We start from the raw sequence: 72,089 nt of genomic DNA, 5'->3' as shown, positions 1-72,089 counted from the left end.
ACATACATACATACATACATACATACATACATACATACATACATACATACATACATACATTCATACATACATACATACATACATACATACATACATACATACATACATACATACATACATACATACATACATACATACATACATACATACATACATACATACATACATACATACATACATACATACATACATACATACATACATACATACAAAAAAACTGCACAAGGAATAGACAAACACAGTCGGAAACCACTCAACAACTTTATGAGGTTCTATCAGGAGCTTCCGCTCATATCGCTCTTCCCAAAAAATCTTTTGTTAAGCAATGTGAAGTCTGATATTTCAAGAGACAGAGGAAATAAGGAAAGTTAAAAACTTCCTTGAAGATCCTCGAGGAATGATACCATTTTGAAGTCACGGATAACCTCCATCCGTAGTTGTCATACTTTAATGCATTCAGTAATATTTTGACACTAGTGTAGTCCTATTTGAGATGCACCATCGCGCTGACTAAAGAAATTGAAGAATCTTTGATGCCGCTTCTTCTGAGCCGTGACTTGTGCGCTATTATCAACCAAGTTCCACTGTTTGAGCCTAAATAACAGAAGCTCAGCATTTGATTTCGTAAGCCCAAGGTCCCTTATTAAGTCGTTCACGTTTTTCTTGTTAGGGAAGAACAGCTTTTCATCCTCAAATTTACCTGCGGAATTTTAGCCCAGTATCTCTCCAATATTTGTCTTGCTATCTGAGTTGCTGCTGTCTTCAGAAAGTGGCTGATACCGCCTAGGAGGAGTCGGAACAGGCAGATTAAGCCTGTGTTGTACTAAGGCGATGGAAGAAGGTATGTTCGGATAAACGATCTGATGGGCACTTTTGTCGCTGCAACAACTTTTTGGGTTTAAAATGCAGAAATGGCAGTTGCTTGAGTGTACCGTCGGCTCTTACCTTATTTGCGAGATAGCAAACCTTATGACTCGCTCCTCTCCTCTGTACCAACTTGTAACATAACACATAATAATATATAAGAATAAGAATAATTTGAGGACTGGAAATTTCAAAATATACATTCTAAATTAAAAGGTGTTAAATTACACTAAAAAGGTGTGCACCATGAAAAACACTGAAACGGTGTTAAATACACCAAAGCACTGTTTGGTGTTTTGTAAATTAATGCATTAATTTAACACCATGGTGTTAATGTAAATTAACACCAATTGTGTTAATGCAAATTAGCACCAAAACGGAGTAAATTAACACTAAAAAGGTGTGCAGCATGAAATATATCTAAACACCGTTTTGGTGCATTTCATGCTGCACACCTTTTTAGTGTTAATTTACACCGTTTTAGTGTTTATTTAGACTGTTTAATTATTTCAGGCTAGTTTCAAATACAAAAAAAAAACATTAAAAAACTAACAAACACACATATTTAATTACAAAGGACATAAAAATATGTTCCTGCTTATGTTCTACTTATTAAAAAAGTTCTTAAAATATGTCTTTATGATTCATTTAAAATTAATGATTTCAATAGCTAACTTGCCTTTATTAATAAAATAAGATATTTTTTTTTAATAGATTGCCAACATTTCTTCGAATGATTTTGAACTGAAGGATACTCCTGGCTAAATGTATAAAAAAAACCATAGTCTGGCGTGTATAATATCAACAAGCTATTTTGGGTGGCAAACACAACAACAACAAGATAGTCGTCTCCTCTATAATAGTCTGCAAACTGCATGTCAGTGACTTCTGGGTTTTGCTTAATAACAGTTGACCGAGGATTTATAGATTGATAAAATAGCCATAACTATTAAAGGGGTACATAAATTAATTTCATAAAATAAACTTTTTCTCAGTGAATAAACTCTTTCCAGACAAAACTTAAAATTAGAATGTTAATCTGTTCTCACCTTTCTCATTTAACATAACTACATTTATAAATAGACAAAAGGATACAATTTTAAAGTTGCTAATTTTTTTCAATATCTTATTTTGATCTAGGAAAATTTTTACTTCTTACCACTAATATTGTATGAATTTCTAAGCTCTGATTTGAAAGCATTATGTCGCTTAACATATTAGTCAGGCCAACTTATGGATTTATATTTTTGAATTATTTAACCTATGGTGGTGGAAAAAAACATTTTGGCTGTATGAAATAGACTCTGTCTCTTCAATGCATCTGCAATATTATTTACATTTTGTAATGTATTTGAGAAGATATGGTGTATAGAAGAAATGATCTACAAAGTCCATTAAAAATGTAAAGAATGAAATTTAAAAATTTAACTTAATTCGTTTTTAAAGAAAATCAAAAATTCAAGCCAAAAATTACAACTTCATGGCAAAAAAAAAGTGAAATATTTTATTAGAATTTTTTTAAAATTTGTAAAAACAAATATAAAATTATACTTAGTATAATCTATACAACAACAATAACAAAAAAAATTAATTTATTGTAATTAGAATGTTTTTGCTACGATGAAAAGCAGTTAAAATTATATTGAAACTTTTCTGATTGAAAAATCTAGGAAAGAGTAGTGGAAGCTCGGCTTAGAGGAAAAGTAGAGTTCTGTGAGCAGCAGTATGGTTTCATGCCAGCTAAGTGCACCACAGATGCTATGCTTGCTCTGAGAGTGTTAATGGAGAAGTATAGGGAAGGACAGAAGGAGTTACATTGTGTGTTTGTGGACTTAGAGAAAGCTTATGATAGAGTTCCGAGACAGGAGCTGTAGTACTGTATGGGGAGGTCAGGAGTAGCGGAAAGGTCTGTGAGGGTGTTGCAGGATATGTATGAGAACAGTGTGGCAGCAATGAGATGTGCAGTAGGAATGACAGACAGGCTTAAAGTGGAGGTAAGACTACATCAGGGATCAGCCCCGAGTCCCTTCCTGTTCGCAATCGTCATGGACAGACTGACGGACGAAGTTAGACCTGCTATGTTGTATGGACTGGAGACAGTGGCACTGAAAAAGAGACAAGTGAGGGAGATGGAGGTGCCTGAGATAAAGATTTTAAGATTCTCATTTGGAGTGAAGAAGAAGGATAGGATCAGAAATGAGTTTATTAGAGGATCAGCACATGTAGCATGTTTTGGAGATAAAGTTAGAGAGTCGAGATTGAGATGGTTTGGACATGTACAGAGAGGGACATGAGAGCTATATTGGCAGGAAGGTTTTAGGGATAGAACTTCCTGGTAAGAAGAGGAGAGGTAGACCTAAAAGGAGGTTTATGGATGCAGTGGTGGAGGATATGAGAGTGGCTGGTGTGTCAGTGGAGGCCACTCATGACAGGGCTATATATTATATATATATACATTTATATATATACATATATATATATGTGTATATATATATATATATATATATATATATATATATATATATATATATATATATATATATATATATATATATATATACACATATATATTAGTAGTAGAAAAAATTTTTGTTAAGTGATTTTCTACTACTAATATACATATATATATATATATACACATATATATATATATATATACATATATATATATATATATATATATATATATATATATATACACATATATATACATATATATATACATATATATATACATATATATATACATATATATATATATATATATATATATATATATATATATATATATATATATATATATATATATATATACATATATATATATATATATATATATATATATATATATATATATATATATATATATATATATATATATATATATATATATATATATATATATATATATTTATATATATTTATATATATACAGTATCGGACAAAACGAGTGCAACCAAATAATGCTAATTTAATTACTTTAGAGAAATAACTATGTATCTGTTTAGAGACAAGGTTCTTCAAGTTTTATTCATCACAAAGTTCATTATTTGTACACTAAAATTAATAAATTAATCAAAAGTATTAAAAAAAGTTGATTTCCTTCTGGACAAAACAAATGCAACTCGACAAAATGTTGACCAAGCAGTATTTCGCTATCAATATTTCGTGGCGAATCCTTTGTTGTTGATCACAGCCTTGCATCTTCGAGGCATATATTCGATCAGGTGATCAATAAAACTTTGTGGAATCGCTGCCCAGGCCTTTTGGATTTGTTCAAACAGTTGATCCTTATTAGGAACACCTTCACGATTAATTCTGCGGTTGACGATCTCCGAAAGTATATATAAATATATATATGTATAAATATATATGTATATATAAATATATATATACATATATATATATATATATATATATATATATATATATATATATATATATACATACATATATATATATATATATATATATATATATATATATATATATATATATATATATATATATTTATATATGAATATATAGGGTAGATTTGGGTAATATGAGCACCTTGGTAATATGAGCATGCCTATAGATTTCTTAGATGTAAGCAGTGAAGTTCTTGTTGCTTTGTATTTTTTGAATCGACTTTATGTGGTGATAACATGAATCAGTACAATTAGCGTAAATTTTGTATGCAGTTATTAGCGGCTATCCTCTAATTAAAACGCTGTTAAATTTTTTGCGTTGTTAAAATAATATCATCACGCCTGAATAAATCTGTGGCGCGAAATTTTGGTGCTAAAATAATTAAATTTAATTTTTTCGTAAAGAAAAATATGTTAGCTAAAAATCCAATCCAATGGCGTTGTTTTTCAAACAAAAATTTGTTTTAAAAACAACGCCAAAAATATTTTTTTTTGACTTAATTTAAAGATGCTTTTTTGTGTAATATGAGCATGCTTAAATTTGGATCTAGCATAATTATTTTTAAAAATATTTTAATTTGTGCTTAAGGTGCTCATATTACCCTAATCTAGCCTATATACATATATATATAAATATATATATATATATATATATATATATATATATATATATATATATATATACATACATATATATATATATATATATATATATATATATATATATTCTTTATATATATATATATATATATATATATATATATATATATATATATATATATACGGTATATATGCATATATACGGTATATATGCATATATATATATATATATATATATATATATATATATATATATATATATATATATATATATATATATGTATATCAGCCCTTGAAATCAGGATCGGCATTTGGCAATGCCATCCTAACTGCGAACTTAGAAGTGTATAAGGTCAACCAAAAATTGCAGACCTTGTTTTTATTTTTTATGGTAAAACCTGTTTTAATTTTTTTGGCAGACCTGATGCCAACCTCTAACAGATTAAGGTCTGCAAATTATTGCCATCCTCATTTTTCCTAATTCAGGAGAAGTATGATCTTGAATAACATGTTGAACAAATTCTTAAAAGTTAATATTAATAAATAACACAAATACAGCATTTCACGTCATTCAATTTAACAAAATGAAAACGTTGTATAGTAAAAATAATTTAACTTTAAAAAAAAAAAAGAAACTTATAGCTTCGATGTTAAAAATGTAAAAACACTTTTAAATGCTTTACACATATTTATATTTTTGTTCAAATATTTGTTACTAACGATAGTAGTTATTTAATTTTCAGAAATATTATTTTATAAATGTTATTTACTTTATTATTTAATTTGTTATTTACTTTGTTATTATTATTATTAATTTATTGATCTATAACAAAATATGTTGTAATATTTATTGGTATTTAGTATATGTTAAAATTTGATAAAACATGTTGACAAATATATCTTTTAAAAGTAAAAGTTGCTATACTATTTGAAATATCATTTTAAAAATTATAACATTAAAAATATATATAATGAAATGTAATAAATGTAAAAGCTGCTAAATAAAAAGGTTTGAAACAGTTTTTGCACTGTAAAACAGCTTTACACCGTTTTACACTGTTTACACCAAAACGGTGTAAATTTAAAATTTTTGCTTAAATAACTTTCAAAAAGCACAGTTTAAAGTTATGTAAACACCAAAACGGTGTAATTTTAGACCTTTTAATTAAGACTGTACACTCGGGAGGTTAATTTTAATAAAACGATGTAAAATAACATCTTTTTATATTTACTACACCGTTTCAAAAAGGTGTAAAAATCGAGTATTGCAAAGTTTTTCTTTCTTTACACCTTTTAATTAAATGGTGCAAAACGGTTTAAATTTTAAACCGTTTTACACCGTTTGATTAAAAGGTTTAAAAAAATAAAAACTTTACAATACTCGATTTTTACACCTTTTAATAAAACGTTGTAAAGCTGTTTTACACCGTTTTAAACTTTAAAACGGTGTAAAACAGCTTTTCACCGTTTTATTAAAAGGTGTAAAAAAAAAAACAACGTCACAATATTCGATTTTTACACCTTTTTAAAACGGTATAGTGATTTAAAAAAGGTGTTATTTTACACCGTTTTATTAAAAATTAACATTCTGAGTGTATAATTAAACCAAAACAGTGTAAATTTACACTTTTTTGCTTAAATAAGTTTCAAAAAACACCGTTTGAGTTTATATTAAAAAAACGGTGTAATTTTACACCTTTTGATTAAGAGTGTAGAACGATTTTTAAGATAGAACGTATTTGCCTACAGTACACGACTTATAACAAAACTTTGTAAATTACAACTCCTTGAAATGATCTAGATCTAAAGCATTGAAATTTTATGAAATAAATTAAAACTCATTAAAGCAAGCAGCAAACATTTAGTTTACCTTCAAGTGTTTTCTTGCAATATTCGCATGTGAAATGTGGTGCCCAAGATTTGTCTTGGTCCTTGACCAGCATGCCGAAGTGTACCTTGTAGGCCTCGCACATTATACAACTTGCTTCCACAGAATACTTTGTCGCTCTAGTCTTTATGAATTGTCTGCACACGTAGCAAAATGAATCAGCTGGATGCAAACAACCTCTTGATGCTATACCAAATAAATAACTTTTCTTCAACTACAAATCGTTACTAGCAGTTGAAGAATATTATAGGAGGAAGCTCGGCATTGAAAGTAACTCAACAGAACATGCAATAATCCAAGTTATTCGCAATATTTCTGAACCTTTTGAAAATTTTCAATTCGCATTTGGAGTTTTCATAGATTTATCAAAAGCTTTTGATACAATTGATCATAAAGTTCTCTATAAAAAAAATTTGAGTATTATGGAGTTAAAGGAAATATTTTACTGTACATAAAAGCAATTTAAGCAACCGTAAAGTGTTTGTTTATAGTAATTTAACTGACCCATCGTTTATAGTAATTTAACTGACCCATTGTTTATAGTAATTTAACTGACCCATGTTTATAGTAATTTAACTGACCCTATTAAATATAACCAGTATTGTTCCTAAGGGTTCTATATTTGGGCCCCTTCTATTTCTCATTTACATCAATGATTTACATAAAGCTTCGAACTTGATTGCTGCCATGTTTGCAGATGACACTAACCTCTTTTTATTTGATAACAACATTACAACATTATTTCAAAACATGAATATCGAATTAAAAAAAATTTCTAAATAGTTTAGAATAAACAAGCTTTCACTTAATGTTGAAAAAACTAATACTTTTCCATCCAGCTTCTAAAAAAAAACTTTTGCCTTTCGATTTATCATTACTTTTTATTGACAAAACTATAATAAAAAGAGTAATTAATACAAACTTTTTGGGTTTCTAAATCAATGAAAACCCTGATTGGAAATATCACATAAAATTCTTGTGTAATAAAGTTGCTAAAAGTATAGGAATATTGTATAAAGCTAGAAGTGCTTTAAATAAACTATACAAATATTGGTTAGTGTAGTGCTAATAAATCCAAACTTAGGCCTTTTTATCGTCAACAAAAGCATGTTGGTCGTCTTGTTAACTTTAAAGATAGATTTACTCATGCCAAGCCTCTCTTATTTGAAATGAAAGTTCTTGATATATATTAGCTAAATGTTTTTAATATTCTTTGTTTTATGTACAAATGCAAAACTAACTCCAACCCAGTTTCTTTCCATAATTTACATACCTAAAAAAATAAAAATAAATACAACTTAAGAAATGATAATTTAATTCGTCAACCATTTTTTCAATCTTATTTTGGAAAATCAAGCATTTCATTTCGTGGAGCTTCTCTTTGGAATAAAATAGTTGTAAAACATTTTGATTTTTCTTTGGAATGGAGTTATCTCTCATTCAAAAAAAAGCTTAAGGAAATTAATTTGTCTATGATATATTTTTGTATTTTTAAACATTGAATAGTTTACATTTTTATTTTTTATGCAGTGATGTAACTGAATATGTATATGAATGCTCTTAAATTTTTCTTCTGCTTTATACACTTGACCATGAATGTATGGATTTGATTTTTATGAGATTTTTAAATTTACGAGCGGTTCTCGATGAAGACTTGATGGTCTTCTGCAAGTGTGACTGGAGCGCTGGCTTATATTTGAACGTAGATAAAACTTTTACAATTTATTAATAAAATTTGTTGTTAAGCGAATTTATTATTAAACGAATTTGGTGGCCTATAACTGGACCTAATTTTGATATTTCTTAAATCATAGAATATGACAACTTTGATTTTCAACCTACAACTTTTGATTTTTCATACTTACTACTAATTGAAACATGAACTACCAATTTTTAAACCTACTCCATTTTCAACCTACTGAATTTTCAACCTCCTGATATTTCAACCTACTGTATTTTCAACCTACTGTATTTTCGACCTACTGTTTTTTCGATCGACTTTATAACTACGTCGTTTCCGGTATGTATTTTATTTATTTGCTGTTGATTTGAATCAGAGCTGAATTTAATTAGCCGTGGCGCAGTGACTGGAGCGCTGGCTTATAATTGAGAGATTGAAACCACTATATATAGTTTAATAAAAATTGGTGCAAATGTAGATATGGCCGCACCAAACTCTAGATAAAATTTCAGTCGGATTAGTTTACTGGCTAAGGATATATGGCAGTTTTAGTTTATATTTTGTCAGTTTTTTGCTACTATTACCTCAAAAAGTTACTGATTACTGTGATGTTCAATCACTATTTTCAAAATAAAGGTTACGTAAGTGTTCTACAATACAATATTAAAAACTTTTCTTGAAATTATTTTATTGCTAAATGTACCATTTTCGTTCGTAGTTTGAATTGGCGTATGCATAGCGTAAAATTCTCAACATCTCCTAAACTACTGCCAAAATGCAAAAAAAGCGTTGAAAAAACCTGGCAAAAAGACTTTCGGTTAGTAAAAAAAAACAAAAACGTTTCTGGTTAATGAATTTTTATTGGCCCTTAAAACTTTTTTAAACACTTTTTTTAAATATTGACGTTCAAAATAAAGTGAAAAAATAACTATATATACATTTATACATTATATTTACTATTTCTATTTTTACATTATGTTACCATTAAACAGCATCTGATTAAACTGTAAAACATGGGCTTTAATTTTTTCTACAAGAAATTTAATCAAAATAATAATAGACTCTTAATAGACTCTTTTAGTCTAATACTCTTCAATATCTTTACACTCAATATTAAAACTCATAATTACTAACAGTAATTAAGGATTAATATGGTTAAAATGTTCATTACGAACCGTAAGCTATTTTCTGCTGCCAAATATAATAAATCGAAATTTGGTAGCAGTTCTTTAAAGATGCTTAATGTTAAGATCAGTTATGCAGTATAACAATCTTTCTTTGTACTCTGCATAATTATTGTTTTGTTTATAACTTGAACAATGTTTATAAAAGTCTTTATGAGCAGTTTTGACAGTTTGTTTACTATAGAGCCCCAAAGGGTATCCTTTTTGACTGATGAAACTTTTGATGTGGTAGAAGACGGTGTGAATTTCGGGTGTTACGCTTGTACCAGTAATTATTAAGTAACAACATTTAAAATTTTCAATTATTTTAGCAAAACCTTGCTAAAGGATAAATCCAAAGCAAGCAACTAAATTGGAACTTTTGAATGCTTCAACTATGTAAAAATTGTTGGGAACCGAGCTTGTATCACCAAGATGCTGAAGCACATCCACAATTTAAAGAAGTTTATTACATTCATTTCCCTCAAACTGGCCCCCATGATACGGCCTCAATTGAATGTAGAGAGCAGCTGGCCACTTAACAGTTTCTTTTCAAGCAGTTTGAAGTATCTTGAAAAGATAATTGACAACTCCTATAAGGAGATGCAATTCCATCTTTAGGATTATTTCCATTTTGAAAACAGTTCCATTTAAGTTAATTAGATCTCAAAACGATAAACATGCTAAAAATATTGATGCACAGAAACAATTAGGCGTCTTGAAGAGATATCATAACTCCTTAATCCAGAAAAAGTTCTTTTTTCTCATTCAGGACAACAAGGTTAGGGTAATATAAGTTTTTTATTTATTTATTTTTTCATTTCAAGAAAAATTTAATCTACATCTCTATCACATTGTTTTAGGTTCCCAATGGATTGACAAATAATCAAGCGCCGTTACTTATGCATATTTAGTATAGAGTTAATCTACCAGACCATGACTGTGTTGTTCCCAATAGACACAAATTGATCACATCAGAGTATGCTGTTATTGAAGTGTATTGCGATAGTTTAGGGAAACTGAGTTTTGTAGATTACTCCGGTCCTACCAATATATATATATATATATATATATATATATATATATATATATATATATATATATATATATATATATATATACGTATATATATAGCTGTTACATCTGAAAAACATTCGCCTTATCTCACGCTCTTGATTTTAATAAATTAGTTGATTTAAAGGAGCCTCAAGATTTTTTTAAAAATGGTTCTTTTGTTAAACCAGTTGTCGTCTTTACTGTAGATGGTGGTACAGATAAGAAAATTGTTTTCAAATCGTTTTAAGTAAATGAATTATATTAGCTTAGTTAATCCAAAATTAAATTAGTATATTTTATATTATTTTAAATAGATAATTGACGCAGCAGTTCATCATTTTCTAGAGCATAATCTAACTTGTCTATTTTATGTATATAATATGTAATCTATAATATATGATTGAAATTTTTATGCCCGGAAGCAGCGCTTTTAATCGAGTAGAGAAGAATGGCATCATTTAGTTGTGAACTTTCAGGCGTGATCCTATCTCATGGTCATAATGGAAATTATCTTAACAATGCTGGTTTTACGATAAATGATAATCTGCAAAAAATAAATTTTCAGTATGCTGGTGAAACTCTTGTGGACATATGGTCTAATGTTTCAGTTGACAAGTTTTCTGTAATTACTGAATTTATTGTTCCAGAAAAATCGGAAATCTTATCTAGTACTCTGAAAACCAAGATCAGATAAGTGCCTATTTGTGTGGATCTTTGTCGCCAAACTGGGCTTATGGCAACAACTTTGTTTAAGGAAAACGGAGAGTGTATTATTTGATGTGAATAAAATAAATTAGATCTATCTAATGTTTAATTCATGCCGATAAACGATAAAGAAAAAAAATTTTCCATATCACTTCACACAATGAATGAATACTTCTGCTCACCATGGACTTATGCTGAATAATATATAACATATATATGGTTATTTCCAAGATGAATTAGATAAATTGCATGTGTGAAAAATTGTTTTTTCTAAGAAAATTGTTTTTTTGTTTCTTTAATTATAGTCAAAAAACCTTAAAAACTTTTTTTTAAACAAAATTTGCTTTTTAATTTGAAAGTATTTATTTTTTTGTTATTTTAGGTGCCCCTAGAAGACCTAAGAGCACCGCGGATGTGCATTTAACCACGAAGTTTACGCCTCCTTTCTTACGTGACACGAAAATATGTCTAAAGCTCGTTTCGAACCTCGATCTCCTGCTTATAAAGCAAGCGCTCTAAACACTGCGACACGGCCGCACGATTAAAACTAAGGGATGTAAGTTTTCTCACAGTTAATTTGAAAGAGTGAAAACTAAGTCCACCCACTCTTAATTGATGAGTGACTAAAATATTTGCCCACACTTTAATCAAAATATATTTCTATTTAATAAGGTTCTTTGAAAATAAAAGTAATATAAAATATTTTTGATTTTAAAATTAATTCAAGAGCTTTTTAATAACATAGGGGTTCATAAATTCATGATCAAGGTGAGTGGGAGGGGAAAGTATTTTTGTGACAATTTGCTATAAGAGGGAGGAGGTACACAACTTTGTAATGCAACAACTGTTTAGGGGATGTCCACAAGTTACGTCACGCAATTTTTGAGCGTTTTAATTCCCTCCCCTTTTGTTACAACATTGTAATTATTTAGTAATCTCCCTCCCCCGAAGCCGAGACCTAATTTAAGGACAACCCCTAATTAAAGAAGGGGCCTTAATACACTCTGAACACGTGGCTTGCATCTAGCTTATTCGCCATTATTAATGTACAATAAATTCTTTTCCTTTGAATTAAAGAAAATTAACGGTCTAGGTTGGTGGGCATAAAATTTCAAAATTAAAAAAACTGGTGGGGATGTTTATTTGGCGACATTTCGAAATAAAACAAAACAAAATAAAACTTCAGTATACGTAGCTTCTTAGCCGTTGAACTCCCCACTAGACTAACCTAACAAATTATAAAAAACGTAAATTAATTTTATATTTTAATTTTGACCCCATTGATAGAATTTTAATTTAAACAAAATTTCAAATCAAAAAGAAACTTATTTTTCATGGCAATTATTGAAAAGTTTCTATAGTTATATAAATTCTTTGAACATAGATAGATAACTTGTAATTAAACGAAAGTTTCTTTACAAAAAGAGATTTTTTTTTCATCGCTCTTCCCAAATAATTTCTTTATCGCCTAAAGGGGTTTCATAGTTTAGGGGTTTAGGGGTTTCATAGTTATATATTACTCTTTATATCTTATTCTTTGAACGAAAACTTTTACAATTTATTAATAAAATTTGTTGTTAAGCGAATTTATTATTAAACGAATTTGGTGCCCTATAACTGGACCTAATTTTGATATTTCTTAAATCATAGAATATGACAACTTTGATTTTCAACCTACAACTTTTGATTTTTCATACTTACTACTAATTGAAACATGAACTACCAATTTTTAAACCTACTCCATTTTCAACCTACTGTTTTTTCGATCGACTTTATAACTACGTCGTTTCCGGTATGTATTTTATTTATTTGCTGTTGATTTGAATCAGAGCTGAATTTAATTAGCCGTGGCGCAGTGACTGGAGCGCTGGCTTATAATTGAGAGACCCAAGGTTTGATAACTGATGAGACGGCGTGAAATTTCTCCTTAAATGCTCTTCCGCGACAAAACCGTTAGGTCTTGTTGGAGCACCTTAATAATCAAAGGAAAAAAAATCATTTTCTAACATTTGATGTAAAAGGTAGTATTTTATTCTCCAAGGAGACCTAACGGTCATATTAAAGAGCACCACAGAAGGGCATTTAACAAGGATGTTTACGCATTCTCCTGTACCAATGTCGCTTATTTGACCTCCTATTAATCTCGAGTCGGGTGTTGGGTTGTGTGGAGATTTAAAAATAAGCTGGAGGAAGTTTTTTTTTTTTCTAAACCCTGTTTATCTCGGTCAGTTCGTGAAATCTTCCGATCGGATTCCCTGTTACAAAATAAGCATTTTTATTTTAAATTTCAATTTATAAATCCTAACTAATATTTTTCACAAAATACGTGTAAATCTATTAATTATTGTTTTACAAAATTTTACAAAATTTTACAAAACACGAGTAAAACTAACTTACAAAACACGTGAAAAACTTCTAGCGTGGCTAAGGGTGAAATGCGCATTTTCTAACAGCTGTGTTATTATAATTTTAATAGGATTTAATATGGTAATTTAAGTTTTCTTTGGTGAGAAATAAACCAAAATTTTCGACGTATCGAGATTTTTGATTTTTGTAATTTTTCATTTTCTACATTTTTTTTTCACATTTTATTTTTGACATATCTAGATTCGTATCGCATAGCTCAACCAACAAAAACCTGCACCTACAAAATAAAACATCTACTAAAAATTGGAAATAATTTTTAGATTTCCTACTGAGGCCTAAATTGTTTTCAATCAATTATACTCCTTTTTTAATTTGACCGATTTATGACGCTTTCATTTTCGACCGATTTTTTACTCAACCGAATTTAGAGACTTTGGTTTTCAGCCGATTTGAGATAATTTGATTTTCAACCGATTATAAGGGATATTCATTTCAACCTACTAGTCTGTGTTTTTACTGTTTTTTCCTTGCGCTTTTTAAGGATTTTTGTTTCAAAATTTGTTTTTAAGGATTTTTGTTTCAAAATTTGTTTTTAAGGATTTTTGTTTCAAAATTTGTTTTTAAGGATTTTTGTTTCAAAAACCATTAACAACAAATCAAGAACAGACAAGTTTTTGTTTCAAGAATTAAATCAACAAGAAACCAATGTCAAATCAGCTTATGAAAGTTACTGGCCTGTTTGTATTATTTCTAAGGACTATAATGGGTTGAAAGCAATTTAGGACATCAGTAGGACTCAGTAGGACATCTAAAAATTATTTCCAATTTTTAATAGATGTTTTATTTTGTAGATCAAGTTTGTAGGTGCAGGTTTTTGTAGGTTGAGCTATGCGACACGATGAACTCATTATTAAAAATTAAATGTTGTATAAGAAAAGGAAGAAAATTATTCGGTTTTTACTATAAATAAAACAACCTAAAATAAGAAATTGAATTAACTTAATAAAACTGGAATCAACCCTTGTTTTTTTTTTTTTTTTTGAAAATGTTAAAACGTTTTTTTTTGGTCCGGTGCATCAAAACGCAAAAAAAAAAGCCGTGAAGGAGGCGTTTTGGAAGATACAAGTTCAAGCAATACAAGTTCAAGCAATTAAATGGTGAATGCTCAGATTGTCGTTTGCTAGTTTATTCAAACCATAAAAATGCTGTATTTTGTTTTTTTCTGTTAATTTCTATCAGATTAAAAAGCTCAAAGTTGAAGGAAATAGCGATTTGCAAAACATGTCTTATGTTCTAGCATATCATGACTTAAAAATAGGTTTAAAGAACGAGAATCGATTAACAAGGCAACACAAGAACTAGTCCAAAAAGAGATTTAGTACTTCAACAATTTTTTATAGAGAATCATTTCAATTGTGCAGTTTCTTGAAGAACAGAATATAGCACTTTGTTGCAATGTGGGTTAATTGTTTCAAGCAAACAACGGAAAGATTTGGGATAGGTCGAGTTGTTAAGAAAGTACATGATCCTTAATTGGGCAAAACAATTTAAAATGAGTTAATTAAACTGATTAATGATGCTGCCAAACAAAAAACTATAAATGGTGTTCAAAATTCAAAACAATATTCCATCATTTTGAACTGCACATTTGATGCTGGTCACCAAAGAGCAAATGAATATGTTTTTGAAAATATACAACATTGGGAATAGAGCAGTAGAAATTAAAGAATATTTTGTGAGATTCCTACCTACCAATGACGACGCTGGTTTAGGTCTCGTCGAAGCATGCTTACAAAAGCTTGAAGATCTGAATTTAAATATGCAGAACTGCAGAGGCAAAGGATATGATAACGGAGCAAATATGAACGGCTGCAGTCGTTTGTCAGTCGTTGCAATGACACGTTTTGGAATTTCGTATCAAATTAATCTTTTGTTTGGCGCTTCAACACAGCGATGGCAGATCTTTAAAACCCGTTTACAAAATATGACAGTAAAAGCTATTTCCGAAACACGCTGCGAATGCAGAATCGATATTGTGAAAGTTTTTCGTTAACAAATAGTAGCAGTGTTAATGGATTAGTAAAAGTGTCTAGAAATGCCAACAATCCAAAACTCGATTTCCGCAAAATCTTGGAAATACAATATATATGAAATGTATTAAGAGCCCCAAATAAATTATTATTTTCTTGGTTCAATTTCTAGAATTGCTTGAATAAAAATTTCAAAAGAATAAATTTTGTTTATAAAATGAATATTATTTTTGAAATTTTTCTATAGTTTTGCTTCGTTTGAGACCCAACATGACAAACTTTTGAAAAAAAAAATTTAATATTATTAGGAACCTATTTAATATTTGAGGGTCGTTAGCAACCCCTTAAAACCAACCAAGCATTTTTTTATTATATACAACATATTCAGGGGGTGCCAGCAGTCATTTTCAAAAGTTGTTTTAAGAACCACCCTAACACACACACACACACATACAGATAACCAAAATGTGCTATTAACTTTGTGGTTTGATCCCTTTTCCCTTTTCTTGTAAAAATTTTGAAAATCTTAACTTTCGAAATGTAAATTTTCACTCTGAGTGCATAGAACTTTGTATATTGGTAAAGAAATGAAGAATCTGAACACGCAATCATGATTTGATTCCTAGCATAATATGATTTTTTAGATTTACAATGTATGGTGTTATTTTGTATTTTTCTCAAGTGTACACGGTTATGTTATTTTTTAAAATACTGATTAATTATCTACGCATCAGGTATAATTGCGTTCAATTATACCAGTTTTAACTGGACCAATTTTAATTATACTAGTTTTCTTGGAAATGCTCATTTTTACAAATATTTACTAGATAATGGTTTTATTATTTTATAATGGTTTTATTATTTTTTGGTTTGTTTTTTGTTTGTATTTTTTTGTATTTACTTGTATTATTATTTGTATTTTTTTTTTGTAGTGATTTTATATTTAAATTTGTTAGTTTATTTAACTGTACTGTATATATATTCACTTAGAAAATTGTAAAAATATATTTTTTAACTATTGCTGAAAACTATGAATTATACAGGACTTTATGAAAATATGTACCGTAAACCGGGGTTACTTTAAATAGCGGGGTAACTTCATATACCCCGCTATTTAAAGTACAAATCTATTTTTTTTTCAAGTTGTAATAATGGCAAGAACTTAAATGAATCTGTTGAAACCTTAAACAACAAAGTGTTAAAAATAGTTTATATTTTGATTATTTAAATTTTTACTTTGTTTATTGGTTTTTATTGTTCCTTAAAAAACGAATTAAGTATTTTGGATATTTTACTCAAAATATTAGTCAGAATACTTTTTACTATTTTTAAAATATGTCATATAATATGTGTATGTACATTCAATATTGTGTTGAATTAAGTTTGTTGAAAGTACTGTTTTTTATTTTTAAATTTATTTTTGTTTGGCATTTCATAGCAGTGCTATCGCACGTTTATACGAAAAAAAATGGACATAAGGCAGTATATAAATTATACTGAGTGCCAGTTTTCAACTTTTATGGTAGCAATAAATATTATAAGATAAAAGCATTAGATGCAAGTTACCACCTTGTATAATAAAGTTTAAAAACTTAATCCGAAAACACATAGAAAATCCATAGTATACAAATATAAAAAAATGTACTTCTAGTCAAATTGTCTCTGGTTATATATATAAAGCTGACCATTTATGGATAAAAAGACCAAAAGTGGACCACCTAATCTACAATACAATTAAAGTCATGACTGTTTGATTCTATTCACTTTTTTGACTGGTTTGTTATTGTTTTTTGTCAAATTGTAGGAGTCCTATTAGTTATAATTTAAGCAATCTTTACAGTAAAAAAGTACTTGAGTTTACTAAAGAAAATAGTATCTTGTTGCGAAGAAAACAGTATCTTGTTATATAACTGGTAACTCTACCCATTTATTGCGACCTCTTGATGTTATATTGTATAGACCTCTTTATTAGTATTAAAGGAAAATACTTGATCAATCGAAAATCTCTTGTTTCAAAAAAAGCACAGACAATTACAAAAAAATAAATCTCCTTTGTTCTTTCTATATTTATAAACACGTTTTTTCAGATCAAAAGGTAATCAGCAACTTAGTAACTTAGTGGTTTTCAAAGAAATATGGGAAATATTTAAGAATACTTAAGATTGGAGATGTTAGCAGTCACGCTGCTTAAGGTAGTTAGTACTATAGACAAAAAAAAAAAACCTAAAATATTTAAAATGTTCAATAATCCGTCAAAGTTAAAACTTTGTACTTTATAAATTTTTTTTACTTTCAACGCATTTAAGTTGTACTATTTTTCCAACTTTTTTTTTTTTAAGCATTCATTTTGGTGTATTATTATTTTGACCTGTAACTCTACATAGTTAAAACTTTTATAAAAAGATATTTAAAACCAAATCTCCAGGAAGCTTCCACTATTGTCTGTCACATTTAAAATCTCATAAATTAAAAATCCTAGCAAAAGTGTTAGTGTCAAACCTACTATAAGAAATTATGATTATGGTAAGCAACTTTCTTGATTTTTGGTCATGTGGTTTTTTGTACACCCTATGTGCGCTAGTATCCTCCGAACAAGTTAACATCAATATTGGACATTCGACAAAAATGATGATTTGGTGGTCATGCTCAATAGACAATTCGCTCCATCTCCTTTGTTATTATTTCATTTAGAATTGACCTTTAATCTAAAGAGTCGTTTAATCTGCTCATCTTTTTTATTTTAAAAATAATTTGCTCGGGCAACATATTTTTACTCCTTGACATTATAGTGTTATAGTTTCAAATATTGATCAGGATTTTTCAGTTATTAAATATTAATGCTTATTACATCAATTTGTAACGATAAAGTAATACTTAATTGCTTTTGATAAATGCAAACAAGGTTTAAAAAAGAGCAAAAAAAAAAAACTTTCATTTGAAAGAAGTTTTTTTTTATAAAAATGACTTTATTTATTGTGTTGTCTTAGCATGAATCCAAATGTCCCGCTGGTCTTCATTTTAGTTATAGAGTCATCTTAAATAAGTAAGTTATTTTAAACTTCTTTATTTAATTATTTATAATTTTTTGTTTTCCATTTAACTGAACCATTTTTATATATATATATATATAAAAGTGAGTTGTATAAACATTTTTTTTTTAATTTTAACGAAATTCGAAAATAAGTGAAAAAGATGAGAAAAGTTATAGTTTTAGTAACTTTTTGCGTATTTGCAAAGGCAAATCTCTTAGAGATTAAATGCGATCTAAACAAAGCAGAATCTTGTCAAACAACTGAGGACGAAAGGTAAAGATATATAGTTATGATAAAATCAAGTGTATAAATTTTTTTTCTTTTTGCCTTTGTGCAAAAGATTATTTAGTGGCAGAATAATTTTTTTTCTTAGTTCTTCTTTTTCTTCTATATAATTTTCGACAACATTTAAAAATCTTTTTTTTCAACCTTTAATAAAAGAATATTATAAATAAATGTCTTTCGTGTTGTTTTTTTTATGTGCTATTGTACAAACTTTTCTATCGATTTAAGTACGTTGTTCATTTACAAAAGACATTTTATTTAAGTACTTTCTCACATATCAACAAATACTTTTTCACATTTTAACAAATACTCTCTCAAATTTCCTCAAATATTTCTTCACATTTCACCAAATAATTTTTTACATTTTATCAAATACTATTTTACATTTCACTAAATGGTTAATGAACTATTGTGAATAATATTGACATTAGTAATACCTTTTTATATTTTGTAATACCTTGAATATTTTTATAATATTCTTTTTGTATTTTCAAAACAATCTTAGTATTTCGCAATTTCAATCTATTATTTAAAATTTGTTATATTAATCGAACTAAGAGAAATTAATGAATTTTTAAAACATTATTTTTTTTTTTATTGAGTGAACTTATCTAAGGTGGTGCGACGAGATTATTTAAGGTGGTGGAGCGAGATTTTCTAAAATGATTGCAATATTAATCATTTTCTGGTTAAAAACCGAAACGTTCGGTTATTTTGCGGACTTGGTAATCCAAATAAACGGTTAGGGATCGATCATAAATTACGCAACCCAAAATATATTTAAAAAACAGAAGTAGGAGATAATAAGCTCTTTTTCGCTGCGATTTTCATCAAACTTAATATTTTGATTTTTTTATTTAAATTAAGACTCTTTTTATTTAAATTAAACCCAGTTGGCACGGGAAATAAAAAAGACGTCTTTTAAAGTCTTTAAAAACGTATCGAACGTCTTTTAAACGTTTTGGACGTCTTTTGAACTTTCAAAAAACGTCTTTTTTTGTTCTGGTTCCCACTGGGAATATAAATTTTTTTTAAAAAATTCAAAAATTTAAAATAAACAAAAATCAACATGAAAAACAAATTCTTTATGTTTACTTGGTTTATTACCAGAATACATAGTTTCATGAACTAATTAGATTAAAGTTTTTTTAAATAATCATAAGCGTAACTTTTACTAGACCTTTGATTATACCACTATACGCAATAAATTTCTCCCTTTTCAAACCGTTTATTATACATTTGCTCAAATTTCATAACAATTCAATTGCATTCAATTTTATGCTTTTTAAAACCTTTCAAAAAATTAATCAATTTTTGCTTTACCTCGTCAACTTTTTGCTCAATATAGTCACTCAAATCAAAAATAATTTGAAACCGAAATATGGAATGCTCTACGTGCATTGAGATTTATTACTCCTTATACATTTTTTAAGATCACTTTAAAAACTGTTTTGATGTGTCATAAAGTGTTTTTGCACAATTAAACAATAAAAAGGAAAAAAAAAGTACATTCATAATTTGCTATTATTGCAAATAAAAGTAAATTCATAGTTTGCTATTATTGTAAAAAAAAAAAAAAAAAATGTTATAAATATATTTGAAAATTTACTAAAAAAAGTACTAATAAAAATAGTTTTAAATTTGTGAAAAATTTAAGTTAATCACATTTTTTATTGAATTTTTTTTTTTTTCTGAAGATTTGGAAAGAGACGCTATTTAATTTGTTACCGTAGAAACAGTTTTTAGGTTATAAAAAAATTTCTGTTTTAGGAAAGCCACAATATATACTTATGCACACATATATATAAAAAATGTTTAAAAACATAGTATTTTAAATTTCAGTCACGGACTGGCCTTAACGTGCAATCAACAGTTTATTATTAATCCACCGATTGTGTTGATGTATTTTGTGAAGATTATGAAAGTACAAGACAGTAATAGTCTTAAGACCAAGACTCCAAGTTTCAAGACCGAGTCTAAGACTCTAAGTTCTAGAACCAATACTAAGACCAAGCTGTTTAGTAAGAGTCTCAAAACGCCTCAGGACCAAGACTTAAGTCTTGGTTCTGAGGCATTTTCATTTAAACAAGGTTTCAAAAATATAAAGAGTGTACAAGCAATTTCTTATAAAGACCATTGTTTTATGTTTTTTAATTTTTTGACTTAAATATTATGCTTTATAAGTTGTTGAGACAAATATTTAGTTTGAGATAAATAAAATATTTCTAATAAACCTGTAGAAATACATTGTCAACATTAATGTGTTCAAGTAGGAACAGCACTTTCTTATTCTTCAAAAAAGGTAAAAAGACAAAATAATTTGTAAAATGTTCTGTTAATAGTTTAAAGATAACTTTAGATAAATTGAACATTTTTTCTCTAGATTACATTTTGTCTAAAGGCCTAAAAGTTTTTCTGCAAATGGATAAAAAAAAATGATTGCAGACAAAATTCTGAAAAAGATTGTAATAAACTTGTAAGATAAGGTAAAGTATAATATATCAAGAGTAAATATCTGATGAGTGTCTTGTTAAGACAAAAATTTTTGGTAGTAATTACACAAAACTTAATCTTTTAAAAAGAACAGAACATTAATATACTGAATGACTCTTTTAAAAGTTAATTCCTAAATATAGAAAGAAAATCTATATATTTAGTTTTAATTTCTTACTTTTCTAAAATTTGTTATTAATAAAAATTGAATTTAAGTTTTTATTAACTATATATTTTGTTGAATCTAAAAAATTTATCTTATCTAAGTTCTCTGTCTAATTTTTAATTACAGAGCTCGAGAATCTGACAAAATGGTGACAGAACAAATCAAACAACTATTTAAGAATTATAACCGCAAGCTTAGGCCTCATTATATAGGTAACAATTTAGGTTTATTCGTTTAGGATCATTGTGCAATTAAATTATAAACACAGTATATTAAATTAAAATGTTACAGGAAAGCCAGTCATGGTATTGGTGGATGCCACTATTATCTCTTTTAGCAATTTAGATGCTATTGATATGGTTTGTGAGTTTTTTTGTGTTGTTTTTAATTGTGTTTGTTATACCATTTTAAATTCTAGCAATCTTTGATTAAAAATGTTGGTGTTTTGTACATCCAAGTCTTTCATTTTTGAAACTACTTTTAAATTATACTGTCAGTAATTATTTCTATTTATAACATTGAAGAAAGTAAAAAACACTAAACTTGCCCAGTGTAACACATTAACAGCTTAGTAGATATTTAAAAAACTGGTTTACTATGAGGGTATCCATAAACTATGTAAGCATTTTAAAATTAAAATAAACCCCCCTCTCTTCTAACACATAAAATTTTCAAAGCATTAAAAACAAAAAAAGATTTAATTAATGGCATTACTCTGTTATGTGACATAATATTGATTTTTTAAACTCATAAAATACAATACTAAAATTCAAACCCTCAGTCGATGTAGTAGCATTGTTACTAGATCGACTGAGGGTTTGAACTATAGCATTGTATTTTACAAAGTTAAAGTTATAAAAGAAACATTTTTTAACTTGCTGCAAGTTAAAAAAGTCTCTTTTTTAACTTCTAGTTTAACTTTTTTAACTTCTAGTTTAAAACTGCTTTTTTTTAACTTCAAGTTTAAAACTGTTTCTTTTTTAGATTAAAAATTTTTATTAGCATGTGCTTATAAAAATAAAAATTTATACATTATATAATATAATATTATGTAAAAAATAAAAAGATGAAATTTAACCATTTTTTTAAACAGTGATTTAAAATATTCATCGTTATTGTTCTGTGTTATAAGTTAAATAATTAGTATGTCAAAAAGAAAAATTGTTCATTCTTAATTTTTCTCAATTGATTTTTTTATTTTTTATAAAAAAATATTTTTTTTAATAATATTAGGGATCTGTTCATTGGGTAACAGTCTTGAGCAACCCCTCAAAACATTTTTTTTTCAAAATATTTTGAAGTCTTGTGTTTTTGTATTATATAGAATACATTTAGGGGTGGGAGCAGAGCATGAGTTAGTTATTGGTCTTTGCTTAAGGTCAGTTTCCACTCATCTTTTTTTCTACAAGATGGTAGAATAAACTTTAATTTGTCTGAAGCAAAACTATGATTATTTACATGATTATTTTTCCATTGCCCTCCCTCTTCCCATAGAAAAAAAGGTGAGTGGAAACTGAACTGGAACTGAGTGATGACTGTTTTGATATTTCTATTAAAGTTTAGATTAAAATGTTAATAAATTTAAATGATTTATAGAAGTGGTTAAATTTTTTTTTACTTTTGACGTATACAAAGATTTTAATCTAAAATAACATTGTTTTGCTTTTTTGTATTTGTTGTCTAATCGTGGACTTTCTTTTTTTTTTAAGTGTTTTTTAATTTTTAATACACAATTTTTTTTTTTTTTACTTATGCTAATAAAATAAGATTAGAGCTAAAAGAAAATTAATACATTTAGGTTTCTTTTAAAGTAAAATTTTATATATAAAAATATTTTTGTCATTGTAAACTGATTTATGCTGTTCTAAAAGCTGACAAGAGCACAACTGCTGCTTCCAACGAAGCCCGTATATATGAATCATTACAGGAATCGTTACATTTAAGATGCATTAATACAGTAGAGCATAAATAACTGCTTTGTTTAAGCTGTGTCTAATATTTTTATATGAGATTGGTAATAACTTGTATAGAGTAATTAGAAAATCAGAGCTAATTTAGAGGTCCCCCCTGTGTAAATTGTTCAGTCATGGATTGTTAAATTCTGATGGTTATGTGTTTTGCTAATTTATAATGGTAGTTTTGTTTATTATACAAGTTGAATAAAGTGATAAGGAATACTAATTAAAATAGGTAAATTTTTTATAAATTTTTTTTGTGAAAATAATGTATAGATTCTTTTTGTGAAAAAAATGTTCAAAATCTAAAAAGTAACATTTTAAAATTGCTCTGAAAATACTCCAAGTCGAAAAAAAAAACTAAATTATGTTTTAATTATATTTGAAATAAAGTCCTTCGATCTTTTTTAATTTTTCATTGTACTCTTATTGCTTTCATTTTCATTTCATAGTATCCATAAAGTAAATAAAGTAGTTAAAAATCATTAAAAAAACTTATTTTTATTTATATGTGTGTTATTTTTTTATAGAGACGCTGTTTTTAAAATTACTTATACTTGATCAACTTCAGTTTTTTTCTGTATATTCAATAAAAATCTTAACTTTTACTTTCATTTTAGAAAATTTAATTTTCTAAAAATTAATATGAAAGCGAAAGTTAAAAAAACGTTCATTAAACATTATCAGGACTATTGTAAAGAAGTTTGGCTTCTTCTTTGGTAAAAGAAAAACTGCTCCAACTTCTCGGTTTGATTTTTCTTGATCTTTTCTTCAATATTTTTACATTTTTAAATATTTTTGAAACAATCAAAACTTGTTTTTAACTTTCAAAACAAAAAGTGCTTTTGTAATACAATATACATCTAATTAAAATAGTTATTCCCCCAAATACAAACAATTAGTAAATGTACGCTTTGTTGCACTTAAGGCTAAATAATCAGTGAATGTATATATCTCTACAATCTAAGTTAATTAAGAATTTTTTTGCCATTTAAAATCATGATTTAAATTGCTTTCAGAATAATTAGATAATTGTTTATCAAAAAGATTATTTTTTCTTAAATATCCGGACAAAGCTTATTTTTCACAATAAAATGTTTTGTTCAGATACTTATTTCTCTGACTGTATATAAATATATATATATATATATATATATATATATATATATATATATATATATATATATATATATATATATATATATATATTTATATATATGTATATATACATATATATATATATATATATATATATATATATATATATATATATATATATATATATATATATATATATATTTATATATATATATATATATATTTTAACGACTTGTTAAGAAATGTTAACATCTCAATGAAAGATAATTATAAAAATTGTAAAAGTTTGTGGAGGCAATATTATGGTCTGGGGATTGATGAATCAAAACGGAACAGGAAAGCTGGAGTTTATTAATGGAATTATAGACTTTGAGGTTAATGTCAATATTCTCAATAAAATCTTCTGGCCTCAACTAAAAAATTGCGATTAGGAAAACATTTTGTCTTCCAACAAGACAATGACCCTAAGCATACATCAAAGAAACAAAAAGAGTTTTTTTATCCAAAAGCAGATCGAGTTGCTTGAATGGCTTGCTCAAAGTCCAGATCTCATTATTACATTATTAATCAATAATATAATATTGAGATCTGGACTTTTGGTATTTTGGATCAAAAAATTGGGACATGATGTCTCAAGAGGAAAGAAGAGCTAAAGATCATGCTCCAAGAAGCTTTGGGTCATATCAATCTATATACGATAGAGAAATTAGTTGAATCAATGCAAAACTGACTTGCAGAAGTCATTAAAGCTAAAAATGGTCCAAATAGAGAAATGTTTAGTTTTTAAAATTTTGTTTAGATACTTATTTAATGTTGAAAAAAAAAAAATGTATATATAAATATATATATATATATATATATATATATATATATATATATATATATATATATATATATATATATATATATATATATATATATATATACTGATATTTAAGGCTGTTTTGCATTATAATAATAAAATAAAACTCATAGTAAAAGAGTGCACAATATTCAATAGATATTTCAAATAGAGCGATATACATATTGGTATTCAATGGCTGATGATTGCTGTTTAGGCATGAAACTTAAAGTACCATAGAAAAAGTAGTTTTTTCTTTGTTTATATATATATACATATATATATATTTTTTTTCTTTGTTTATATAAATATATATGTATGTATGTATTTGTTTGTACATATATATATATATATATATATGTACAAACACATACATACATACATGTATGTATGTGTTTGTATATGTATATATATATAAACAAAGTATATGTATATGTGTTTGTACATATACATACACTTTATATATAAATGTATATGTATATGTATTTGTACATGTATATATATATATATATATATATATATATATATATATATATATATATATATATATATATATATATATATATATATATTAGGGTGTCTCAAAATTTTTTTTTTCGAAAATCAAAATGTGGAAAAGCTCAATCGTTATCGTTATGTATTTGTAGCATATAGTTAAAATTTCAGCCGTTCAAATCAACTCTAACTTAAAGAAGGTGGTTTAGTCAATTTCTTTGTAATAGAATATTATATTGCAAATTTATTATTTTGTAATAATTTTTCTTTATGTTAGGAGAATTTAGCAAACACATTTTTCAATTAATGTAAATGTTTTAATAACATAATTAATATAATTATTTTTTAGTTATTTACACATTGTTGTTTATAATACGTGAAAAAAATTATTAAAAAATAATATAGTTAATAATTTTAATAAGACGTTAAAATGAAAAAAAAAAGATTTGTTTGCTAATTCTCCTTACATAAAAATTGCGCGCGTACATATGAAAGTTTTACATAATAATTAAGTTTTCATTTCATTAAAGTTTATTTTTCAATTGTAAAGCGACTTTTTTCAAATAATTTGTTAAGTGTAGATAATTATAATAAAAAACAACACGTGTATGCTATGTATGATATGCCTTTTTCTTTGCTTGGCCAAAAAAGTATTTTTTTAATAGTATTATTTGCTGTTACGAAACAAACTACTGTACTGTAAGCTATATTTTATACTATAAATTTATAAATATATATAATTTTATAAACTGTATTGTAAGCTATATTTTCAGACAATGGCTTCAGGAAAAAAATGCCACAATAAAATACTAGAGCCAGCTGAAGATTTGAGACAGGCTACAAGAAAGCGTAGATAGTTTTATTTGTTAGGCTTTCCACTGAAAAGCTTTGCTCCAAGTCGACTTCCAACGACTGGAGAAATGCTCAGAAGATTTTACTGGCTCAACATTAGAAAAGAAACTAGGTAACGTCTAAAAAATTTCTGAATTTTATCTGTTTGTTTTTACTTAACCATTTGGCATTTTCTTAGCACTACCAAGATGAACTGTAAAGTTGGATGTGCCCTTGCTTCTGGAAAAAGTTATCTGAAATGAAGCAAGTTAGCTGAAGGAATGTGTGAAGAGAATTGGCGACAGACAATCAGAGCATTTTGAGAGAACTAGTAAATTTGTGGGGCAAGGCTGGATTCGACAACAATTTCATACTCACAGAGCAGCAAATTCGAAACAAAATTACCAACAAGATCAATGAGTACCAATCTCTAAAAAGACTCAAGACTCTAAGTCTACCAGAAGGAAGCTACTGCAAGAAAGTAAACAACTTTCTAAATGAAAGCAACTTTTTATTCCCAATTCATAAGGCCAACATCTTTAACTTGATAAAGAGTGATCCATTAAGGAGCAAAGAGGCTCAAAAAGAGGGCATTGAGTTTCTAAAGCACTGTCTCAAAGGACACATGATCGAGATGGTGGGTATTGATAATACATTTCAAAAAAATGCTTGTTTGGCTGTGGAGAAAATAAGAATAATGGAAGAAAAAATGCGCTCACAAGATGAAAAGCTCAGAAATCAAGAAAAAAGGAAAAAAAGGAAGGTAGAAGAACTAGAACAAAGAGAGTTTGAAGTTTCCTGGTACAAGACCCAAAAGATTTCAGGGGAAGTAAAAGTTATTCTTCAGCTAAGTATAGATGAACTCATAAACAATTGGATCCCAATCATGACAAGATATGGTATTGGTGTTCGACCAGGAACCTGTTTAGTGACATCTCTTTATAAAGCTGGTGGTATTAACATTGAGGAGTTGAAGATCTCAAGATCAACTCTGACTAGGAAAGCACGCACTGTAGTAGAGTCAGAAGCCCAGATCATCAGAGAGCAAAACATGGACAAAGTAAGAGGCTTAAAGCTAGTGATTCACTTTAATACTAAAATTGTAAGGCAGTACACCAGTGAAGAAGCAGTTTCCACAAGTCATGACAGGATAGCTATAAGCGTTTCTTCTCCTGAAGCTGAACCTTTAGATTTTCTGCTTGGTATTTTGAAAATTAAAAGCTCCAAGGGAAGCGACCAGGCTGTAGCCATTCAAAGTATCCTCGAATACTATGAGCTATCAGATCAAGTTATTGGGGTGTGTGCTGACAACACAGTTAGCAACACAGGAAAGAACAATGGAGCTATTAGAAATGTTATTGTTCATGCTTTGAGGAGGCCTGTTCTCTGGCTAATGTGCAGACATCACATATATGAGAGACATGTGTCTCATGTCATGGAACTTGTTTTTGGCACAACAAAAAGTCCAAGGCATTACCTCTATGTTTTACTTCAGAAGCTATGGCCACAAATACATAGAGAAGTTAATAAACTTGAAAGAATTGTCAAATTTGAATTGTCTCAGGATGCATTTAGACCAGGTACTCTTTTGCACCAACTTGCAGTTGAAACTAAAGAATTTTGCACCACAGCACTTCAGAGAAACACTTTCCAAAGAGGAGACTACAAGTCTCTTTGCCAGCTACTGGCTTACTTCCTGGGTGCAGGTGTATCTAATTTCTTCTTTAAGCAGCCGGGAGCTCACCATGAGGCCAGGTTTATGAGTGACTATCTTTACCTTCGTGTCCTGCAGATGACACAGAAATATCATCCAAATGATTCAAAAACAGTAGAGCCTGCTACTCTCAAGAACATAAACACTGCTACAAATTATATTTTGTTTTTCCATGGTCTATTCTTTCTGAAGAGTCCTATGGCAACTCAAGCTCTTTTAAATGACCTAAGAGCTTTTAAGATCCCCAGCTTGTAGTTTTGTCTCTTGCTAACAGGGATCTAGATATACCAAGTTAAGAACAACATCCTTAACAAATTGTTGTCTTTGGCCGTTCCAGAAAAAGAAATATGGTGCTTGAGAAACCTGGAATCCAGCCAGTTGTTGTTTCAATATCATCTCTTGATGATTTTGTCACTGAGCAATGAGTTATCTTCTCTTTTTTCTCCTAGAAATCACGAAGGAAGAGCTTTTGCTGCGGAGGGAGAAAGGTATAGCTGCTTGCGAAAGTGAGAAAGCCCCTAAGTCATTTGTCAAGTTTTCTGCTTGTGCAAATCAGCTTGCAATGATAAATGATAGGGCAGAACGTCACATAAAGCTGATCCAAGACTTTATTGGAAGGACACATAACGAGGATAGACTTCAGGATACTCTTCAGGTAATTACTAAACATTATTATACAGACCTATAGTGTGTAAATTGTTAAGGGGAGAGGGTCGTTTTTAAAAAATTAGGCAATTTAAAATAGCAAACACATATCATGCTCATTTTTAATAGCAAAAAAAGGAAGTCAATTGCATTTAACAATTTACACCTAATAACCTCTTACCCCACCCAATGTACGTGCATGCTACACAATAATGTCTGCAAAATTTTAAAAGTATTTCCATATCATTTTATTTAATAAAATAAACTATTAATTTCAAATACTTGGAATTTTATTGCATGGATTATTTAATTATTTTACAAAATATCCTGCTTTTTTAATTTTATTTATTATTTTCTAGGTTGTCCGTAAAAACAGACAACAAGTATCCAAGAAAGTTATAAAGAAGTACCTGCAGAACATCTAGCAAGTATTACAACTGTAATCACGTTTTTGTTGCTTTTAAACTCAATTTAGAATTATTATCTGAAATAAAATTGTCACACAAAATCTGTATCTTCCTTATTTTATTAGATATATTTTAAATCGAAACCAGTGTTTTGTGAGTGTTTTAAATTTAAAACTATCTATATTCGGAACTTTAAAATATAATATTCAGGAAAATTATATTATATAGAAATTGTCTAAAACCACCTTCTTTACGTTAGAGTTGATTTGGGAGGCTGAAATTTTTATTATAAGCTACTAATACATAATGATAACGATTGAACTTTTCCACATTTTAATTTTCAAAAAAAAAATTTTTTTGAGACACCCTAATATATATACAGTGCTCAAAGTGGAAAAAAAAAAGTAACGGGATGGTATTTGTTAAATTAAAAATATCAACCCGTCTAATCACTGTTATATATAGAGATTTATAAAAAGGTCGTCACCTTTTTATACTTTATAAAACGGTGACGGGATGGCATCTCTCCCCACTTTGAGCACTGTATATACATATATGTGTATATAAACCTAATTTTATTTAATGATTAAACTTATCAATATAAGTTTATTCACAATGTTTTTAAAAATTACTCTGTGTGATGCAATGCAAGTGTGATCTAATGAGTATTAAATTATTTTGATGTCATACATATAGTTTGGTTGTGATGTGATGCTTAACTTATGATTTTTTATAGATGTATACAATAGATATGTTCTTCCGACAACGCTGGTGGGATCATCGTCTTGCACATAATTTAAGTGAACCAATAACTATTGCAATAGGCACTAGCCATCCATCAAACATTATTTGGACACCAGATACAGTATTTATGAACTCAGTTACAAGTGCACTTCATCACGTTATCGTAGAAAACCACAAAGTTGACATTTATCCAAATGGAACAGTATTCTGGGGGACAAGGTTGGTCAATTATTTTTCTACAAAAAAAAGCAATTTAATTTTTATTTTTTATTAGCTAATTTTTAAACTATAAGTTTAATTTAAAATAATTTATTTTGTCACATTTTTTTATTTTACTACTCCGTTCATCTTGTTACTTAATCTGCTTCCACATCTCGTTGCCTAATCTACTTCCATATTATGAGTTAATTAGTTTTTTCACTTAATCATTATCTCCAATAATATAAATTATGAATAATTTGTATTTAGAATAACCGTGTCACCATCCTGTACATTGGACTTAAAAGCTTATCCAATGGATGTACAAATATGTGGTTTTGAAATTGTTAGCTGTAAGTTAATAATTTTCTTGTTTTTAAACTTATTTAAGTAGTAGAGTTATCTGTTAAATTTGACTCCAAATGTTGTGTTTTAGATATTAGTATTTTAGATATTTAATGTTTATTGTAACAATAATAAAAACATTTATGTATATTAATAATGACTGGAGCAATAAAAAAGACATTATTAGGAAATTGAGCTTGATTTAAAATCTTTTACAAAATATATATAAAATGATTGTTGCTAAAATATTAAGAAAAAAATTAATTTATTATTATAATTGTTAAAATGATTACAATTGTTTATTAAAATTTCTTGGATGAGGACTAACAAGGTTACTAGTTATAAACAATCAAACACACAGAAAGTTCAATAATTATTTGGTTAAAAAACTAATTATTTAAAACATTAAAAGTTAATCCAAGTTGAGCTTATACACATTTTAAACAAATGCTTATTTAAGTATTTGCTTTTAAAAACGAATAAATTTTTGCTACATTTTTTTTTTTTGCACAAGGTGTTATTCAGCCTTATATGGGATATTAGCTAGCCAATATACACAGAAATCCTAAATGCTCATAATATTAAGGATGTACCAGAATTCTGTTCCAGCTGTAATTTGGGGCTTTTAGTTCATTCTGTTTCCGGCCGGAATTACAGTATTTTAGGCTGGAATGCCACATTTTTTTAACCTTTATTTTTTAAGACATTTGCAACAGACTGTGTAAAAAAAATCATCAAATCATTGTCCTACTGGACAATGAAGAACTATTGGTAATCCTAGGTAATTTCTAAAAGATGCACGATGTAATTTTATTTGCAATAATCAATTATGTAAGGATTTCTGGAAGTTTTTGGTTATTGTGGTGCAAGAAGAGTTGCTCACCAGTTTTGGGCAACAAAGTAGCTCTTTTATCGTCAAAAATATTATCTGCCTCTGAGAATAGTCTCATTTTAAATGTTACTTAAATTTTAAATAGCTCAAAAATATAGGATGCTTATTACAGCAAATATTTCAATTTTAACCTAAATGGAAAAATTAAAAATAAAGTAATAATTTCAAATATAATTATTATGCAGGTTAAAACTTTCAATGCATAAAATTGTAAAAACAAATAAAAACAACATATTAGATTTAAATTAAACAAGATTCAAATTAATAAATTAGGTTATATGTATTATGGGTTATAAATATATATTATATAGCCACTATGCCGAAGTTTCACTTTAATCTTGAAGGTAAAAAATAACATAAATATAATTCTTGTTCCAGCTGGAATTTCATTTATATTTCCTGCAAATCCTGTTCCGACCAGAATTTAAAATTTCCAATCTAGTACACCCCTACATAAAATTGAAATTCCCAATTTAAAGGCTACAAAAAGTTCCATTCTCTGGCTTAAGTTTGCCAAATCATATACTAAAGTTTTAAATAATTATAGAAATTATTTAAAACCAATATTTAATATATATTAGTAGAGAAGTAATAAAAGAAATGGTAACTTATTAAAGGAATAAAACAAAATAAAATCATTGTTTTTAGTATAATTTTGCAATTGCACAACTGTAGTTGCAAAGTAACTGCAATGCATATATATATATATATATATATATATATATATATATATATATATATATATATATATATATATATATATATATATATATATATATACATATATATATATATATATACATATATATATATATATATATATATATATATATATATATATATATATATATATATATATATATATATATATATATATATATATATATATATATATATATATATATATATATATATTAGGGTGTCCTAAAAAAACCAAAAGGTTCAAAACATATCCTGGTTATATACCTTAAAAAAAAGAAAAAAGAAAAACTTTAGGTCTCCAAACCTTCAGGAAGTGTTAGGTGTAGATTTTCATTTTTTTTCAAAATATTTTATATTTTAATAAATATAAAAAAACCGAAGAAAACAGTTTATTTCGCTTCAAAATATTTTTTATTTATTTTAAATAAATTTACATCTAATCAAAAATAACTTATACTAAGGAGTTATGCTGTTCAAATCGCTCTTTCTCATCCTTTTATCCGCTTTCTATATTATCTTTAGCAACCACCATGATGTTTTGTCTCTGAATTTCAATATGACTGTCTGCTAGAAAATCTTGCACAAGACAAATATTTCTTTCAGAGCAGTCATTTGCGCACTGAATATTTGAAACAAAATCTTTAAAAAACTTTAAGCTGGGATGGAGATCGACAAATTTTCCATCAGAAATCCAAAACAATATATCTTGTATATTAAGATCAAGTATAAAAAAATTTACCAGCTATTTTTCCCTACAAACTTGTGCAAATGAGTGTTCCTGTTAATGATTATATCCACTCTAATCTCTGGTTTCTTTATTTCAAAATAAGAAATATCCTCAGGATATGGATAGTTAATAAGTTTCTGTATCATTAAGAATTTTTCATTTTTACGCCTGGATCTGCTAGTGATACATCTTCAGCCAGGTACATCTTCAACATCTTCAGCCAGGTACCACATATGTTTAAGAAGAGAATTTTTGAGACTTTTACCTAATACTTTGTCTTCTTCCTCTATGCTTTCTGCTACTTTAATTGCTTTTAGATCATTAGATGGTGCCTGGATTATTATAGATGACTTCAGTAACCAAGAAATATAAAATATTGCTACAAAAGGTGCAATTTTGTTGACATCTTCTATCTCCTCCACTGACATAAATTTAAGTTTTTTACGAGTTAGTTGAAGCATAAATAAATATATCCCATTTGCCATAAATCTAGCCTATCTAGAAACTTGGTACTTCGTTACCCAAATAGAAAGAACCAAGTTCACATAATCTTATATAGTCTGTTCTTATCTTGGGAAAAAATTTTAGGGTAATGGCGCTTCCTAAGTATTCTTTAGCCTCTTGCGCAATCTGGTACAAGTAAGAACTGTTTTTGAAAATATTGAAATTAAATCTGTCTAATGAGTTAATGTCTTCATTGCATACCTGAAAATTTTCAGGCCTTTTTTTTGGTGCCTTCATCTTTCCTGATAGTACTTGCACTTAATGACTGATGTGTCTCTCATATTTATGTCGACGACATAAAAGCCACATAATGTGCTTTCCGACAACATACCCAGTTATAAGGTCAATTCCTTCATTATGTGCACCAGTTTTTGAAGCAGTTGTGTCAGTACAAACAGCCAAATTGTTATTTTCAATTTCAAAATGTTTTAGTATCTTTTTTATTTCTTTTGCTTGGTCTTTGCCTTTAGATGAATTTGCCTGGAACACTCCTAGCAGAGTATCACTACTATTATCATCCTCAGGGGCTGTCACGCTTACTGCAATCCTTTCCATTTTAGCAGTAATATTATTTTTAAGATCCTATTCTTTGCACAATTTACTATCAAAGTGAAGCAAGAGTTTCTTACCAATCAAAACATTTTTATAACTGTTTCTAATTTCTTCACCTTTGCTTTTGATGGTATGAAATCTTTTTCTGTGGGTTCCTGATTTTGAAAAAACAATATTTTCCAAATCATGCCCTGCATACATCAGAATTGAAGAAAATATTGCTGTATGACCCCTCACACCAAGATGAAATCTTGCAACGACTTCACTTGTAGCTTTTATTAATTCATCCCCTGATATTGAGAGGTGCAGCTCATCAGATGCTTTTTTTTTTTGTTGTTAATGGTACAGGGGAATTTTTATCTTCTTCACTAGATACATCAAAAAATGAACCATTAGATGAATTTGACTCAAAATATACTGATTCTGTATCAAAACCAGAGACAAAATTAAAGATAAAAATACATTTTTATCCTCTATGAACATTTCAAGTTTTTTATCTAACTCATTTCTGTGTTCAATTCTCTTCTGATAAATCATGTCAATATCCTCAGTTAAAGCCATTTTTCTAGTAGACTTATGGTCAATTAGGAATTCAATGTCCTCTTTAATGACATCAGGAGTTCGATAAATTTACTCCGTTTCTTTTGTTATATATTCAAACTTCACCAACCTTTTTAACTTTTAATTAAATTTTTGCAGAAAATTCTACAATATATTCTGGAAACTTCTAAAAACTTTCAGAAACTCTAGAAAAGTTCTATACATAAAATTATATCAATAATAGTTACTAAAAATTAGTTTGCAAGTTAATTAATTTGATTAACAGAAAAGTTTAAGTGATAGAGTCAATAAACATAAAATTCTTAAGTTTTTATTTATGATTTTTTAGCTTGAGAAATCAGTTTTTATGTTGTTTTTCTTGTGATCATTTTATTTTCTTACATATTTTTTTTTTATATTTAGACACTTATGACTCTCGCCATCTTAAATACGACTGGTATTGGAAACCGGGAATTGAAATTAAAGAAGAAAACATGCTTGAGTTTAAGTTGACTGATCATAAAACAATAGGAGAAGAAAGATATTTTGTTGCAGGTAGATATTGGTCTTGTAAACTTTTCATTTTGTTCTGTGTTTAAAATCATATTTTATCACTAGTAATTGTCTTTGGACACCTACTAGTAATTTTCCCAATAAAGGGATGTGCATGTGTTGATACAAATGATGCAAGTCAACACAGACACAGTTTACAAAGAAACATGTTACAAAGACAAATTACAACAACACAAGTTACAGAGACAGGTTATGAAGACGCAGTTTGAAAAGATACAGGTTACAAAGACACAGTTTGAAAAGACACAGGTTGAAAAGACACAGGTTACAAAGACATAGGTTGCAAAGACACAGGTTACAAAGGCTTGTACTTATGATGAGTTTAAAAGCCTTTAGTGATATCAATCTATTTCTCCAATTTTAAAATATTTTTATTAACTTAATCAAGTTTTAAACATATGTCAGTGACATATCCAACAGTTATTTATGGACACCATTTTCAGTAGCAGACTCGCCTGATTCCCACTTATTTCTCTCCTCACAGAGAAATCATGGAGTCTTAAATACTGAAACAAGTTCCCTTCGTACCGAAGTACTACTCATGCGCTGCGTAGGCGGAGCCGAGATTTGAACCTCCAATCCTGCTGCAACAGCCAATAATTATTCCAAACTTTTTAGCAGCGCTTTAACCAACTGAGCTATCCCGGCTCATATCAATTATCACCAACCACTAAAGAACTTAGGCAATAATTTTATTTTTGATTAAAAAAAAATTATTTTTATGTAAATAAATATTTGTAAATATGAACAAGGAAAAAAATTTGCAATGAAAAAATGTTTAAATTGTTTAAGTTTTTTTTTTTTTAACCATAAATGTTATGGTAAACAAACTAATATACATTTACAAAAAATCTTTTTAATTTAAAAATCTGTTATTAAAAAAGTCAATTGAAAAATATTGTATTATATATATATATATATATATATATATATATATATATATATATATATATATATATATATATATATATATATATATATATATATATATATATATATATAATTTTATATATATATATATATGTATATATATAAAATTATATATATATATATATATATATATATATATATTTAGATTATTTATATGTTTTAGGAAACTATACAGTACTTGAGGGAAGATTTAGGTTCAAAAGACTAATGGGTTTTGCTATAACACAGGTTTATTTACCTTCAACAGCAATTGTAACGGTTTCATGGGTGTCTCTTTGGATTAAAAGAACAGTTATACCGGCCAGAGTTTGTAAGTCTATCTACTATTAATGTATTATTTATAATGATTCAGTCAAATAAACTAATTAAAAATTATTAATAATTGATTGATGAGAAAACTTTTCATTTGCTATTTTTTTAAATTCATCAAGTTCAAGGGGGCAAGTACAGTTGAAAAGGCTGGCCTTTGTTGGCATTTCAATAAATGTTTAATATTTAATCAATAATATTGCCTATTTGATAAAAAAAAAATAAGGTACAGAATATAATGTAAAAGAAAGGCGTAAAAATCCTCATTTAAATTACTTTTTGTACTAGGTTTTTCTAGCAAATGGAAACAGTTGGCTTTAAATATAAATCCTAAATAATATACAATACCCATAAATAAAATAAAAATCATAAGATATTTAATTTTTACACTTTGATATTCTTACAATAAAAACATTTTTTTAACTTAATAATTTTTTTTTAAAGTTCACGATTTGAGTCATTATCTTTTGTATTATTTGCTGTCACCAGCTTTGGATGGACCAAATCTCCTCAAGCTCTAAAGCCAATTTTTTCTGTTAGTTTCAGTCAAGTCAGTCTCAGTAAAGTTTGAAATGTAGCTGTGACAACTAACGCATGGAAAGATTCTTGGAAGGTATAGCGCATATGTCTCTCCAAATTTGCTTCATTGGTTTGAAAAAACCAATTTCTAAAGAATGAAAAAACTAAATGCCTTTTGAGAAAAAGCATATGAATGTAATTTGCAGAAAGTTATCAACTTAAATAAAAAATAAATTAAGAAAATGTTTCTACTTTTAACAAAAATAATATTATTGAATTTTGTCTCTTAAGCAAAAATAAATGCATAGTGACTCCCATGAACGTGAATAGTGCTATACACACATATACAATAAATAAATATAAATAGTGCTATATACACATCTTTTCTATGTTGACTTATTTTGTAAGAAATAATAACCTAAAATATTAAAAAAACAAAAAAACTTTACCTATTACAACAGTTGCAAAGGTAAAACAATAAACTAAAATTTGTGCTGAAAAAGTTTTACAAGGTTTTACTAGCAGACCTTGATAAATTAAAAAGACATATGCTTCCAACCATCCTGGAGACATATGTTTCCAATCATCCTGGTCATCCTGATTCATATACAATACACAATTCCCAACACACCAAGTGTTGTGAATTTAAATTGGGGGTAAAATGTATGCCACTAAACAAACATTGTTCATTTCCTGATTGGTAAAAAATCTGGACTCATCCAGATTATATAACATTTATCATGATTTTTATGTAAATAGTGCTTAACATAAACCCTTTAAAGTGCTTTGTTATTTTTTCAAAGAAAGTAATTTAGCTTGATTTTAAAGTCTATTAAAAAGTTGTCACTTGGTTCATTTCATTACTATTTCAAGGAAATACTCTGATTTCACAACTGTTCATAAACTGTCGCCATTGCTTTCATGTCTTTTCGATTTAATGGCCAACCAAAATCGGATGTATATAAAGCTGTTAGATGCCCTTTACTAAGTTTTGACTTTTAAAAAATGTGGTCGCAGAGGGTACTGACCCAAGTGCAATGGCGTAATAATATAATTAGATGCATGACTTGAGTTAAAGAGTGAAGCCAGCGTCCGCCATCTTGCGTTACGGCAAAAATCTGAAATTCTGAAAGTGTTTCACAGAAATATATGATTTATTTAAACTGGACTTAAAATTTCAAAAAGATTTTAACTGTTAAATTTTTAAGAGCAACTACTTCTTTTTGATAAATTGCAGAGTTATGGTTATTTCGTGTTGTGCATATGGATGCACAAATGGCCAAAAACAAAAACAATGCGTGTCAATTCACAGGTATGATGAAACACTTATGATAAGTATAAGTGTTTCATCATACCTGTAAAATAACATGCCTTGTTTTTGTATTAGTATTAGTATAATACTGGTACTAACTGACATAATACTAATATTAACAATACTAAGAATACACTTATAATTAAAGTGTAATACTATTATCAATTGCATGGGTTATTAAAAGTTAATAACTCATCCAATTGATAATTGTATATTTTTATTGAAATTATTTATTATTTTATTTTACTTTGTGCATTTCTATTAGGAAGTACATGCATACAAATAATGTTTACATCATAAACCTCTTATTTGTACGCAAAAAATATTATTGTACTTTGATTCTTACTTCAATATAAAATTTGCATACTTCGGTGGATGTGAAAAATATCATTTTTTTAAGCGTGGCCGACAGGGTTGAAGGTTCAAACTTTCATTTGGGAAATTTTTTTTTTCATTTTAATGTCTAAGTAATTTTATTTAGTTTTAATTTCTAATTAGTTTTACGTTTTTTAAATATAATTGTTGTTTATTTATAGTTATGTTTATCATTTATTTTTATTTTTCAAAGTTTCATTGCAATGAAACTTTGAAAATATTCAATATTGAATAATAATATTCAATATTGAATCAGTGCATCAATCCGTACATAAATTGACTGATTTAGATGTAGTTGCATCATTTTTATGAGGACTTACATGTTGGTAATTTTTATGAAAATTTACATGTTGTTCAATTAATAAAAAAAAATTGCTGCTAGATTTTTAACCATTAGATTCAAAACGTCAAAAATTTTACCTAACTTATTCAAGGAATAAAACGCAGGTTTTTGACTTTTTTCGTTAAAAAGCACCTTTTTGTTAAAAGGCTTCAAAAATTTACAGGTTTTGATTCATGTCTACTTTTGATTTAATATTTTTAAATGTACCTTTTATTATTATACTCATGCTTCTCAAATTTACTGTTTAATTTAGGTTTCCTTAAAATATGATTTTAACTTTGTAAATTTTGATTAATTTGAAATTTGCTTTTTATAATCATTATAGGTGCCTCAAGAACCTTTAATGAACCTTAAATATTTAACAAATCCCCAATATCATCAATATTTTAAATATAGGTCATATCTGGTCTCAAATAAAATGAAATTATATAATTTGAAATAGATTAGTCATTTATATATATATATATATATATATATATATATATATATATATATATATATATATAATATATAAATTAAAAATATAGTAAAAATTAATTCTATATAGATGCTTAATTGATTAAATCGAATTTAATATATGTACCTATAGTTTTGACAAGGCGTCCACCCATCAGTAGTAATAGATAAAAGTTTAATTGAACATAAATTAGACTTCAAAAGATCAACTTTTTCTCGATATAAATCTGTCAAAAGAGATCTTAACTTTTTTCGGCAAGGCACTTTGTACTTTGGATTTAAGCAAAAAACAAATTCTTTAAAGGCATTACTTTCTACCAACATAAATGGAAAACAACAGGCAATAATGAATATCAAAAAAATTCTATCAATCTTATCGCTATTTTCTTTTGACAAACCACTCATGTTTCATTTCTTTTTCAGCGTTATAATTTTGTGATCATGTTCAAGATGGTAATCTAGTATACTTTTTGATGTTTTACTTGAGTACTTTTTAGATCTGTTATTACTATGTTCATTACATACCCATTTTGATGTTTTCTCCTCAATTGAGTATTATTTGTATATCGTTTTAGTAGTTTCCTCAATGGACTGTGTATCAATTTCAATTTCTTTTTTACTCGATGAAAAACTTAAACTGGTTTCGCCACCGTTATGATATGGAGAAAACGTATTATTGTTTGACATAATTTAATAATTTAATTTCTTACAAGAAATTTATAGATATTGTTTAGAAGAACTATTTACCGAGCAGGAAACCATTACTTTAGGTTAAATTTCAGAAATACCAAAAACCATATATAATTTGTGAAAAATAGGTAGTTAAAATGTTTTGTCTGAACACGTATTGCCCCAAATGTTATTTTACTGAATTAAATAACAATCGGTTTTTTAGCAGAATAACTTGGTTAAAACAGCTGATATTTTAATAAAAAGTAATTTCATACAGAATCAATGGCGGATTAAAGCATTTCAGGCCAAAAAGCAGAGATACTTCGACACCATCATTTGATGTCAACTGAGGGTCTTTTCAAAACGACTTTTTTTATTATTTGCTTCTTTTGGTAGTTTTGCCCCCTTCTCCACGAATATGTCTTGTCATGGCCCATAAATTTAGGCATATCACTAACAAATTATTTTTGTAAGTTTTAGATTGATAAATCAATTTTTCTGTTTAAATTAAATCATAAAATTACTTATATTAAACAATACTAGTAACAGAAATATTTAACTAATATATGCAATTTAATTTATTTTTTCTATTTTTAATTTAATACAATATATATTTGTATATTTTATATATTTGTTTCATATTAAAATTTTTTAAGCAAGCCTCTTTTTTAAGCAGGCCTAAGGCAACTACTTAGTTTATCTAATAAGTAATCCGCCACTCTACCGAACACATAATTAGTTAATTTATTTTTTACAATTTTTAAAATAAGAATAAAAGTAAATAGTTTAACATAATATTTAGTTAAATAATATAAATTTAATAAAAAACTTTAATTGTCTAAATTTTACAATCTAATTATCGTAAATAAATATATTAGAGTTTTAAGAATGTAGAACTAATTAATTTACGAGTTCTTGCATCAAAAAATGATTGGAGGTGTTATATAAAGGAAATCCGAATATAGTTCAAGCACAAAACACAACTTTCAAAAATATTGCACCTAATTTTTATAAATTTGTTTCGTATAATTATTTTTATTATTACATATAGTTTAACTATAAATTGAAAACTTTTTCTCTTGAAAAACCTCAAAAACTTTGTGTAGCAAACCTTTAAATTCATGTGCTTTCGTAAATTACAACTATAATTTACTAAATTGTAACTTACAGCAATTCGTAAAGGCAAATGAATAAATACTTGGAGATTTAACCTCTTCACAACTAACGCATAACAAGATATAAAAAATTATTTTTGTTTAATAGTCATAATTAGGGAGTTTATATAATTTTTAAGCCGACTTAAATTATTTTTTGATAAATTGCATTTTTTAAGATATTTCATTTTTAAAATGGTTGTAACTACCTCTGTAGCTTACACGGCCGACGCTTGTAAGTTGGTATCACGTCAAGAGCGTTATTAAAATTGTTGTTGACTGGAAAATAAAATGAAAATTCTCTTTTTTTAAAAATTTGCTGGCCTGCTGGTCTAAAAAGTCTACATTTCCTGACTGACTTATCTAAAAAAGTCAAATCTGCCAACTAAATGAACTAAAAGTTAATTGATGAAGTGTCACACACCTTTACAACCAACCACCCCAACTTTTTCACGGCGGCATCTTGTTAAACTTCTGGAACCGAAAAGAAGTTATTTTGATATTTTTTATTTTTGCGGTACAATGATCATGTATTAACCCTTTAAGCGGCACCTTTTTTTTTAAGCCGTACATCCAAATGCGCGGGTTATTTTGAATAAAACTCAACTTTTTACTAATTCAAATTTAATATGAAAATAATGTATAAAAATATCATTTAAAACACAGTATTAGTGAGAAAACATGTTATTAATACTAAAAAATATATATTTTAACACTAGTAGTATTTTTTTGAATGATAGAGTTGGAAACATGGTGCAGCACACAACTCTACATCACAAGGGGTGCACTCATAACGAGAATCTTTTCTTTTCCCCTTTTTTCTGCATACAACACACCTCCGTTGAGGTGCAGTTTTACATTCTGTTTCCGGAACATATGATGGAAAATGACGATGCACTAATCGCATTGGATTTCCATCAAGACTTAGCCTCCCACCCTGTCCGGATGTTACTATGTCATAACCATAAAAAGAAACTAAAGCACTAACAAGCTGCATTCTGAATTCTAAAGCCTTTAGTTTACCTCCTAACATTTTGTGAATGACTTGTGCATTAAATATGGAAAGATTAATCAGATGAAAATAAAACTTCTTATACCATTTTTTCACCCTTTTTTGCTCACAAGCATAGGAGGTGGTCATTTGATCACTAAGATCAACACCACCCATGTTGCTGTTGTAAATGTGGATAACAGTTGGTACTTCTTTCCTTGCACCTTTATGTAAGACAATTTCTAAAGTATCAGGTATGCAGGTGGTTATCATGTAAACATCACGTTTATCCTTCCAATGCATTACCATGAATTGATATCCTTGCTCGTATGCAACACACCTTTCATTTGATTTCAATTTTGCATTAATAACATCTTTTGGTAGATACTTTCTGTAGCTTCGTAATGTTCCCACAACATCAGTCTTTCTTTGAACAAGAAAATCACAAATTTCCAATGAGGTATACCAATTGTCAAGGTATATACACCGTCCAACATCTAACAGTTCTTCAGATAATGACATTACTACATCGGTGGCCTGATATTTGTATTGTTGAGAAATTTCTGTGCCAGCACCAAGGTATATAATTTGATTCCAGACATATCCTGTTTTCCCACATGCCAATGCAAACGTCTTAATACCGAAGCGTGCACTTTTTGATCGTATCGATTGTTTAAACGACAGCCTTCCCTTCCACAAAAGTAATGATTCATCTATGGATATATCACGTCCTGGTTGTTACATAATTTTCCAGCGGTTAACAATGTACTCCTGAATGTATTTAATTTTTATATCCTTTGTATAACTTTTGTCCACAAAACTAGAAATATCTACAAAATGAAGAAATCTCTCTAGCAATAATAATTTGTTTTGCGATAGTATACTTTTAAAGCCTGGTGTTTCAAACAGTTTGCTTTTGTATAGTACATTCGCAATTTGGGCTTTCGAATAATACCACAGTAGATTATCACTGCAAAATGAAGGCGTATGTCACGAGATGTAAATATAGCTCCACTATTAATAAATTTAAATATACGAGAGCTTCTTTGAAATACTTTACCTCCTGTCATTTGGTTAAAGTATATGTTAGTTTGTTCAGCAATGTACTCACAAAGTTCGTTTGTAATAATATATTCAAATAATTCAAGAGGGTCAGAGTTTTTTATATCTCCATTGACTTTTTCTTCAGAAATAAAATTAAATCGTCTCATTCCTTCTTTAGGAGGTTCCTTTTGCCAATTTAAATTCTCATAGCAACTAACTTTCTTCTTCTTTAGAGCTGGAACTACTTTTATATTCTTGATATTTTGCTCAATTGATGGAATATTCTTAAAATTATCGTCACTGTAATCACTCAGATATAATTCTTCATCTGTTTCTGATTCGATTAAAAATTCTATTTCACTGTCAGATAAAGATTCTGTCAACGAAGAAAGATCTGAGTCTTCTTCCAAGACAAAATTTACAGCGTCTTGAACAGATATTGATCGTCGTTTATCTACCATATTTTTTTTTATTTCTAAACGAAATTTGTGTTTATTAGTTCCGTAGAACATTCGAGAATAGTAAAATCGTGGTTTGAAGGGTGTATGACTAATTTTAAGGTGTTACAAACTCTATAAGTAACACCTTATAACAGTGCGTATTATTACGGCGGTGCTCCTTAACTCCTAAAACGGTCCTCCGTATTATTACGGCGTTTTGTCTTAAAGGGTTAACAAACTTTTTTCGAAAATTCTGATAAAATTCTAATTAAAGTTTATGTACTCTACTCTAATATAATTCTATTTTACTTCAAAAATATTTTAGTAAAAAATTTTTTTTATTAAAATAAATTAAATTTTTTGATGGCTCCAATAAAATTAAAATATACATAAATCTAACATGTTGAAGAGCCACACAACCTGAATAAAATAGCTGCGGGTTGCCGACCCCTGACCAAGGTGATAATGATCTAACCGGTGATATATACATATCTATATATATGTATATATAGATATGTGTGTATGTGTATATATATACACACACACACACACACACGATGCGGTATACATAGATGCGGTAGTAGCTCGCTTCATAAGCGAGAGGTTCCGAGTTCGATTCCCACCACGTCCCTGGTAGTACCGCGCTCAACTTGTTTTTCCGCGCAGCGTCCTTGTTCGTCAAGGTTCGTGTTTCGGAGTTATAGAGTTGATGGAGGGTTAAACCACAAGTAGCCTCCTCATCTGTAGTGGCCTTCTCGGCCTTGGGAGGTGAATTACACACACACAAAAATATATATATATATATATATCTTATTATTAATATTTAGACAATATATTTACTACGAAATTTAAACTCTTGCTTCTTTTTAGCTTTATGTATTACAACTGTTTTGACAATATCAACAATTTGGGGCAATGTAAACGCTCAGTTACCGCGTGTCAGCTATGTAAAAGCTATCGATGTTTACCTTATGACGTCGTTTATTTGTATTATTTTGACACTATTGGAGTATACAATTGTTTTAAATATACCAGATATTATGAAGAAAGTTCGAAATAACCCATTATTTAGAAAGCGGGTGAGTTTTTTCATTTTCAAAACTAAGGTGCAGCTGCGTAATCACGACATGAAATAGTCGGCGAAACCACGACATGAAATCGACAATAGTCGAATTTAAAAAAAAAATTTAATTGTGTTAAAAAGCTAGAGAAAAAATGTGGCGCTCTATTAAAAAAGCGTATAATGTTTAATTAGGCAAATATCGGAAATTAAGAGTTTAAGTGTGATGATTTGTACGCATGTGCATGCATCTTCTCTCGTCGTTGCTGAATTGTTTATTTTAAATCTCCTTTTGAATATATTTTAAACAATGAACCAACTAAAAAATTAATATTGATTCATTGTTTAAAGTTTATTTTATTTATAAAACTAATTATATACTGCTATAATTAATTACTAGAAAATGGCTAAGGACACTTCAAACAAAATTCAACTGTTACCAAGAGCAGTAAATAACGAAGAAAGTTTAAAGGAAACAGAGAAAAAAAAAGAGCAAAAAATACAGCAAGAAAACATTGACATATGCAATCGCATTGAGTTTCTTTCTCGCTTCTTTTTTCCTTTAGCTTATACGGTTTTTAACATATTTTATTGGTCAATTTATTTAAAAGAAGATTTAAAAACGCTGGAATAGTTTTTTTAAAGTGTTAACAAAATCGACAAAGTTGTATTTGTTAAATTTTTTATAATTTTCCTAAAAAATTTTTTTTGTCGAAACCTTTTTTGATTGTAATTTTTTTTTTGTTAGTATTTTATAAAAAGCATTCTATTGGTTCCTCTAATAATAGATTATTTCTAGTAATGTTAGTCGTTTTTCTTATTTAATGTAAATTATAATTTAGACATACACAAATAATTATTTGTGTATGTCTTATCTGTGTGTTGAGTGTTGACGTCGTCAGAGGTGATTTTATCCCCCTCCCCCCACCTTCTCTAAAGAAGGCGATTTTCAAGTTACAGTCGGTATTTTTAGAAACATTGTCGTTTCAAGTCAATTGGAATTTTAAGGTCACCACGACTTACAGACTTAAGATAGTTATTAAACTTTTCTTTATAAAACTGTCGACGAGATTATTTATCAAAAAAACTTTATGTTGATGTTTAAAGATATCAATAGTGATTCGTATGCAATTTTTCAATATTCTGCCAAACATTTATGAAAATTTATATATACCGTAAGGTGTAATTGAGAACATGATAGTTGCAGTTAAGAAAAGTTTATAATACAGATTCCCAGAACGAAGTTTTTTACATTTGCAACTTTCTTGTCTTACTTACCTTGTCAATTAAGGTTTGATCCTAATATGGCCAAGGTGACCATATGAGTTGCTTTTCAATAAATAATAATATACGATCAATATAATAAAAATGTCATTAAAAAGGCATTTGCATTTTTGGCGGTAACTGGAATATTCCTATCGGGCGTCAATAAGAACTTTCTTTTTTTTTGTTTGTGAAAAATTCAATTGAGAATTCAGAAGAATGATAAATAAAATAAATCTAAAGATAATTTAATTAAAATTTATTGCAATATTCAGTTAAACACCAACTTGGACGTTTTCCATATTTAAAATCGTTGCGTTATGCGTGGTCGTTTGTTGTACAACACGTGCACAATCACTTCCTATTATTGTATTTTTTACCTGAGTAACAATTCTTTCCAAATACTGCATTTTTTGTTTCACAATCTCAGCCCCGAATACAATTGGAATGCGAATCGCATATTTAAAGTTACTTTTAATTTAAGACCACATTTTTCCAACCGATTTAACATCGGACTGTAGAATACGAAACGTAAAAACTGAGCTGGTAAATTTTCACCCTTTCAAACGAATAATGACAATTCAAAATTTGCACAAAATATCAGTTAAGTAGAAGAAAACTAAAATTCGGAAAGCGATTATGGAAGTAAAGAATTTCTTTATGTTTATTTGTCTCAAAGTGACAATGACACTGTTTTTCTCAGAAGAAGTTGAAAAAAACGATGTTTCTTTTAATCATAAACTGGCAAAATGGCAGTAGAGCACTACTGTTCACGTATATAAGTAAACGAGCTGTTAGCTATACTAATAGCAGAAGCCTTATGCTATCTGCAGAAACAGCTTTTTATACCAGTCTCAAGACCAAAATAACAGTATTGACCACCACACTTGCTTTCGACAGTAACTGATTTTGGAGCCTGAAGCAAAGTTCTTTTATCTTTCAGTGAGGATAAGAAAAAAGTAAAAAAAAGTACCCAAATTAGATAGCGTTGATAAGTTCTTGATGGATGAAGACAGTATGTTATTAACTAATTTTTAGTGAATTTTTGTTTAACTTTATTAGGTTTGTAAAAATGTTCAACAAAAGTTGTTTTGTGAAACAAATTTAAATTATAGAGTTTCAAAAGAGAGTGTTATATTTTCTTACTGATATAAGAGATCCCAAAACACAGTGATAAAGCCTGATTATAATAGTGAATTTATAAGCCAAATAAGTTTTATTTTGTCGGTAGCTAAATTTGTTGATGTGGACAAGATATTAGATGACGAAAAAAACACAATCATCAGGAGTGAGTTTTAATAAGTATTTTAGTAAATATTTATATCATTTATAACTTTTTTTAATTTTATGTCTACAGCTTTATGTCAAAACTTATAAAAACTTATAACTGTATATATTAGAATAATAGCTTCTTATTTGGTAGTATAATTTTAATGGTTTAAGGGTAATTAATGTTAAATGTCTACAGTTTCATTTTCATTAATACGATTATAACACATAAGCGAGGTTAGGCAATTTTTACAACCAGATACTATTCCTGGTGTTAATTGTTATTCAGATCAAAACTGATTTTTTTTTTTTCTTGTTATACTAACAGAAGTTTATTAGACTATATAGTGCTATGAAAGGTATACCTTTATAAGATATATAAAACTTTTTTATTTTTATTTACAGCTTCTTCTATTGAATACCATGAAGCGACTGAAACTTTAATTGATGGCATTTTGTCTGACTTCTTAAAATACACTCCATTTCGAAAAGGTGGCGGAAAAGAAAGGAAATTAGATTGATTGTTATAAATACTTACATATATTTCAATAAAGAAATATTTTCTTGTTGTCTACTAATATTTTGTTTTCAGTGTTAATTCAACACTACCAAAAAAAAATTTCAGCTATGAAAAAATGTAGGATTGAGTGGATGTTTTAAGTAAAATAAGAAAAGCTTAACTGATATTATATTTTTATTTTTAATAAAAACAAAAATTCTAATGATGTGGTATTAAAAATTGGTATTAATATTAATGTTTATTAGATGAAGATGTGTAGAAAATAAGTTACAAGTTATTATTTGGTCTTTAAAATTGTTTGAATGATAATTTATTATTTATTGAGATGTTTTCTTTTTTAATTTTTGTTGCTTTTATATTATCGATCAAACTAAGTTATTATTGTGTGATATTTTATAATAAACTTTATTTTATATTTTGTATTAATAATGAATATTATCTATTTTTGTTCAATATTCCGTATTACTCTTATGTCTACTAGTATTATTGTTTAGCAAGTGTCATGGTTATAAAATGTCAAGATTTAGTTAATTTAACTAGGCTTGTTAGTGCACTTGTATTATGGTTTCTTCGTTTTTTTATTAGTTCGTATAGTATTTTTAAAATCAAATATGTGGAAAGGAGCTGTTTGGAATGAAGATTTACAAGGAGAAGAAAGTGTAATTCCATCTAATTGGATTTTTAATAAAACTGTTTATTGGCCTCCGGGTACCAAAGTATTGACTACACTAAAATGCTGAGAAGAATTGGTTTAAGTTTCCACAAATAAAACTAAATTCTCTTCAGGTATCACATCTATATATTAAAATTATTATTTTTTAAATAATTTTGTTAGGAAGAGTTATTTTGTTGATACAAAATAAATAACTATTCATATAACTATTTCAATTTCATAGAAAGCAAACAGGATTGTGAAAAATTTGAATTGACAACTACAAAAGAAAAATGTTATAATGAGAATGCCTATTTACGAAAAAGAAAACATACACAAAGAGAATTTCCCAAGTAGGTATTAGTTTTATGTGCTTGGATTTTATAAATTTCAATTTTTATACCTAAAAATAAAAATGTTTCTGTAATTTATACCATAAATTAGTAATTATATTTTACAGGTTCAATTATCAAAGATTTAGATGATGTGTCCATGCACCTGACCTCCAGTTGTTCATTAATTAAATTTATAGGTAAATATATATATATATATATATATATATATATGTATGTATGTCTATATGTATATATATATATATATATATATATATATATATATATATATATATATATATATATATATATATATATATATATATATATATATATATATATATATATATATATTAGGGTGCATCCAACGCCCCATATATTCAAAAATTGATCTGTCCCTATTCTTCAAACTTTCTATTGGTTCTCACAAGACACCCTGTTAAATTTTTTCAAAATTGAATGAGATTTAGGGGGGTCACCTCAAGTCTAAAACTTGCAACAAGACCCTAAACAGAAGGAAAAAAAGTTTTTCAAAAGTATGTCATGTTGGGTCTCAAAAGAAGCGAAACTTTATAAAAATTTCAAAAATAGTTATCATTTTTTTGTTAAAAATATCTTGAAAAATTTTTTTCACAAAAACATGAAAAAACAGTTTTTTTTTAATTTTTTGTTAAAAAATAATAAATTTTATGCAATAAAACTTAGAATAATAATTCTTGTGTAAAATTTTGTTATTTTTGAAATTTTTATAAATTTTTGCTGAAAAAATTTAACAGGGTGTCTTGTGAAAACCAATAGAAAGTTTTAAGAATAGGGACAGATCAATTTTTGAATGTATGGGGCGTTGGATGCACCCTAATATTTATATATATATATATATATATATATATATATATATATATAATATATATATATATATATATATATATATATATATAAACAACTTTTAAATGTATTCTACAAAATAGAGTGCTCAATGTTCTTAAAAGAACAGAGCAATTAGGTATTAGTAGAAAATCACTTAACAAAAATTTTTTATTTTACACTGTGTTTCATCAATAGACTCATCAGAAATGCTTTTACACTGTGTTTAATCAATAAAGACTCATCATTTCGGATGAGTCTTTATTAATGAAACTCAGTGTAAAATCAATAAAAAAATTTGTCAAGTCTTTTTCTAATAATATATATATATATATATATATATATATATATATATATATATATATATATTTATATATATATATATATATATATATATATATATATATATATATATATATATATATATATATATACACACATATATATATATATATATATATACACACATATATATATATATATATATATATATATATATATATATATATATATATATATATATATATATATATATATATATATATATATGCATGCTATTTAACATGAAAAGTGACATTATTGACCTCTGTCCAAGCCCCATAAGTGTAAAAACATGGACGTTAAACCTAAATTAAAGCAAAAAAATCCTCTATATTAGGTGCAAAATCTCTTCTAAAATCTTATTTTTCTTATGAAAATTTTATGTGGCCACCCCAATAATTATTTTTCAATGTTAGAAAAGTTTAATATTTTGATTATTGATTTATTTTGAAAAAAGGTTGTTTCATTTAAATTAAATATTTAAAAAAATTATTAATAATCATTTAACAGTAGGGCCTTCCCGAACGGGGCGTGTCCCACCACCCCCAAAGCTGTCATATAAGCATTTAAGTTGACACATTTAGCAAGTTTTAAACTATAGTTGGCTAAATGCAAATATTGAGGACCTTTTTTTTTGTGTGTGTGTCTCTAGTTGGCAAAAAATACATACAATCTCCCCTCCCCATGAGAGACCACTTCGGGACGGTCCTGTCTAACAGTTAAATTACCTTTTAAAAATTCAGAGTTTTTTCGAAAAATTTTTATGGCCTCCACGGATATGAAGGGCAAAGGTGGAAAAATATACTTAGAAACACTAATTTATATGGCTTTGTAAATGGAATACCTTCATAAGTTGTAACACCTTCCTATTCATTATATTTTTTTCAATTTTGCCTTTTTTGATTTTTTTAAATATATTTTTTTATTTACAGCTTCTTCTATTGTATTCAATGAAGGAAAGAAAAGAATATTGTTTGATTTCCTAAAATACGCTCCGTTTCAAAAAGGTGATAGAAAAGAGAAGAAATTTGTTTAGATTTTATTCAATTATATGTAGATTATATTCAATTATGTGTAGATCATATTAAATTATATGTAAATATATGTAATATTTAAATATATTTTTCAATAAAACAACTTTTATCTTTTGCTTTAATAATACTAGTATTATTATGGATATTAAATCTACTCATAGTCTATACTTAGAACTACTATTTAGAACCTTTTCAGTTTAGTTTAGTTAAAATAGCTATTTTAATTAAACTAAACTGAAAAAGTTCTAAATAGTAGTTCTAAGTATAGACTATGAGTAGATTTAATATCCATAATATACCTTAATAATGTAATAGAGAAGTGCAACAGCACTATTGGACATGCATACTACGTTTTGATGGTAATCTCAGTTTTTATCAACGGTTTCTGTGATTACAAAACGTTTTTTAACAGCCGGTTTAACGTTGATAAATCAACGTTAAAGAAAACTGTCATTCTTAACGTTGTTTCAACGTTATTGCAACGTTTTGCAATAAATCAACGTTAGGTTTTTTTCAACATTGATTTATCAACGTTAATTCAACGTTAGGTTCAAACGTTATATCAACGTTGATTCGACGCAAAAAACGTTACAATAACGTTGAATTTACGTTGAAACAACCTTCAGAATGACAGTTTTTTTAACGTTGATTTATCAACGTTAAACCGGCTGTTAAAAAACGTTTTGTAATCACAGAAACCGTTGATAAAAACTGAGATTACCATCAAAACGTAGTATGCATGTCTAATAGTGCTGTTGCGCTTCTCTATTACATTATTAAGGTATATTATGGATATTAAATCTACTCATAGTCTATGCTTAGACCATTTAGAACTTTTTTAGTTTAGTTTAGTTAAAATTGTAATATTAATGCAGGAGATAAAAGTTGTTTTATTGAAAAATATATTTAAACATTACATATATTTACATATAATTGAATATGATCTACAAATAGTTGAATATAATCTACATATAATTGAATAAAATCTACACAAATTTCTTCTCTTTTCCATCACCTTTTTGAAATGGAGTGTATTTTAGAAAATCGAACAATATTCCATTGACCCAGGTTTCTTTGCTTCATTGAATACGAATAGAATTGAATTGAATAGAATTGAATTGAATAGAAGAAGCTGTAAATAAAAAAAATATATTTAAAAAAATCAAAAAAGGCAAACTTGAAAAAAATATAATGAATGGGAAGGTGTAACAACTTATAAAGGTATTCCATTAACAAAGCCATATAAATTAGTGTTTCTAAGTATACTTTTCCAATAAAATTTTTTTGAAAAAACTCTTTAAAAAATTGAATTTTTAAAAGGTAAATTAACTGTTAGACAGGGCCGTCCCGAAGTGGTCTCTCATGGGGAGGGGGGGATTGTGTGAATTTTTTGCCAACTAGAGAGACACACACACAAGAAAAAGGTCCTCAATATTTTCAATTAGTCAACTATATTTCAAAACTTGCTAAATGTGTCAACTTAAATGCTTATATGACAGCTTTGGGGGTGGTTGGACACCCTTACACCCCCCGTTCGGGACGGCCCTTCTGTTAGATGATTATTAAAAATTTTTTCAAATATTTACTTTAAGTGAAACAACCTTTTTTCAAAATAAATTAATGATCAAAATATTAAATTTTTCTAACATTGAAAAGTAATTATTGGGGTAGCCACATAAAATTTTCATAAGAAAAAGAGGATTTTAGAGGAGATTTTGCACCTAATATAGAGGATTTTTTTGTTTTAATTTAGGTTTAACATCCATGTTTTTACACTTATGGGGGTTGGACAGAGGTCAATAATGTCATTTTTCATGTTAAATAGCATGCATTTGCTAAAGCAATTTTTAATAATCCCTTGCACTTTCAGGGGAAAATATATATATATATATATATATATATATATATATATATATATATATATATATATATATATATATATATATATATATATATATATATATATATATATATATATATATATATATATATATATATATATATATATATATATATTAGCAGAAAATCACTTAAAAATTTTTTTTTTTTATTTTATACTGAGTTTCATCAATAAAGACTCATTAGAAATGATGAGTCTTTTTTGATGAAACACAGTGTAAAATTAAAAAAAAAATATTTTTAAGTGATTTTCTACTAATACACAATTGCTCTGTTCTTTTAAGAACATTGAGCACTCTATTTTGTAGAATACATTTAAAAGTTGTTTATTTATATATATATATATATATTATATATATATATATATATATATATATATATATATATATATATATATATATATATATATATATATATATATATATATATATATTTACCTATAGATTTGATCAATGAACAACTGGAGGTCAGGTGCATTGACACTTTATCTAAATCTTTGATAACTGAACCTGTAAAATATAATTACTAATTTATGGTATAAATTACAGAAACATTTTTATTTTTAGGTATAAAAATTGTAATTTATAAAATTTAAGCTCATAAAACTAAAACCTACTTGGGAAATTCTCTTTGTTTATGTTTTCTTTTTCGTTAATAGACGTTCTCATTATAACATTTTTCTTTTGTAGTAGTAATTTCAAACTTTTCACAATCCTGTTTGCTTTCTGTGAAGTTGAAATAGTTATATGAATAGTTATTTATTTTGTATCAACAAAATAACTCTTACTAACAAAATTATTAAAAAAATGATAATTGTAATATATAAATGTAATACCTGAAGAGAATTTAGTTTTAATTTGTGGAAACTTAAGCCAATTCTTCTCAGCATTTTAGTGTAGTCAATGCATTTTAGTGTAGTCAATTGGTACCTGGATGCCAATAAACAGTTTTATAACAAAGCCAATTAAACGGAATTACACCTTCTTCTCCTTGTAAATCTTCATTCCAAACAGTTCCTTTCCTCATATTTAAACTAGTTAAATCTTGACATTTTATAAGCATGATACTTGCTAAACAATAATATTAGTAGACATTATTAGCAAAGATAAGATTTTCTTTATTTTATAAATTTATTATATTTTAAATTCATTTTTATTAATATATTTATTATTCCATTTATCTGCATAGTTTGAATATATAATGTTTAAATGACTCAAGGCATCAAAGGAAAATAATGAAAGAATCCCAGGTTGCTAAAACATAATTAACTACATAAGAGTAATACGGAATATTGAACAAAAATAGATAATATTCATTATTAATACAAAATATAATATAAAGTTTATTATAAAATATCACACAACAATAACTTAGTTTGATCGATAATATAAAAGCAACAAAAATTAAAAAAGAAAACATCTCAATAAATAATAAATTATCATTCAAACAATTTTAATGACCAAATAATAACTTGTAACTTAATTTTTACACATCTTCATGTAATAAACATTAATATTAATACCAGTTTTTAATACCACATCATTAGTATTTTAGTTTTTATTAAAAATAAAAATATTTGATCAGTTAAGCTTTTCTTATTTTACTTAAAACATCCACTCAATCCTACATTTTTTCATAGCTGAAATTTTTTTTTGGTAGTGTTGAATTAACACTGAAAACAAAATATTAGTAGACAACAAGAAAATATTTCTTTATTGAAATATATGTAAATATTTATAACAATCAATCTAGTTTCCTTTCTTTTCCGCCACCTTTTCGAAATGGAGCATATTTTAAGAAGTCAGACAAAATGTTATCAATTAAAGTTTCAGTCGCTTCATGGTATTCAATAGAAGAAGCTGTAAATAAAAATAAAAAAGTTTTATATATCTTATAAAGGTATACCTTTCATAGCACCATATAGTCTGGTAAACTTCTGTTAGTATAACAAGAAAAAAAATAATCAGTTCTGATCTGAATAACAAGTTAACAACAGGAATAGCATCTGATTGTAAAAATTGCTTAATAATGTATTATAATCATATTAATGAAAATGAAACTGTAGACATTTAACATTAGTTGCCCTTAAACCATTGAAATTATACTACCAAATAAGAACCCATTGTTCTAATATATACAGTTATAAGTTTTGACATAAAGCTGTAGACATAAAATTAAAAAAAGTTCTGAAACTAAATGATATAACTATTTAATGAAATAGTTATTAAAACTCACTCCTGATGATTGTATTTTTTTCGTCATCTTATATCTTGTCCACTTCAACAAATTTAGCTACCGACAAAATAAAACTTATTTGGCTTATAAATTCACTATTATAATCAGGGCCGGTCTTAGGCCGATTTGACCGATTGCTGCCAAAAAGGCCCCGCGCTTGGTAGGGGCCCCGCAATTTATAGCATATCATTATAAATGGCAGTAATTTTTTTTTATAAATTTCTATCAATCTTAATATAATTCGTACAGTTAACGTTGAACGTTTAATGCGCATGGTAACGTCTATTGTTATTTTTAGTTTATCTTAGTTATTGCGGTATATGGTATAAAATATATTAGTTTCCAATCTACTTTCGAAAGTTCCAGAAGTACTTATTTCCGAAAATTCACGAGGCAAGCAATGAACATGGCGGCAGCTTTTATATTGTTAAAGATTAAGCTGTATTTACTTTTGAAATGTTTGTAATATATTTTTTGTTTGTTTATGCTATAATTATTTTTCATTTTGTTTACTATTACTTTTATTTACTTTTGTTTAACGCAAACTTTTCTCGCTTTTCAGTAAATATTTTATATTTAAGACAATATTAATTTTATTGGATAATTTTAAGAGTACTTTTTTTCAAGTCTAATAAATAATCTTAATATTAAATGTTTGCTTATTTATATTAAGATATTTGCAGTAATCAATTGCTTACATTTTTATTTATGTTTTAATTTGTTGAGTTGTTTAGATACTTAAGATTTATTTATCTAGACTAGATACTATATTATAGTATCTAAAATCACATAGTCTATATAGTTCAATACTTCAGTAAACATTATATTAACTAAAAACAAAAGAACTTTTAAGTTTGTTTTCATGCTTCAAATAAAAAAAGCTATTTTTATGTTTTAATCTTACTATAATCTAATGGATTTATTTATTTATTATCTCTTTATCAATATGTTTTATTATATTTTATCTCTATATTGTTTTAGCTAATTGAAGGGAAAATGTTTATATTAGTTTTGTTAATTTTACTTTTAATTTTGTAAGGGGGATTTTTTATTTAATTTAGTTTAATTAAACTATTTTATTTTATTGTGCAATTTAGTAGTAAAAAAAGAGATAAGTTTTCAGTTTTGAAGAACACAAGCCAAAATATGAGTAAAAGACAAAGGGACGTCGGTAGAAAATATCTAAGTGGTAACATGAAGAGAACCTTAGCTGAGGTAAAGAAAACTGAAGCAGAAAAAGAAAAAGGTGCGTTAGATAAATATTTGAGTAAATCAGTAGATCTGTTTGAAACTGAAAAATCAGACAAACAAGTCGAGTCAGACGACATTGAAACAAATATTTCTAAATAAATTACATCAGAAGCTAGTAGTAGTTTTCTTTCCGGATGTAATGCTCAACAAAATACATCTGAATTATGTATAAATATATCTGTAAACACACACAAGGATAATGAGGATATTTCAGAATCAAGAGAAGAAAATTCAAACCCAGCACTATGTGATATTTTAAAGATAAAAGATGACCCTGCTACATGGCCAAATAAAATAAATCAAAATGTCAGAGATTATTTAGTGAACAAAGGACCCCCTAAGATCACTGTAGAAAATTTTCCGCAAAATGAAAAAGGGTTACATTTTTCGAAATTTCATTGTAAAATAAAATTAAAAAATGGGGAAGTTATAGAACGACCATGGCTAATATATTCTGAATCATTTGATAAAGTTTACTGTTACTATTGCAAACTTTTTGACACAAATTCTGATTCTGCACTTGCTACTTCTGGATTTGACAGCTGGTCAAATATTCATACAAGATTAGAGGATCATGAAAAATCAAAAAAACATTTGCGATGTACACTTAATTGCTATGAACTGCAGCAAAGGTTATCTACTGGATTAACTGTTGATACATTAAATGAAAAATTAATAAGACAGGAAACAAAACGCTGGAATCAAGTCTTTGAGCGACTTGTTGCTTCTGTACAGTTTTTGGCAGAAAGGAACTTGGCATTTCGTGGGTCTGAAGAACAAATTGGAAATCCACATAATGGCAATTTTCTAGGCGTCATTGAATTGCTAGGAAAATTTGATCCAGCTATGCAAGATCATATACAGAAAATTATTAACAAAGACACTCATGATCATTATTTAGGCAAGACCATACAAGATGAAATTATTGATACTATAGGCCAAGCTGTTCTACAGGAAATTATTGCTAGAACTAAGTCGGCAAAGTATTTTGCAGTGATTCTTGACTGCACTCCTGATATCAGCCATCAGGAACAGATGTCAATGGTGCTAAGATATGTCGTTGATGGCACACACTCAGATGTCCCAGCAGGAATTTTTGAACATTTTATAAAGTTTATTATAGTTGAGAGCAGCACTGGTGAAAATTTATTTAACACTCTTGTGAAAGAAATTGAAATGCTAGGACTAGATGTTGAAAACATCAGAGGACAAGGGTATGACAATGGAGCTAATATGAAAGGGCACAATTCTGGAGTGCAAGCACGACTTTTGGAAAGAAATTCACGAGCTTTCTATACTCCTTGTGTGTGCCATAATTATAATCTTGTTCTAGGAGATATGGCTAAAACGTGTTCAGATGCCATGACATTTTTTGGAACCCTGCAGCGTATTTACACCCTTTTTGCTTCATCTACAAAAAGATGGACTGTTTTTAAAAAGCATGTGAAATGCCTGTCTGTTAAACCATTATCAGAAACAAGATGGGAATGTAGAATGGAAAGTGTTAAAGCTGTACGATTTCAAGCCGCAGAAGTGTGTGATGCTTTAGAAGAACTAGCAAAAAGCACAAATGATGCTCAAGGGAAAAGTGAGGCTGAATCATTAGTAAGCCAAATGACAAATTATAGGTTTCTGGTTGCACTATGTTTTTGGCACTCTTTATTGTTTCAAGTAAATTTTACTAGCAAGGAACTTCAAAGCAATACCACAGACATTGCCGCGGGGCTGACATCTTTTGAAAAATTGTTTGATTGGTTGAAGACATACCGAGAGACAGGCTTTGTAGCAGCATTGATTGATGCCAAAGAGCTTGCAAATGAGTTAGAAGTTGAACCCATATTTCAACAGAAGCGCTGTTACAAGAAAAAGAAAATGTTTCTTTATGAATCTTCTGACGAACCAATTTTAGACCCCAAGACAGAATTCCGGGTAAATTTTTTCAATCAAGTTGTAGACAAAGCATTGCAATCTCTTCAACCACGGTTTATGCAGCTGAAAGAACACCATAAACTTTTTGGATTTCTATATAATTTTCAAAATATGTCTAAAGAAGATTTCAGAAAACATTCAGCCGACCTAGAAATTGCTTTGACAGACATTACAAAAGATATAGAAGGGTTCATGCTTTCCGAAGAAATGGAGGCAATTAAGCCAATACTGCCCGTTCAACAACAAAAACCCAAAGAACTCTTTAAATATTTGGCTTGTAATGATAGGTCGACTACATTTCCAAATTTGTTCATAGCCCTAAAAATACTGATGACAATTCCAGTTACAGTCGCTTCCGGTGAAAGAAGTTTTTCAAAACTAAAATTAATTAAAACCTACCTTAGGTCAGTAATTAACCAAGAACGACTAAACAATTTGGCACTAATATCAATTGAATCTCCTATAAGTAGAGAAATTAATTATGAAAAAATTCTAAAAGATTTTGCAAGCAAAAAAGCAAGAAAGATCCACTTTAACTTATAGATTATTTGTTTATTATGACAATAACAAGAACTGTTTTGTTTAAATTCATTGTAATATTTTTATTATTGTTTATTGATTCGTTTGTGGAGTTATGTTTTTTTTGTATAATAAATGTGTTTCAATAATTTTATTAATAGTAGTTATTGTAAAAAAAAAATCAGGTGGGCCCCGCAAGCATTCGTCAAATTGGGCCCCGCAATTCGTAAGGCCGGCCCTGATTATAATTAGGCTTTGTCACTGTGTTTTGGGATTTCTTATATCAGTAAGAAAATATAACACTCTCTTTTGAAACTCAATAATTTAAAATGGTTTCACAAAACAGCTTTTGTTGAACATTTTTACAAACCTAATAAAATTAAACAAAAATTCACTAAAAAATAATTAATAACATACTTCACATTCATAATCGCTTTCCGAATTTTTGTCTTCTTCTACTTAACTGATATTTTGCGTAAATTTTGAATTGTCATTATTTTTTTCGACTTTCTCTTCTTCACTACTAGAAGATGGTTCTGCCAGAGCTAGAACATTAGAGTGGCATTTTCGCCAGTTTCTTAAATAAGCCATTAATTTCTTTGACCCTCTTTTTTTAGTTTCAAAGGTGAGTCAAAGTCACCCCTATACTGGTGTAACTTTGGCTACCTAAAAGGAAATTATAATTATTGATTAAAATTATTTATCATTCCATAGTTTACATATTCACAGATACATGGATATCAGGTGATATGTTGTTAAGGCAAAAAAATATTAAAAACAACAGCTTGAAACTAACTTGCAAATTTATTTAAGATATAAATCACAAAGAAACCTTATTAATATTTAAAACTCAAAAAACTTCCTTTTTTATGCTGTTTTTCTAGTATGAACAATCTAGAGCATTTTTTTTCTTAACTAAAGCTCATTCATACAATATGTATGGCACTCTCTTTAAGTTTTCTTACTTCTCACTACCACTTTCTACTAAAGCTGCTACCTCTCTACATGCTGATACCTAAATTACTTTAATCTTTTCTAAACAAACGTTGTTTGATACAAATTTTTTTCCAATCAGTATAGGGTTATGCCTCCTTTTCTTGTCTTGCTAGAGTCACACCACACATCCATCTGGTCATCTTCTCTTCTGGAAAATACTACACCATATGAAAACACCATATAAAGTTTATATAACAATGAAAGAATATTGTAGGCCAGCATTTCAATAAATAGCAAACATGTATATATCCATAATATGTATGCATAAAGATCTTCTTGGAAGAACTCCTTCTGGAATAAAAGTTTGGAAGCTTTTATTACTTCTCTTCAATTTTAAGTCAAGCCTCACCCTACTCCACATTTTTCACCATCTTGAACAGTTGCTTTATTAAATATTAATCATTCTTTTCATCTTTTTTACAAGAATATCTATAAATGGTTCCAATCTTTCAAATCTCTAGAAAACACTTTGACTTCTCTAACTATCCTATGATTAGTCTTCACTTGGTTATTAGTTTTTTTTTATATAAAGGTTTTGAAATTATTAAATTATTTCTTTCTAACTGCAGTAGTAAAGTTATTCTTGAAGGCCTATCCTTTTCTTTATTTCAAGTAACTTTAAGGGTACCACAAGGTTCTATCTTTGCTCCTGTATCGATTCTTATCTACAATAACTATCTTCATGAAATCTAAAGTGGCTCTATTTGCTGAATACTCAACTTTATACTCTTGTCTTGACAAAAAATCTTCACTTTTTGATTGCTTAGAACAAGCAGCCGATTTTAAATCTGATCTCCTTTTTATAATAGCCTAATGCTTGCAGTGGCTTATGGACTAATTTCTGGACTTAAAATCCACCATTTTTGTTAGACAAAAAATTATCATTTATTTACTGCAAAAAAATATTACAATATTGTTGGCAATCCTATACTGACGAATAACAACCCTCTTACTCTCAGACAAAGTCTAAAAGCACATTGTTAATTTAATTAGACCTGCTTTATCTGCCAAGGTTGAGGCACTCTCCCATTGTTGTAAGGTTGCATTTCCTTTTTCTACAAATACGATCATGGTCAATAGTCAAAGGAGCTATCATCTCAACAAACGAGCTATTATCTTAGCTGTTAGCAAAAACTCATTCTTGCTTGGCTTTTTATTCAACAAGTTGCATCCTTTTACTGTATCTGTCCCTTCATGCTATAAAAACTTTTATTAATCCAGCTTTTTTTCCTTGAACATCAAAAAAACCTTATAACTCATACCCATCTTCATGTTTTCTTTTTTATGCAACTTACAACTTTTTTTTTAAGTCTTTGGATATACGTTTCCTAGTGTTTTAACTTATTCTCTATTTTAAAGTAGCTCTTGCAATCTTGTTGGAAGTAAATTAGAGTTTAAAAATATATAAATGTAGGCCAGTATTTAATAGATAGTAAATGTAAGCATAAAACTATAATATATTGAGTATTAAAATTTTTTTTCTAGCCCCAGCCATTAACCTATGCAAAATCTTATAATTTTGCTGGGACCCAGGCAGGCTTTGCCAATAGTCTCATTTTAAGCAGGGGCTGGGGCTAGGACCCCGGTCACTTACTACCTGAGGCCAATAAGGAACCATCAGATGTGTCTCTTGTTAACTGGCACAACAGGCAATACTGTAATTTCTTTTTGAAAGATGTTTTATGAAATAAAAACTTATAATAGAATCAATTGTTGATGATCATTTATTTCTAGAAGTTAGAAAAGAAACTGGAAAATATAAAAAAGAAATTATAAATTTCAATCAGTTGGATTATGTAAGTAATTCAATAAAACTATCATGTGATACTGCTAAAATACCAGAGAACCAACTTGATTTCTCCCAAATTCAATTTCCATCCAAGTTTGTATCAAGAGGGCATCCTAAGTCAATAAAGAAAAAAAATGCTGTTGGTCTACATAAAGTTCAGAAGATCTGCTTGCCTTATGAACAGAAAACTGTTTAAGAAAAAGTTCATCGTAAGTATACATTATTATTTACTTGTCAACAATCAGAAATTTAAAATTGGCTTTGGTTCAATCAATTAATTTGATGAATTATTTTATTTACTTTTTTTTTTAACTTTGCAAGTTAATCTCCATAAGAAGTCATGAGTTATATAATTATTATTATATAAGTCACGGTAGAGATAGTCAATAGTTTCACAAAGACTGATCTATTATATAGTTTAAAATTATGAGTTCTCTCTCCAACAAAAGTTGTTAACTGGCCAACTATATTTGGACCAATTAAATTGCAAACTATATATAGACAAAACAAACTGTAACATAGTTGAAAAAACTCATTAATAATAACGCAATTTTCCAAAAAAGTTGATGATAACTAAAATTAAAAAAATAAAGATTGCAGATAATTTGTATTATTTCACCAAGGCCTTAAGTCTTAACTCTAGGCGTCGCAATCAAGGGGAAAGATGGAGGCTGATTTTCTTACCACTACCACTGTTGGAGAACCTTTATACTCACTAGATATTATTGTTCAACCCTTTAAATATATGACTGTATCCTAATCATTATATAAGCATTTGAAAAATGACTTTCAGCAGCCTTGAGTTTGATCTTTGACAAAATTGATCTCAAAAGCAAGTAAACTTTATACTGTATTGTTAATTTCCAAAATACATCACAGTTTGGAAGACAAATAGAGTTCACGCTTTTTATTGGTTGATGAGGTTTATGTTATAGCAACTATTACGTATCATCGTGGAAAATTCTATGGTCATGCTAAGAGTGACCCAGAAAAGCTTGCTAAAACACTCTTTGCTGTATTGGTTAAATGCCTATTTGCAGGATCTACATTTATTGTCAGTATGGTACCAGTATCTTATTTAGATTCTGATTTCCAGTAATAAATCAGGAAGAAGTTAAAGTTACTATTGCTTTTCTGCATATGTAAATGCTTGGAAAATTATAAATGTGCAAAGATTTTCTGATGATGTAAGATTACATCATCCTTTGTAAGCTGTGATTTGAAGTGCTAAAGATACTCGCTTGCAACATTTATTTAAAATTGAACAAATGTGTGAAAATATGGGAGCAATTAATGGTAAAAAAAGAATAAAAACTTTTACTTTGACAACATCAGATGCAATATTACACACATTAAAAGGTTTTATAGACTTCACTAGTTTTTTACTTGAAACTAGTTAAGATAATCAGTTTATTAGGCTTGGTGATTTTTTAACTGATCATTTAGAGGAAGTTCTTGGTAAATTAAGGCAGGGTGCTGGTGCATCATATTTTATATCTGATCAGCAAGCTATTGAGAAAATGCATAATTTACCATGCTAAGTTGCTTTTAAGTTTTGATGCAGACTTTTCTGACTTGTCAGAACATTGAAATTGTGAGTGAGATTTTTGACATTTGAGATATTTTTGTAAGATCTATGAAAGAAAATAGCAAAATGGCATGTGTTTATATTGCTAGATGTGTTTATATTGCATAGTTCACAAAACTGAAGTTGGTAATTCTGAAATTTTTTTTTAACATTTTGAAATGTATAGAAGTTATGTGAAAAAACTCAATAGCGGATGTTTAAAAATTCCTGGTAATACATTGTGTCAGTGGGTGTTTTTTTGTTACATTTTGTTCATGAAATTAAATTAGATTTTACTTCAATGGTTTATCGAAAATCAGTTTCTAAATGTTAATTTGGTTAATGAAATTTATTTTTGGTTATGTTCTTCCAAAATTAAAATCTGCAATAAAATCTGCAGCAAATAACTATACAAAATTAGCAACGTTGCGTTCTAAAAAAGAACCTGTGCAAAAAGTATTGAAGCTGCATTATGATTAGACAATTTTATTTTTTGTAATTGAGCAATGAATAAAATAAATCATTTATTTTTTGATTTCCTTTGAAATTATATGCAAAAAAAGATGTTTTCAACAAGCCTCCAGTTTTTTGGCTCAATTGCGCCATAGCAAGGCCTGGAGTAAAGATAGCTTTGAATTTCACTAACAAAGCAATTTTTGGTAGAGGCGAAGTTAAAAATTTTTTTTGATGTTTAATTTTAAAAAATAAGAAATCATAAAGAGTAAAAAGTAACAGTGCTTTAGAACTAATGTGTTATGCGATAATAATGTTAACTTCTTAGGCATTTTGTAAGTCTTTAGTTTATGGAAAGTTTCAAATTACTGTGTTTATTAGTGCTTAGATTCAGAGTGTAAACTGTTATATTTATAATTTGTATTCTGTCTTTTTTTTTTAAGTTTAGAATTCAATATTTATGGATGTATCTATTTATATTTTTTCATCAACATTTAGATTTTCTTTTTAATGTATTGTCAATGTCCAGATTTTAATATGACAATGATCATGAATTTGCTTTTGGAAACCTTTAAAAAAATCTACAAATTTAAGAAATACCTATAATTGAATTGTTTAAGTTTAATAACAAAATCACCGTTTAAAAATACTATAACAAACTTCATAGTGTTTTTTTTACAAGAGATGATGAATTTAAATTCTAATTCCTTCTTTCCTTATTTTTTAGTTTTGTTGCGGCATTTGCTGAAAGGAGGAAGACCTAATGATGTTACAGTTGTTACACCTGCTGATACTGTAGATCCTTATTTAGATGCTAAGGATCTTCCATCATCTCTAATGAATGAGATAGTAGTTTTTGAAATTCTAATTTCTTACAGCACAAGCGTGGAAGATTTTAAGAGCTTCTTTTTTAAAACACAAAAAAATGAAAGTTTTGAATTGTCCAATTTGTCTTCTCAATGCTCCTACAGAATCGATTGAGTGTAGCAGTTGCCTTGAATGGTATCACTTTAATTGTGTAAAAGTAACATCCAAGATAAATAAAAATTGGTACTGTGGTACTTGTCTGTTGAATGCTGAATCTTAAATTTATTGATAGTTAAAGTAGATTATTATTAAATTTAACAATAAACTTCATTTCTTTACATGTTTTTTATTAATATAAATTGTAATATTAAAAATAGTTTTCTTATTTATGTATATTTATAATTATTATTTATAAAATATCTATGGAATAATTAATACTTATTCAATTTAGTTGTTTTATCTAAACAAGGTTTTAGTAGTTTTAATAATTTTAGTAGTTTATAATTTTTATTCTAAATGTAACAGCCTTTGATGGAATGGTTAGTGACGTAACAAAGTCGTTGGGAGTTTGGGTTTAGGTTTTTAGTAATAGTAGCAAAACTTAGCAGTAGGTTTTTAGTAATAGTAGCAAAACTTCTATCATTTTACCTGTTGTTAATTTCCGCATTTCAGTATTCTGTAATTCCACATTTTACCCGTGACTGTTACAGTACTATAAAACGGGAATGGGTAATTCCATGTCAAAACAACAAGTTGAAATAATCCACTATATCAGAAATACTTGATTTTTGGCCCAAATGCAGTTTATAGTATCGTTAGGAATAATCAAAAAGAATTTGGAGCCAATTTTATTATTTTAAGAGTTATGGGTCTTTGAAGTATGAGATTTTTTACATTTTTTTTTTCTCTGCGCTCTTAGCAACGTCTATAGCAACACTAAAATGTTAAAGTATACACAGTTACATTAACCATACGTTTTCAAAATTCAATAGGTATAGAAACTATGGAAGAAAGAAATCAAAAATCATTACTTAAAGTTATTGGATCTTATATTTAATTAAAAACTTTGTAATGCAAACCGGGTTTTTAACAATAATTTTTCAGTAAACATGTCTAGTTGAAGATTAATTGCAGGAAAGGTATAGATCTATTCATTTTAAATCTTTACAATAACAGTTTATATATAAATACCTGTAAGAGGCAAAAAAATTTTCACTGTTTTTTAATGCACCTATCTATTTTATTATTGTTTTATTTTTGTAATTTTATTTTTGCATTTTTATTTACCGCTTTGGTTATTATCTCCATATAGAAATTATAACTAAAATAATTTCTCACAAAAAAAAAAAATTTCTCACATAAGTATTATTATTAATACTCAAATGTTAAAAACCAATTGCTTCATTTATATTTAATTAAACAAGAAACCAGAAATTAATTTTTATTTTAAATTAAATAAGTGTAATCATAGCTATGATTACACTTATTTAGTTTAAAATAAAAATGTATTTTTGATTTCTTTTTTAATTAATTAAATGGAGCAATTGGTTCTAACATTTGAGTTTTGATTATAATACTCATGTGAGAAATTATTATTTATTTAATGTTGGTTTTAGAAAAATAAAATATTGAAATTGAATATTTTTATAATGGCTGGAACATCACAATGGTCAGTTGGATTGATTTTAAAATCAAATTGTCACAAGTTAACGTTTACAAACCACATTGGATTAAACCTTTTTTTAAGATTTAGCTCCAGATTAGCAAAATTTAGTTGCGCTGAGGTCTGGTGTTTCTCCTGTTTTGATTATTGACTTATGTTTTCATCATCAAAAGTTCCCTGTGTTTCAGAATAAATGCTGTGATCTGCTGTTATTTCACAAAAGACCGTGCAAAAGTTACTAGAGCTTGGCATAAAGTTTTTTGTAAATGCTACCTTGTCATAATTTTAAGTTCTTTATGTTTATTAATACTAGGCACGTTTTATTTTATTAAGTTATATTTTTTAATTTAGCATCTCTCAGAGTAGTCACGTTAAAAATCATAGCTCTAAACAGCAGGTTCAATATTGTACCTAGTCAAAAAGTTTGAACAAATTGCTTAGTCAAATTAAAAGCCTCCACTGAAATTAATACTGATAACATTGATATTGCTGATGATTACACAAATGAAAGTATAAATAAAGAAAACGTATTTAACGTTCAACCAGAAGCTAATATAAATAAAAACAGACAAGAACTTTCTGATTGTCTCAGTATAATTGGCGTGTCACCAGTCAAGCTTCACGGAAAGCTGGGGAAAAAAAATTAAACTATTACAACAGTTTTCAAAAAAAAGTTATCAAGTTCTTTAAAAATTCCATTGACATAAGTTAAAGTTTTTGATAATGAGTAGGGTAAAGGAAGGTATGTTCGTGATATATGTAATTTCGTGATATTTCGCTCGGCATTTGTAGCGAACATACCTATAAGTCAAAAACATCGAAATTGCGTCAAATGGTACCCCGGGGTACTACTGTCGATTCACAAATAGTCGTTTGGTGCGTGTGATACGTCAATTGTTTACTATCAGTTTGTACATTCTTTAGCATCATTTAACGTGCGTTCAGCACATTTGTTTGGAGTACTTGCCCAACATTTTTATTTCCAGACTTGTGTTTTAAGGTAAGTAAATTATTTTTATTAAATATTAAACTAGAAAAGATGCTTGATTTAATGGTAAAACTTTTGTTTTTTTATTAACTTCCTATAACTTATGATTCCTTATCGCAGTTACACATTTTCTTAACGTTTTCACCTCAAATGAATTTACATTTTTAATCATGTTTCTTTTATTAAATATAATGACATTAAAAATTGTTTTAAGCACGATATAACTATATAGTTAAATGATAATAATATCTGTAGAGCCAACCACACCTAACCCTAATAGGCCAAAAAGGGATTCAAGTGCAAAGTGTCTGACTCCTCCTGATCAACCTATTCCATTAACTTCAAAGGATTCTATTCCTGTATGTTCTAAAAAAAGTAAAAAAAATAAAAATGCTTCAAAAGATGATGATTGGGAGTGCGGTGTTTGTAAAAAAAGTTACAACAGTGATGTAAAAAAAAAAAAGGAAAAAAATAGGTGCAGTGTTCCTATTGTTTCGTACCTTATCATGAGAGTTGTCAAACATATGAGGACATTGGTGAAGTATTTATGTGTGATACATGTTGTCAACAAGAATGTGATTTAGAAAAATAAGTTAATCAGATATAAGTATGGTTAATATTATAGTTATTATATTAAGAGTTTTTTGTAGGTCTGTTATTTTATTTTCTAAGCTACCTATGTTAAAAGTATATTTTTTTTATATATAAATATAAAGTAATGAAAGTATTATTATAATTTTGTTAACTTATAAGCCTGACTATATTTATATTTTATGAACTTAAAGTCTGATTGAAAAGTTATGAATTCAAAACAAGTGTTGATATTTTTTGTTATATTATACCAGATGTTATACTTAATTAATAAAGAAAAATTTAAATATTATTGTGTATTCACGAAATTACCTAACCACTATCACGAAATTAAATATCATATCACAAAATTACCTAACTTTTCTCAATGACTTTTGAGCTTTTATAAAAACTTATCAAAGGACTTAAAATCCCAAAACTGCATAGATTCTAGTAACTTTACTCTATGTACATCAAACAATTAAAGTAATTAAGTAAAATTACTGAAATTGACTTTGTAATTACACATCTAGTTAATTTATCACGAACATACCTTCCTTTACCCTATATTCTTAATTTACAAAAATGTTGTTCAGTTCGAAAAAATGTTAGTTTTGATAAAAGATAAACTTAAAAAAATGCTGTTCATTTAGGGACAAAATTCCAGTATTGACTATGTGCCCACAAGAATGGTCAATTGAAGCAGCTAGTGAGTATTTTGGTGTTTCAAAATATCTAATAATAAAATCTAGATTTTTAGCAAAGAAGGAAGGAGTTCTTGCAGTTCCACAAATTAAGCAATGTAAAATGCTGCCTGATCAAATATATACTTTAGTAAAAAATTTTATGAAGATGGTGAAAACTCTCGCCAGATGCCAGGTCAAAAAGATTTTTTAAGTGTTACTTGGAAAGTCCATATGCAAACGCGACTACTTTTATCAAGCTTAAATGAGTTATTTCTCTCATTTAAAATTTTATATCCACATGTAAAATTAGGTCTAAAGTTTTTTGTTTTAAGACCTAAATGGTGTGTTTTGCCAAACTCATCAGGAACCCATTCTGTGTGCGTTTGTATCTACCATCAAAACAAGAAGTTAATTCTCCTACCCATTAAAATTGATTACTATGAATTATATAAAATTATTGTTTGTGATATGCAAAACAAAGAATGTATGTTAAATGGATGTACACAATGTTCAAAAAATGCATCTAAATTAGAAGAAAAGCTATTCGAACTAATAGGGCAGTTTGAGGAAGAAGATAGTATTGAATTTAACCAATGGGTTACTACTGATAGATCAGAATTAGTTATACAACTTGTAAGCATACCAGATTATGTATATATAGTGATGGAAAAACTAGTCAAGCTATGTTAATCTAAATATTTAAAAAATCTTAAAGAAGAACTGCCATCAAATAGCGCAATAATTCTTGGAGATTTTGTAGAAAACTATAGTTTTGTTGTGCAGAATGAAGTACAAGATTTCCATTGGAATAATCTTCAGTGCACACTTCATCCTGTAATTGTTGTGTACTATAAAGAAAATCAGGTGTTGCATTCCATTTCATATTGCATTATATCAGATGATAACAATCATGATGTACTAATGGTTTACGAGGTACAAAATTCAATTATCAATAATCTGAAGCAAAAGATACCCAGCATTGTAAACTTGATCTCCTTTTCTGATGGCTGTTTATCTCAATATAATAACTGCAAAAACATTTTTAACCTATGTTAGCATAAATCAGACTTCGGAATAGATGCAAAATGGGTTTTCTTTGCAATCAGCCATAGAAAGCAACCTTGTAATAGTATAGGAGGAACAGTTAAACGGCTTGTAGCTAATGCTAGTTTGCAGAGAATTTCTACAAATCCAATATTGAACTCACATGATATGTTTACATATTGCACTAACAACATCAAAGGTATAAACTTTATTTTTATTTCAAGTGAAAGTTTGGTAGAAACAAGATTATTACAATCTGAGCGATTTAAAAATGTAAAAACATTACCAGAAACTAGAGACTTTCATGAATTTATTCCTGTATGTCAAAATATATATGTATGTCAAAGTTAAGATGAGATACTTAGTGATGACACTATGCCTAGTTTGACTTACAAATTTAAAAATTGTGAAATTGTGATAAAAAGGTGATGTGCAAAGTTGATGTGGAATTTAAATTTATGTACCAACATGGCCCTTGAATCTTGAAAGACATTTGCTTGCTTCTTTTTATCAATTATTTCTTAGAATCGACAGTTTGTGTATGTCTATGATATTTATATGACAATATTTTTCATTTGTTAAAAAAAAATTACCTAATTTTTTTTTGTTTTACAGTTCAAAGAAAAACAAAAAAATATTTATAGTTCACTAATTTGTATAAAGATTTGTCAATTCATAAAAACACGGAATTCAAAAAGTTATGCATTTAAATTTGAATTTATTTATGTACATGCATGTCATGGATATTGCAGTTTTACACCTAAGGGAATACCTCTTATTTTTTTGACTAGCTCTGAGTGAAAATACCTGTTTTTAATATTTAAATATTTTTAATTGAGTTTATTAAATATGCATATTGTAGTTTTACATATAAGTGAGAAGTTTGGAAATATATAGATCATAACCTTTTCTGTAATCCTTTTTAAAGTAAGCATGTTTACTTTTAAATTTTGTAAAAAACGTCGATTTACTCCTATTAATTTATTAATAAAAATAAAAAATGATTATTTCTTAGTATAATTTTATGGTTTAGCATCTAATTATATGTGGAAAATTTCAAATTATGAAATAATATAGTTAAGGTAACAACGTATGTATCGACATTTACTTGTTATTAAGAACATTGCTAGGGGATCGTGATAAGTAAAAATGTTACTAAGTTTTGAATTTGAAACTAGCATAATTTCTAAAATATTCGGATTTGTTTAAAACAACTTTGGGGAAATCTTTTTAGCGTAGTTAAGTATCTTTGTTGCAAAACATAAGTCATTTAGAGATAGTGGGTTATTTTATTGAACTTTTGTTGTTGTTTTGACACGGAATTACTCGAATCTGTTTTATGGCTTCGGTAATTAGATGTATTCGGATATATTATATGGATACGGTATTTATCCATCCATCGCTGAATGTTTTTCTTAATTCTCGTTAAAATGGCTTAAGTTTTTATTTTATTATTAACTTTATTAGTCCTAATAGTCTTTTGACAGACCACCGCCCCATATAGAATAGCATTTAATAGATTAGCTCTCCATTTCCAACCTTATCGAACGGCTTTGCGGTCGGGGTCTAAATGCTTAACCTCTACGCAATGGTTGCCTACTACGCTACGGTTCATTGCTAAAATTCAGTTCAGAAAGTTTGAACTTATTCTAATTTTTTTTTTTCTTAGTAATTCATATAAATTTTTCTATATGTCCAATAGTTTCGAATTACCTTTATCTTTATTAGCTAGGAATTGGTCTAAACATTTCAACCGCGCCCGATTGTTTGGGCGTATCTTTAACATTTTCTGTAAGTAATATGTCTAAACCTTCCTACCGCGTCCGAAAGTTTGGACGTATCTTTAACTTTTTTCTGTTAGGAACACGCCTAAATATTTCTACCGCACCCGAATGTTTGGACGTATCTTTAACTTTTTTAGTTAGGAATACGTCTAAACCATCCCACTGCGTCCGAAAGTTTGGACGTATCTTTAACTTTTTTTGTTAGGAATACGTCTAGACGTACCCGTAGCCACTGCGTTTTTTGCTTAAGGTTATCTTGCAAAGTAATCTTATTTCCACATTCAGGACAACAAATATACTTACTAAATAATCTTTTTAAGATGGAAAGTTCATAATAAAGTTATAATTGTTTTCATAATCATCATTTTTATCCTCGACATTTTGAGTAGTATTCATTTTCAAAAAATATCTTCTTTGCACTTGAACAACATGCAATTGATAAAGGTAAAGTATTTTTCTGTTTTTCGTTGCATGTTTACTGATTGCCTTTGAACTTATATTTACTTTTTCTAATCGTACTACGAGTCATTTTTTTAACTATAAAAT

At 27.7% G+C, this 72,089-nt stretch overlaps 2 protein-coding genes across 3 annotated transcripts; both read left to right on the top strand.

Annotated features, from left to right (window-relative positions):
- Positions 1-18,886: 18,886 nt before the first annotated feature.
- Positions 18,887-45,910, top strand: LOC100205004 (gamma-aminobutyric acid receptor subunit beta-2). Of its 2 annotated transcripts, XM_065810781.1 has the most exons (10): positions 21,275-21,383; positions 21,465-21,567; positions 21,867-21,952; positions 22,032-22,099; positions 30,463-30,689; positions 30,939-31,021; positions 35,354-35,485; positions 36,597-36,743; positions 44,919-45,127; positions 45,509-45,910. In XM_065810781.1, the coding sequence occupies exons 3-10, from the start codon at positions 21,886-21,888 to the stop codon at positions 45,740-45,742; spliced, it is 1,167 nt and encodes a 388-aa protein (XP_065666853.1). In that variant the 5' UTR covers positions 21,275-21,383; positions 21,465-21,567; positions 21,867-21,885; the 3' UTR covers positions 45,743-45,910. The 2 variants fall into 2 exon arrangements, with proteins under 2 accessions (XP_065666852.1, XP_065666853.1); XM_065810780.1 differs by lacking the exons at positions 21,275-21,383; positions 21,465-21,567 and adding an exon at positions 18,887-19,069.
- A 10,781-nt stretch (positions 45,911-56,691) lies between these two features.
- LOC136086973 (uncharacterized) lies at positions 56,692-63,522 on the top strand. The gene is made up of 4 exons (XM_065809475.1): positions 56,692-56,743; positions 56,858-59,044; positions 61,897-62,074; positions 63,399-63,522. Exons 1-4 carry the CDS (start codon positions 56,692-56,694, stop codon positions 63,520-63,522), a joined length of 2,541 nt encoding a protein of 846 aa, XP_065665547.1.
- The last annotated feature ends 8,567 nt before the right edge of the window (positions 63,523-72,089 follow it).

Source organism: Hydra vulgaris, chromosome 11, assembly GCF_038396675.1.
Source record: "Hydra vulgaris chromosome 11, alternate assembly HydraT2T_AEP".
Lineage (NCBI taxonomy): Eukaryota > Metazoa > Cnidaria > Hydrozoa > Anthoathecata > Hydridae > Hydra > Hydra vulgaris.
The sequence above is the reverse complement of the archived record's forward strand: the minus strand, read 5'-3'. Positions and strand labels throughout refer to the sequence as shown.

Coding starts and splice junctions, on each gene's coding strand:
- LOC100205004 (XM_065810780.1), top strand. CDS start 18,957: ATGAGAAAAGTTATAGTTTTAGTAACTTTTTGCGTATTTGCAAAGGCA. Junction 31,022..35,353: donor TGGTTTTGAAATTGTTAGCT/GTAAGTTAATAA, acceptor TTTTATATTTAG/ACACTTATGACTCTCGCCAT. Junction 36,744..44,918: donor AGTTATACCGGCCAGAGTTT/GTAAGTCTATCT, acceptor GCTTCTTTTTAG/CTTTATGTATTACAACTGTT.
- LOC136086973 (XM_065809475.1), top strand. CDS start 56,692: ATGAAGAGAACCTTAGCTGAGGTAAAGAAAACTGAAGCAGAAAAAGAA. Junction 56,744..56,857: donor TGAAGCAGAAAAAGAAAAAG/GTGCGTTAGATA, acceptor AAATTACATCAG/AAGCTAGTAGTAGTTTTCTT. Junction 62,075..63,398: donor CAAATTCAATTTCCATCCAA/GTTTGTATCAAG, acceptor TCAGTTTATTAG/GCTTGGTGATTTTTTAACTG.